The following is a 72,089-nucleotide window of genomic DNA, read 5'->3' on the forward strand; positions in this document are numbered from 1 at the left end:
CATCATTTTATTCGTGACCACATCGAACGAAATGAAGTTGAACTTCAATATGTTGACACTAAAAATCAAATTGCCGATATTTTTACAAAACCACTAGATGAAAATACTTTTATTCGTTTGCGTGGTGAACTTGGCATGATTGAATTGTAATCACTTGTAGGCATAAATTAAATTTAATGTCATATTAAGGGGGAGCTTAATATTAAATTCGAGCAAATTAATTTTGGATAATGCAAATCAATTGTATTTATTCAAAATTAAGAAGCTCACATTCTTATGTGAATTATTTGCTTAAATGTTAAATAAAATAAATTTTAAAAGAGTAGAAATCATGCATTCTTCCAATGGCAGATCGGAACCACCGCTCCAGATCGGAACCACCGCTCCAGATCGGAACCACCGATCCAGATCGGAACCATCGATCTGTATCCCGCCACTTTTCAACTTGCGCGGTAATTTTTCCCTCCTAGATGCGGATCGGAACCACCGATCACGATCGGAATGTCCGATCCCCATCTAATCCGACTTTTCAAATTACTTTTAACCGTCTTATCTTTAATTACCGCCTCAGGATCGGAACGTCCGAAGCTTGTTCGGAGCTTCCGATCGACACGTGGCCTTACCTCAGTGGACCGCACGATCGGAACGACCGATCCAGATCGGAGCTTCCGATCGTTCCATCCCCTATAAATATCAGATCGCTCATTCCGATTTCTTGCACCTAAAATTCTTCTCTTATCTCTATTTTATCCGATTCCAACATATTAAAATGCCTGTCAAACGCCGTTGCGATCAGGCGAGTTCTAGTCGTCCTATTATTGTCCGTGATCCTACCCAACCAGCTGTGTCTAGGCCCATACCTGATGATTATTTACATCGTCAGATTCATCCGGGTCGTATCTTAGATACTACTTACTTGGCCCAATCCCATCTCCTACTGTTGAACTTAATCAATGTTCAACATTGGGAATCCTTTTTTCAGCCATCTGTCCCCGACCGAATCTTTCCTCCACTAATTCACGAGTTCTATGCCAACCTTGAACTCGAATTAGGGCATGGTGATATTACCATTGCCACCATCGTTCAAGGTAGGCATATCATTTTTTCTTCTGCTGATCTGTCCTCCTGGTTTGATCTTCCCAGGAATGGACCCGGTGAATACTTCTCCCAAACTTGGCCACAAAATGATCCAAACTTTGATCGTGATCTCTTTCTTTCTACTATTCTCGGTCGTCAAGCCACTGCTGCTGACGATCGAATCCATCTCAAGAGTCTTTGTCCTGATTTCCAAATCATTCAAAAACTCATCACCACATCCATAGTTCCCCGCAGTGGAGACCTCTCCACTTGCAAATATCTGGATTTGTATATTCTTTTTCATATCATCTCCTCTCGACCTTTTAACCTTCCGCGCCTTGTTATGCAGACTATGCATCACACGGCAACGACGGCTAAAAAGGTTTCCTTTCCTTTTGCCCGGTTTATTAACCGGATTTTGAGTCGTTTTGATATTGATTTTGAGGGGATCCCTTCTCTTGAAATCCAGTCGAGTCATATCATCAACCATCAGTCTATTATCAGAATGGATTTATCTTGGAATCCTGTGTATTCTCGATGGGTTGATGATCCTAGTCGAGCTTTTTCTAGATTTTCTCCTATTTCTGATTTTCATCGAGACTTTTCCTCTCTTCCTCACTCTATCCAAACCAAAGGCTTTCCGACTGGTCCGCCCAACACTGATATTCCATCCTCTTCCAGTTTTGAGGCCTTTGCGTCTACCATTGGTGATCTTCCTTTCTAGGCTCCTGAGGTCCCTCCTACACCAATAAACCAATTTCCTAGCGACCGACTCTTCGAAGCTCTTCATCGCATTGAGACGAGTATGCACACTCATTTTACCGAGTTGACTGCTAGAGTTGCCTCTCTGGAGACTCGATTTGATGACTTCGCCGCTCGCTACCCTCCTCCGCAGCATGATGATGAATCTTAGATTTTTATTTTATTTTTATTTGTATTTTTTTCTTTCTTGCATTGTATTAAAAATTTATTATTGTAAATGAAATTGTTGAGTATTTTTTTATTCTATGTTTCATTACTTTTTGTTTATCACAAAGGGGGAGATTAATGGTTAAAATATTAATTAAGATAAAATTTGTTTATCTGATAAAATTTGTTTATCCGTTAAAATCTGTTGCTTAATAAAAATTGTTTATGATTATCGTATATTTTATCTCCTGTTTTTAACCAAGTTTTGTGATCATCAAAAAGGGGGAGATTGTTACGCCTTAAACGCATATAAATCTCGAATTATGAGATTAATGTTTTTAATGCATTAACAAGTCTTATTTCTCTATGTTTTGATGATTAACAAAACTAGGTTAAAATGTTACTAATATTTACATTGAGCTTATTACAGAGTTAAAATTTTCAAAGATGAATTAATACTAAATTCATACTCAAGATCAGAAACACAATTCGAAGAAGTTTACTACTATGGGATCGGAAGCTCCGATTGGAGATCGGAACCTCCGATCAGGATCAGAAGCATCTTCGGAAGCTAAGGGTAGATCGGAAGCTCCGATCTTGGTTCGGAAGCTCCGATCTATTTCAGGGATTTTTATATTGGTCGGAATGAGGAACGGAAGCTACGAAGAACAGGTTCGGAAGCTCCGATCGTGGTTCGGAAGGTCCGATCAGTTTCTATGTAAAATTATATTGTTCGGAAGCAGATCGGAGGCAACGAAGTGAAGCAGATCGGAAGCTCCGAACAGGATCGGACGTTCCGATCCTGAACGGTCGCCTGATAATCTTGTCCGGAAGACTTTTGCCCGACACCATATTTATTGCGCCGATCGGAAGCTTCGAAGTGGATCGGACGTTCCGATCCAGTACACCCGCGTGTCTCAGAATTCAAATTTCGGAAGCTCCGATGCAGGGATCGGAAGTTCCGATCGATGTCAAAATTTCAGCTATAAAAGGAGGCATTCCGAGGCCATTCAAATCATCCCAACATCTTCAAGTCTCTCAATCCTCTCAAGCATCATTCAAGTCATTTGTTGAGCAATTTGTAGCCCCTTTTAAGTGTTCAAAATATATTCACATATCGAGTTTTATTCGGGGTTGTAATATCGAGGGTTGTTAGTTTGTGAGTTGGTTTCTCGGTTTTATAAACACTTGTGTGTGAAGCCAAGTGTATTTTATGAGTGTTGAGGCTGGAGCCCTTAAGGCCAAGAGTGTTGAGTTGTATCGGCGCGGTGATCGTGTCAAGTTGTAAGGCTATCCTTGGAGCCATCAAGGCCAAGACGTTCGAAGTGCTAGTGGATCCTTGGTTAATAGACTTAACCAAGAAGGGGAGACGTAGACGATTTATCGTCGAACTTCCATAAACATCTCTTATCCCTTTTACTGCTTTATTTACATTACGCATTTATTTACCGCACTTATTATTTGATTGCTTAAGTCTTCCGCTTGCGTACTTTCATAATCGCTTTAAATTGCTAAAGTTGCCAATAGAACCTAAATCCCCCCCCATTAGGTTCTAACAACTACATTTATGGTATCAAAGCATGCATAGTATTCTTGGGATTTAGACTCTGCATAAGGTAACCGTGAGGTTCTTTTGTAGATGGCGAACTACGATGACCAGAGTAGCCATGGTAGTGGAGGTGGACGCTGGGGAGATGACAATCGTGAGCGTCATCGGGACCGTCATCATCGTCGTGGTGATGAGGATCGTTTCACTGTATGGCGATTTTTGCAGATAGGTCCTAAGCCCCTTGTTGGAGGTGAGTCTCCGGAGGATGCGGAGAACTGGTTAGACCATATGGAGATGACCTTTCAGACTTACCACTGCACCGAGAAGCAGAAAATGGAGACCCTTGGCTATCTTCTGGATGGGCGAGCCCGTACGTGGTGGAGGTTTACTTCTGCACCCTTTATTGCGGCGAGAGGAGTGGCCACCTGGGCCGTGTTCCGCACAGCTTTTCAGAAGCTGTATTTTTCTCCTGCACTCCGTCAGTCGAAGGCAGGTGAGCTACTGAGTCTGCGGCAGGGAGCCATGTCCATTGATGAGTATCAGTAGAAGTTTTTTGATCTGCTATCCTATTGCCCCGAGATTGCTGATAGCTCTGGGATGAAGTATAATTTGTTCCTTCAGGGCCTTAACCCTGAGATCCATGACTGTGTGGCGGTTGGCGACGACATGTCCTACGAGGGTTTGGTGAGCCGTTGTCACCAGGCGGAGGACAGCATTTGGCGGAACAGGTCTTTCACTCAGTCAAGGCCTGCTAGTTCTTTGGGTCCCCGTGCCCAATCTTTCAAGAAGTTTGGATCTACTTCTTCCTCTGGTTCTGGAGGTGTTGTTCGTTTCGGAAGGAAGGACAAGTGTGATCATTGCGGGAAGAACCATCCATCCGACAAGTGCCGTAGAGCTTCTGGAGCTTGTTTCCGTTGTGGAGAGACTGGTCATATCCGGAGGGATTGTCCACTATCTGGGGGAGGAGGTTCTGGTTCTGGTTCAGGATCTGGTTCTTAGGCTACCGTTCAGCAGAAGATGCAGGGACAGCCTGCTGGGAGTTCTCATTTGAGGCCACGAGCTTCTGGCCAGGTGTTTGCCCTGAGACATGATCAGGCAGTGGAGGAGAATCAGAAAGTCATCGCAGGTACATTTCTGCTTTATGTAATACCTGCTCTTGTACTTATTGAAACTGGTGCATCTCATTCATTCATTTCTGCACGTTTTGTTAAGAGGCATAAGTTACCATGCATTACACTAGACGTAGTGATGTCTGTTTCTACTCCGACGGGCCAATCTGCTTTGGCTAAGCGTCTAGTGATGGGTTGCCCTTTAGAGTTCGAAGGGAACATTCTATTAGCGAATCTTATGGTCCTTGGCGATGGACGACTTTGATTGCATTCTGGGAATCGATATGTTGACTACCTATCGAGCTTCAGTGGACTGCTATCAGAGATTAGTACGCTTTCATCCAGAGGGGAGTGAGAGCTGGTTTTTCTATGGAGAGGGAGCGCGACCCCCGATGCCTTTGGTATCAGCTTTGAGAGCCTGTCGAGCTCTAGAGTCTGGCTGGGAAGGCTACCTTATCTATGCAGTTGATTTGTCCACTGAGAGCTTTGGGATAGAGAGTATTCCTGTTGTGGATTAATTCCCAGATGTTTTTCCTGATGAGATTACGGGTTTTCCTCCTGCTAGGGAAGTCGAGTTTGGCATAGAGTTGATGCCGGGTGCTTCTCCTATTTCTCGAGCACCGTATCGTCTGGCTCCGTCAGAGATGCGTGAATTGAAGAATCAGCTACAGGATCTTTTGGACAAGGGGTACATTCGCCCTATTGTATCTCCTTGGGGAGCTCCTGTTCTTTTTTTAAAGAAGAAGGATGGGTCGATGCGGCTGTGCATTGACTACCGGCAGCTGAATCGAGTCACTGTGAAGAACAAGTATCCGTTGCCTCGTATTGATGACTTGTTTGATCAGCTGCAGGGAACTTCAGTTTACTCCAAGATTGACTTGAGATCTGGGTATCATCAGTTGAGAGTCCGTGATCAGGACGTAGCCAAGACTGTATTCCGTACTCGCTATGGGCATTACGAGTTCCTAGTGATGCCATTTGGTTTGACTAATGCGCCGGCTATGTTTATGGATCTGATGAACCGCGTCTTCAGGGAGTATTTGGATAATTTTGTCGTGGTTTTCATTGACGACATCTTGGTGTATTTGCGTAATACGGAAGAGCATGTTTTTCATTTGCGGTTGGTACTGCAGACTCTTTGAGATGAGCAGTTGTACACCAAGTTGAGCAAGTGTGAGTTCTGGATGGATCGAGTGGTCTTTCTTGGCCATATCATATCTAGGGAGGGGATTTCTGTTGATCCAAGCAAGATTGAAGCGGTACTTAATTGGTCGCGACCGACGACAGTTGCTGAGATCCGTAGTTTTCTGGGTCTAGCAGGATATTATCGTCGCTATATTCTGAACTTCTCTCAGTTAGCTCGACCTTTGACGCAGCTTACCCGCAAGGGTGTGGATTTTGAGTGGTCCTCCGAGTGTGAAGAGAACTTCTGTGAGCTTCAACGGCGGTTGACTTCTGCGCTGGTGTTGGCATTACCATCAGGATCTGGAGGGTATGTGGTGTACACTGATGCTTCTCTTCAGGGGTTAGGTTGTGTCCTGAATCAGAATGGGCATGTGATCGCATACGCTTCTAGACAGCTGAAACTTCACGAGGACAACAACCCAGTCCATGATTTGGAGTTAGCAGCCATTGTGTTTGCTTTGAAGATCTGGCGTCATTATCTGTATGGCGAGAAATTTGAGATCTTCATCGACCATAAGAGTCTCAAGTATTTGTTCACTCAGGCGGAGTTGAACATGAGGCAGAGACGTTGGATGGACTTGCTTAAGGACTATGATTGCGAGATTAAGTACCATCCGGGAGCTGCTAATCTCATCGCAGATGCTTTGAGTCGCAAGGTGCGACTATCCGCACTTCAGACTTGTTCGATGTCTAGTGCGATCAGTGACTGTTGTACTTCGGGATATACCTTAAAGCATAAGAAAGATATGCAGAGTATCCAGATGTTTGCGATATTATCTGAGCCAGCTTTGTATTCGCGGATTCGAGATGCTCAGATGTCTGATTCGAAGACCCTGCATTTAGCTCGTCTAGCTAACGAGGGTTGCTCGTCTGGATTTCATTATCAGTCAGATGGATTTCTGTGTTTGTCTGGTAGACTTGTGATTCCGCAGGATGAAGAGTTGCGAGTGGAGATTTTGTCTCAGGCGCATCACACTAAGTTGAGTATTCATCCTTGGAGCAACAAGATGTACAAAGATCTACGTACTCATTTCTGGTGGAAAGGAATGAAACGCATTGTTTATCAGTTTGTTTTGAGATGCTTGGTGTGTCAACAGGTCAAGGCAGAGCAGCGATGACCTGGAGGATTGCTTCACAGTCTGCCTATTCCCGAATGGAAATGGGAGTTTATCACAATGGACTTTGTGACCCATTTGCCAGTAACCCCGAGGAACTCTGATGCTATCTGGGTTATGGTGGACCGACTCACCAAGTCAGCGCATTTCATTGCCTATAGCCGGGAGTACAATGTGGATCGTATGGCTCGGTTGTACATTCAGGAGATCGTTCGACTTCATGGAGTGCCTGTGAGCATTGTCAGCGATCGGGACCCCAGGTTTACTTATAAATTTTGGGGGAGTGATCAGCGTGCGATGGGTACTACTCTCAGTTTGAGTACTGCCTAACATCCGGAGACTGATGGTCAGCCAGAGCGCACTATCCGTACTTTGGAGGATATGCTTAGAGCGTGCGTCATGGATTTTGGTTCAGCCTGGCAGGATCATTTGCCATTGATCGAGTTCGCGTACAACAACAGCTATCATACTAGTATTGGCATGGCACCTTTTGAAGCGTTGTACGGGTGACGTTGTCGTACTCTACTCTTCTGGGAAGAAGTGGGGGAGAGACAGGCTGAGGGACCAGATTTTATCCAGCAGGCGATAGACATTGTTGATCAGATCAAGAAACGGATTAAGACTACACAAGATCGTCAGGCCATCTATGCTAACACTAAGCGTAGGCCTTTGCAGTTCGATGTCGGGGAGAAAGTGTTTCTGAGAGTGTCACCTTTTCGCAAGATTATCAGATTTGGTCTTAAGGGCAAGTTGTCTCCCAGGTTTATCGGTCCGTTTGAGATCTTGGAGAGCATTGGCAATTTGGCTTATCGACTAGCTTTGCCACCGCATCTTTCCAGTATTCACGACGTGTTTCATGTATCTCTGTTGCGACGGTATGTGGCGGATGAGTATCATATTTTGCAGAGGTTTGAGGTTCAGGTGAGCAAGGATTTGACTTATGTTGAGAAACCTATTCGTATCCTGGATTTTAAGGATAAGTTTTTGCGGAACAAAGTCATTCCTTTGGTTTTAGTTTAGTGGCAGCGCCGAGGCACTGAGGAAGCTACTTGGGAGCTTGAGGACAGGATGCGTGAAGACCATCCTGAGTTGTTTTGATTTCATTCTTTAAGTTGTATTCAGTTGCAAATTCTGTAAACGTTTGATTTGAATAAATAATGTTTTTTATTTCTGTATTACATTCAGTACTTAAGATCTGATTTCGAGGACGTAATATCTTAAGTGGGGGAGAATGTAGTAGCCCGTAACCAAAATCAGTAATTAAGGAATTAATCATTATTACTTAGGAAGAGTTCGGAAGCTCCGAAGGTGAGTTCGAAAGCTCTGAACAGGATCGGAAGCTCCGAAGGTGGATCGGAAGCTCCGATGGTATTACGTCAGGCATGACGTGTGGTTGGATCGGAAGCTCCGATCAGGATCGGAAGCTCCGATCACCCCTATCCAAAGTCAACAAGTGATATTTTGACATGCGGCGGATCAGGATCTTTGGAAGCTCCGATGTCAGGATTGGACATTCCGATCGAGGTTCGGACATTCCGATCAAGGATCAGAGGCTCCGATCGTTGTCTATAAATAGAAGGCCGAGAATTCATTTTCAATTGCCAATTCCGGATTTCCTCTCTACTCTAGTCATATTCGAGTTGTTCTAGCCTTCCTAGGCTTGACCCGGGAGTCATCGAGGCGTTCGATAGTCATAGCGGAGTTGTGCCCAAGTTCTGGAGGCATCGACATCAAAGGGCTAACGACGGACGAAGGTATAGCTTTTGCTTCCTATAAATATTTAGGAGTATGCAATAGCTTAGTTAAGGCTTTTAGAGCACTATAATGATAGTAGTATCATTTGGCAGTGTAGAGCAGAATATAGGCGTGGACCTAGAGTTGGTAGAGCTTGCACTGATTTGAGGTACGAAAGTACTGTTCGAGATATCCTGACTGAGTATGCATGTATTATGTGACTGCATGGTTTATATGTCATTGATTTATGCTGCATTCATTTGCATACTGAGCTATCTCCTTCGAGATGTCTGTTAGTAGGGTTTTTCCCTATCCTGTTAGTGGTTGGACTTCCATCGATTTGGGTCCGGCATATCCACTAGTATTATGGTATGGGAGCCATCTCCTGAAGCGATGGCACAGCGTGCTATATACCAGGGCCTGGTCTATCTCTGTTATCTGATCCTTGACCTCGAGTTTATATGGAGTTCCCTTTGCATGCATGTATATTCATACTCTCGTACTGAGAGTTTTATGCTCATGTCTCGTACTCTGTGTTTCTGGACACCCTATTCCATGGGGCAGATTTGCGATTGGACGAGGCAGGTGGTTCCAAGAGGGGCTAGATAGTGGTTGGCCAGCTGGAGCTTCGTCTAGGTTTATTTCTGTTGTTATTTATATTAATACAGTTGTTCGATCTGGTTGTATAATATTTGGGTATTTACAGATTCCTTTACTTGGGATTGTATAATGTTTATGGTTTCCGCAGTTTTATTCTGATATTCGTTTAATTAAGTTAATTGTATGCCTAAGTTCTGTTTAGTAGGTGATCGAGGTAAGGGTCACTACACTGCATGGTATCACCTACTAACTGGCAACTAATAGCATGCATTAAACTTAATGCAGAAAAATAACTTAACAGAGTAAAACGTGCGGAAACATAAACATAATTTACATATCAGCTTAGTAACATAATCCAGGCTTAAATCTGTTGTGATACAACCATATCGAAAACTTAAAAGTAAACATTATACAGCAATATCGAATCCTGTTGTATAATAAACTCCTCAAGGCTCGTGCTCTCTAGTCCTGCCTTGAACTACCAGCTCCGTCCATCCTGCGACCTGCCCCATGGAATAGGGTGCCTAAGATAACAACTAGTACGTGAGCGCTAACAACCAGTACATAGACATGAGTAAACATATGTATATAATGCATGCAACATGATGACTGGTAAAGGGTCATCCGAAAAGTCATGCTCAGTACCGGCGCCACATGAGTGCTGCCACCGCATGGATCAACCTCTGGGTGCAACCACACTCGTCTAGTACACCAGAGTAGTCAGACATAAATGCCCCCGCTATCGCGGTACTCTCAGTGACAGACTATTGAATATAGAGCTGAGCGGCTCTATAATCAGGTATAACAAGATATAGGCTTAACGTGTATATGCACATGACATATGAATATGGAAAACGGTAAATCATATATCATGCCATATAATAATGCCAAATAAATGCAACATATAAACATGTATACTCGCTGGCAATCTCAGTCAATGTGTACGTACCTCTAGGCTAGTTCAAGTATAGTAGATCCTAGGTTCCAAGCCTATATTCAAAAGTTCACCGTATCACTACATAAATTCTATAAGCCTTAACTAAGCTAATAAGTACTCCCAAAACATAAATAGATTCCCGGACCATACCTTCGTCCGTAGATAGCCCTTTGGAGACGCTAGTCCTGGATGACTATAACCACAACTTGGTTATTCCAGAACCTCTATTATAACCGATAGGACCCTCAAGTGCATAACTCACACTATATAACTGAAGAAGGAAACTCGGAATTCGTATTTAGAAATGAATCTGGGAAGCCCTATTTATAGGCAAAGTCTCCGGCCCGGATCGGAACCACTGATCTCGGGATCGGAGCTTCTAATCCAGCTCACGCCTTGCATGCATGACACACCGGGATCGTCCGATCCGACGATCGGAGCTTCCGATCTCGCCTCTGATCAACACTTGTCAAAACTCGTGGCTGAGTCATCGGGTAAAGCTGGCAGCCGAAGATCGGAACGTCCGTTCCAGGATCGGAGCTTCCGATCTCGGTGCTTCCGCTGAGCTTCCGAAGTGGCTGGGATCGGAGCTTCCAATCTGGGTTCGGAGCTTCCGATCCGGCCCAAAGTCAAAAGCCCATATTCTCTTTCGAAGTCCAATAACACTCCGAAATTGATTAATTACCAACCCTTAATCATGTTTATCATATTATTATCTTAAAATGGAATCTGGGTTACTACACGGAGACTGAGGAAGCGGGTCATACCGATGGTCAAAGTACAGTGGCTGAATCACTCTGAGAAAAAAGCTACTTGGGAGACTGAGGCGGACATGAGAACTCACTACCCGGAGTTGTTCGGGTAAGTACTTTAATTTCGAGGACGAAATTTATTTTAAGGGGGGGAGAATTGTAGCACCCGATAATTTTTATACGTAAATTCGCATGCATAATTAGGAAAATTTAATTATTTAAATTTTAGAAACATGGTAAAATATTATTCATGTGTTATTATGTGTATTATGTGCATGATTTAAATTATTTTGGCATTTAACCCATGATTATGGAAAGTTTTGATTTTTAAGAAATTTATTATTTTGATCGTGTAGACGGGACCGTGGACGGACAAGATATTGATTTTCCATCCAAATTATTTTATGAGATTTTTAGTAGCCATAAAATATTATTTTAATGTTTTAATTCCCAAAATTTATGGTATTTTATTTATATGTTTTAGAAAGTCCATTTTTTAGCCAAAATAAGTCATTTAAATAACTTTTTAAGACCTTTTAAAATCCCTTATTATTTTATTTTGGGATTTATGTTTCTATATCTGATTATTTATTTTTTAAAGAGTTTAAATGATATTATGGTAATACAATAGTTAATTATTATCCTAAACATAATAATATTAAAGATTTAACCTAAATTCTATAACTAAACCTACGAAAAATCTTCCCAGCCGCCTCCACCCCCTTCCACCTTCATTCCCACGTTTTTCAGCAGATAACTCAAGCCCCATAGCCGATCTCTTCAAGGAATTTGGTGTTCTTCGTCGTCCCATCGTCCCGGAGCCCCGTTTATACGTCGATCCTCGTTTTTAATTGCAAAGGCATGCCTATTATTTTCCTTTCTCACCATATAAGCTAATTACACAAATTTTATGACAGATTCATCATTTTTAATTCTGATATTTATGAGTTCATGCTAGATATTGGATGTGTTATTGAGCAGCTCACGTTTTCTTCCATGTTATATGGCTCATCCTCACGTTTTCTTGCATGGGATTGGTTATGACTACTGGTGAATGGCTAGGTGGGTGTCTAAGGGTCCTTAGGATTGATCTGGGTCGTAGGTTTAAGGTGGAATAGGTTGGAACCATGGCTTTTTCCTTCTGTTGCACCAGGTCATGCAGTGCAAGGGTTCTATGGGAAAGAGGTTCATTCTCCTTCCTCGGGCCATGGTTTGACATGAGGTTGGATGCATTAGAAACCCCTAGATGTTGGATAAGTTTTGAAAGTGGTTTCACGGCATTTGGTGGTCTAAGAAGGTTGTACGAGTGAAAATACAGCAGTTGCTCATTCTTTCGCGCGAGCTGTGAAGGGGTTGATTGCAGGCCTTCGTGTGAGCTTCTCATGTCACGGATTGGGCTGGTTTTTAGTTTGTTGGAAATGCCTTGATGTTGGCTAAGTTCTAGAAGTGGTTTCATGGTCAAATATTGTCTGATCAGAAAGAACGAAAGGAATTAGTACAGCTGCATGGAGTTGGTCGTGAGCAAAAATCTGCTTGGGTTAAGTTTTGAACTTCTGGGTTTTATTTTTGGCTGGGCTCGGGCTGGGTGGTCCGGGTAAGGTCCGATGGGTCATGGGTTATGTTAGTTGGGTCCGGGTCCGTGTTGGGTAAGTGGGGCTTGGGTATTTCATTTTTAAGGTATTTATTAGTTTAAGTGGTTTTTGGGCAAAATTAAATGTTTAGAAAATTCCAAATAATTTTATTTGGGGCATTAAATAATTTATTAAGTTAGCCCAATAATTTTTATGGGCTTGGGAGCCCATGGGAATTTTTAGGCCAATCCGTGGATTTTTGGGCAAGTCTAGGAATTTATTGAGCTTAATTAAGTTAAAATAAGATGGCCATTATACGAGAATCCCCCCTTCTATCCTTACCTTAATTCCGATAATAATGTATCTCGTATGGAGCCACTATCGATTAGAGTATAGCTTGTCGGGTTTAACCGACGTCAGGGTTATAAACAGGTAGCTCTAGACTCCCCGGGGGTGGGCTTCAATATTTTTTTATTTAGGCCCAGTTAATTATAAGTAATTTATTTGGGTTAAAATATAATTTTGGGATTAGTTTAAGTTAATGGACTTAAATGTTTTTATTTAGACTCATTTTTTATTAAGGGCTTTTATTTAAAAATTAATTAGCAATTGGGCTTTTATTTACTTAATTGGTCATATTAAGATTTAATGAGTTTAGATTAAGTAATCAGCAGTCTGGACCAACCCATGAAAATTCACTAAGTCCGGAATATATATTTAATTTATTTTATGCATGAAAATTATTTTTAAGTATAAGTATATATATTATGAAAATTAATTAAATATATATTACGAACATCTTTTCAGTGCATACATACATAAAATATTCAATTATATGATTATGTTTAAGAGTTGAGCAACAAAATATTTTTATGACGGAATTTGAAGTAGTGTGACAATATAGAGGTGGTTTACCACCGCTCAAGTTCAGGAGGTAGTTTACTACGGGCATAGAGGTGACTTGTCACTGCCACGTACGTTGGTTCTGGAGACTGATCAGTCGGCACAGATTTAGTCACACTTACGGATATAACCACAGACAGATTTGAAAATGATATGTTCAACTATATTCAGTAAGCTCAGTATGTTCAGATATGATTAAGTTCAGCATGTTCAGTATGTTTATGTTTAATCAGTTATTCAAGATATTTTTTTTCATGCATGCTTGTTCATGTATATGTATTAGTATGATTACGTGATGCATTATTTTAACCCTTGTTATGATAAAGGTTTAGACAAGTTGAGCCTTTAGGCTCACTACGCTTATATGGTGCAGGTGAGGATAATGATTCATTTATAGCTCCTACTGGTGGTGAGGACGTATGAGGTCGCTGGCAGTGAACCCCGCGACCTGAGATTTTTATTGGTTAAATGCTTATTATTTATTTAAGTTTTTGTTTAAGGATTTTATTTATTATTATTATTTTTAATGTTTATACATATATGTATAGTATTATTTTTTTTAAAAAAAAATAATTTCCGCATTTTATTAGTCTGAGTCATTTCATGTGATTGTGCTAGCGGTTTGGGATGGGAAATATATCAGCAAAATAGTGGCGCATGGAAGTCAAGGAATATTGTTGCAGCTTTTACATTGTTTTTCCTTTTTACTTCTTCTCTGAGTTATTTTCCTTTAATTTCAGTTGTAAAGCTTTTCTCAGAACACTTTGAGTGCATTAATGAATCTTCATTCCTTCTGCAAACTCTCTTGAAAATTGCTCGATTTCAATATCTTCATTTGTGCACATATCATTGGTGCTCTCGTTCAACCCATCACCTAAGGCTGACGGTACCCGTTTGAAGCTTCTTGATAAGTCTATAAAAACGATACAGGGATGTCTGGACGATTATCAACAACACTCTGATGCTCGCCATGAACAAACTACTAAAAGTTTGGAAGCTCTGGAATCTAAACTTGATAAGACTCTTTTGCTTTTGGCGGAGTCCATTACTATGAATTCCTCACCACCTCCGGCCACTACACCTCAAGTAGTACCGCCGTTCCAAATGCCACCACCTGGATTTTTACCACCGATGCACCCAAATGTGTTTCTAGCACCATCCCCATACACAGGTCAATTTTCTCCAACCACAAGGGTCGCTCGTATTGATTTTCCGAGGTTTGATGGCAATGACCCCTTGGATTGGATTTACAAGGCTGAAAGATATTTTGAATTTTACCAAGTACCATCAGTTCAACGTCTTCTTTTGGCTTCCATTCATATGGATGGACCAGCTTAATTTGTTGTGGTTCCAATGGCAACACAAGACACATCAATTTAATTCATGGGAGGATTTCACACGAAATCTAGAAATTACCTTTGGGCCTTCCAAATACGAAGATCATCAGGAAACATTGGCTAAATTAACCCAAACCTCTACAGTGGCAGAATATCGCCAACGATTTGATGCTTTGGCTAATCTCATACAGGGGGTTTCTACATCTTTTCTTACTAGTTGTTTTATTTCTGGTTTACGATCGAATATTCGTCATGAGGTCAAGGCTTTTCGTCATACCACCTTATCTCAGGCTATTGGGCTTGCGCGTCTTCAGGAAGCCAAGGTAGCAGATCGCAGATCGGGATTTCGTCCATCTACCCATTCTTCTAAAGGGTCTTTATCCTCATCTACGCCAACGAGTTCTAAGCCTATTTCACAAATATTGCCGGTGGCTTCATCCGGGGCCAATCTAACCAATTCTACGGCTCCTTCTCCGATTCGTCGTCTATCGGCGGTAGAATTGCAACTTAAGCGCCAACATGGACTTTGTTTCACTTGTGATGAAAGTGGTCTGCATCCCATCGTTGCAAGTCTAAACCTCAATTATTTTTTATTTATTTTGAAGAGGAAGTGGAAGTTGAGGCTGATATTTTGCCTGAATCCGAGCTGCTAGTTTCTGATACGCAGGTTCAGTCTGCAGTGTCTTTTCATGCAATGGCAGGACAAACGACTGCTACCACTTTCCGTTTCTCCGAATCGTTAGCTGGCTTTCCGGTTCACATTTTAGTGGATGGGGGTAGTGTCACGCCCCGAGACCAAGACATGCCACCGACGTTGTTTCAAATTTACAAAAATTATAAAACAACCAGCCTCGTAGTATAGTATAAACCGAACCAGTATATTATCATAAATAAATTCCAAAACATCGTCTTTACAACTCGATAAAATCCAAAATAACAAAACAAATGTGGTAGCGTCTAAAAACTTAATAACAAAATATTATTGCAAAATTCCAAAATAAAAATAACGAAATTCAATATTAATGCTCCTCTATCACCATCCCCAAAACATATCATGTTCTCGCTCTTCTAAATCATCAACTTCATCATCTGGAAGAGGAAAAGTAAGGGGTGAGTGTTTTGGAAAACACTCAGCAAGTGGGGGCCGATCGATCATATCAAATATATACATATGTATATATTTCAAAAATTCATAGCATAATTCAAAGCGTAAACCTTTCATATCATGTCTTAACATAGCATAACATGAACATCATCATAACATAATTGACATGACATAACATAGCATAACATAACTTTGTACAGGCACTGAAATTCCTCTCATTACTCGTGGCTAACTGATCAGTCTCCTATATGTAATCCCTCTAAGGGGTGAGGTCATAGAATGGTTATTATTACCCACCGCATCAGGGCCATAACATAACATGGTTTGGAAATTTCCTTTTCACTCATAATTTGAGTCATAACAGTGCCAAAACATACTCTTAACAAATCTTATCATGAATATAAATTACATAGCAAAATTCCAAATATTATCATGAACGATCGAATTTTAAATCATACATAATATTTTAAAACAAAGTCCACTTACAATTACACGTGCGTGATAAAAAACTACGAATAGGCGAAACTTGAACCGAAAATTTGAAAGCAAAAATTTGAAAATTCAGAATTGATCGAATTTCTCGAAAATTAAGGCTGATTTCTTTGGACTTTCTTGAGCACTCTTCCTTCCAATCCCCAGACAAAAATCCTACGTGAAAGTGGAGGAAAACAATTTGGCAAAATAGCAAGCCTATTGGTCAACTTCAATTCTCGAGAATGATCAGAGGTAGTGGACAAAAAATGATTTTGAGTATAACTCTCACCTTAATCCAAAAGTTGTGGCAGACTAGTGGGATTAATAATGAATATTAATCTTCCCAATTCCCCAAGCCACCTTCTCGAGAACTTGAAGTAAGATTGATTTGATTCTAATGCTTCGAAATTTGATGGGTGAGGGAAAAATTTAAGTGATCGAAAACCAGCAAAATTCAGAAGGAATCGATGACTGAATGGTGCGGCTGCTTGCTCTTAAAAAGGGCAGAAAAAAAATCAGCCTTTGATCTTGAGTTTTGAGGAAAGAAAATTTGCTTCCATATAACTTGATTCGATTGCTCACAATACAAAGATTTGTATCCAAGATTTCCGCCATCACCGTGCACTAATTAGAAGGAAATATTTGCCTTCCAAGCTTGGGAGTTTTATTCCTTATGGATGAAACTTGGAGGCCAAGTTTCGGGCTTCACAGGTAGCACCCACTCTTTTATCCAGACTCGAGTGGCAAAACATCTTCAATTACCTATTTTATCTTCCACGAAGTTTGCTGTAGCAGTCGGTAATGGTGAAAGGCTTTTTATGGAAGGGTCAGTCACCCAAGTTCCGTTAACAATTCACGGTTATTCCTTCCAACAAGAATTATTTGTTTTAGGCTTACATGGAGCTGATGTGATTTTGGGAGCATCGTGGTTAGCCACTTTGGGCTGGGTTTGTCAGAACTATGACAAGCTTATATTTGAATTTGAACACAATGGTAAACCCATTCAACTGATTGGACAATCTTCTGCTCAATTGTCTTCTATTCAGCTTAATAGTTTCTTGCGCCTGGCTGATAATCATGGGGTTGCTCAACTTTTTCGCTTGGATTTGGTTCTGGTAGCGCTAAGTCGCGTCACGCCCAAATTACCCAACTCAATCAGATAACCACAAAAATGTAGTAGTGTGAGTAGGGATCGTTCCCACGAGGAAATGTAAATTTAATATGTTCTAAATAAACTAAAGGAGGTTTTTGAGTTTTGGAACTTAAATACTGAAATTTCAAACAAATAAAATTAAATATTATCACTATCATGCAAGAATGAAAATTTAACTGGAGAAATCAATAAGAAACAAGCCTTGGTATCAGTCGACTACACCCTTGATATTCATTCATTCAATCATCGATTTCCTAAAAATAATTAATCCTATCAAATATTCATCATTGAAAATCAAATTCCTGTTTCACCTTAAGCTTAGTTAATTAGACACTAGCGTTCTAGATTAACCCTTACCAATAAATCAACCCAAATACCAGCGATCTAGACTTAAATCTAAGGTAGCATTCATATGAGTGAAACTGATGGATCTAGACAACACATGCACCAACAGATGTATTTAGCCTAGTCAATAGTTGTTCCCACAAATTAATAAATTCAACAGCAGAAAATATCACACGTAGTTGCTTCGCAAATTAGTTGATTCAAACAATTAGGGATTTGAATTCTAATTTAGCTATTGTTTGCATAGCAAAATCCTAAGATTATGTAAGAGTGGGTGCCCAGTGAGCCAACCGTGTGGCTATGGGCTTTGATGACTCTTCGTATAAACAATCTTTTGTTTAATATTATTTACACTTTTATTAATGGCAATGACTTTATATTACTTCATATTGTTATATTGTGATATACTATTGTTGTTTTGATAAAGACCTTGAATATACCATAGTGTATGTAAGATGTGGTAGAACATGGGGATGTCTATCATGAAATACATCTTATAGTCACTGTATATTCTAAAACCGTTCCTAGTCGATTGAGCCGTCCGATAATAAGGATAAGGATCGCTCGAGTTTGAGACTAGCATTTGCGATGCGGAGTACCACGTTTCATTGGTAGGGAACATGGAGATGTTCGAAGCATGCAAATGGATATTCATAGGATGAATAATCGAACTACCCTATCCGGACTTTCCAAGTGGTTATCACTTATCGAGTGGATGAAGTCCGCGGTTTTGGTTGTACACCATTAGTCCTTACGACTTGAAACATCATGGAGACTCTATATGCTAGTACTGTGCTTTGACTCGTTTACCGACTCTGAGGGGGTCATCAGGTGTCGAGATTGGGTACAGTTACAACACATATAGGAGTCGATGCATTGTTGTCAAGGATTCACCACATACTTGCGAGTGTGGATATCCTATGCGATCTGAGGAGATATTAGTGTGACAAATCTCTGGCCAGAGTACTTGATGTGATTTAAGAAATGGTTTCTTAGTAGCACATGCGATGTCACTAATTTGATCTTCAAGATGTATTGCATAGTTATCGAATCTTGAGCGACTCTCGATATACCAATGGTTGTTGATTCGATCGGGATATTTGGATGAAGGGACCGTACTGTACGCTAACCAAAATCTACTGGTTCTTGTAGGCACTATCAGTGATACCTAGGGAATCATGGGGCGATGTTGCTAGGCGCTTTACCATGATTCGTTGGGCAAGTCGGAAAGTGTTGTTCCGAGTCACAAGGAGTTGTGAGCCCACGGCTAGCTGTATCCCTGAACCATTGAGGGTCACACAGTGTAATGGAGTTTTAATCCCCGTTGAGATAGTTAAATTTAAAGAGTTAAATTTAATGAACAAAGAAGTTGGACTTCTTAAATAAGAGTAAGGGAGTAGGATTTCCTAAAATGACATAGGGATGGACATTTTTGGAAACCACTGAATTCGGATTCAGGAAAATTTATTTTGACTTTAAAATGTGCAGAAATGGTTTCTGTGCACATTGGTGAAATTGGTTCATCAATCGGAGTCACGATGAATTTTATATTAATTTCTGAACGTGCGGGCTTTGCTTGTCGGGCCCTAACTTATGATTAATGGGCCCTAAGGTGTTAGTGGCCTGCATTATAAATAAGTTATTGCATTACAGAAATTAGACACAACAGGTCATTATTGAGAGACAGGATTTTCGAAAATAAACCCTAGCCTCCTCTCAAGTTTTCGGCCGCCCCCCTTCACTCTGTCAGAGAAAATTCCGGTCTGTGATTTTTGAATTGCAGTCAGGAATAACGAATCAGATTCGTTTAATCTCTTCGCAGAAAAACTTCTGATAGATTTTCTAGTGCAATCTATCAGAGGGATTTAAACCCCATTCGTGGACCTGATTGAAGGAGTTCATCAGTTCCTGGGAGATACAAGAAGCGCAGAGAAATCTGTATGGTGTCCATTAATCTCGATTCGAGATTGAAGGTAAAATTTAATTAATTGTTATTTGAATTTTACACACACAATAATTTAATCGTTGAATGGTTGATACCCACACCATGGAATTGTTCCATGATAAAAATTTTTAAAACTTCCGCTGCACCGGGTATCAATCGTGATTGATCTGACCGCCAGTTTTCCAACAGATTAATCCTAAAATCTCGCATACAAACATGAAATAAAACAGATCAAATATCGATACTCAATAAGAATTAAACACTGAAAATCGAATCTCATGAATAAATTATATCAAGGTTTCGTCTTGCTCAACCAAGTATAAAAGTTTAGCTACAACGATTCATCAAAAACTCAAGAAAAATTCAAAAGAAAAGAAGAAAACTTGAGAGAAAGTTGTAAGAACAAAACCTAGCCGCCTTAGAGATTGTAAAAGTCTGATAATAATCTCTCAAAAACAGAATAAAAGCGTAATAAAAGCTAGAGTCCAAAATAACAGAGTTTCTAAAAATAAAACTTCTTTCCCGAACAGCGACGCTCGCTCGATCGGTTAAAGTCTACCGATCGAGCGAGCCAAAATATAGCACCCTTCTGGTTTCAAAATACGCACGCCGCTCGATCGGTTGAAAGCTGCAGATCGAGCGGCCAAAAATATTCAAGCCTACTGTCTTCGCAATACATGCTCCGCTCGATCGGTTGAAAGCTGCAGATCGAGCGAGGGCTTTCCTTCAGAAATATCTCGGCATATCCATTGCTTCTAAGATCCGTCTTTGTATCCGCCAAAATGCACAACCTAACCACAAAACCGGAGAACACATCTTGCAAACACAGAATATGAAATACTAACAAAATACATAAATAAAACACGTAAACGAATGCAAAACAACAACAAAATGACATTAACAAATGCAACAAAAATTCAACTATCAAATTCCCCCACACTTACTCCTTATTCGCCCTCGAGTAAGTCATGCAAAACAAAATGAAACAAAACAAACACATACGCAAGGACGATCATGCATAATATAGCCTCAGAAAAGTCTTTCCATAAAAACAAATGCACATGTACTCTCGATAATCAATGATACACCTTCAGTTGAATGCGAACATGTGTGTGTGACCTGTTACCCCAGTTACATGCAACTTCAAAAGACAAAGTGTCAAGACTGTTCGCAAACCTAAAAACAATTCAGTGCAAGTCTCACAATCAAAAACTCTCCTCCCAACAATCCATCAACAAAACACAAACTCTCTTAAGCAAATTACGCACCAATTATTTTACTTCTTTTACAGTCCCAATAATTACCCGCATACTTAGCTATGAAATAGTGAATAGGATTTCATTCACTTCCCAAGCCCGGATGGAACTGATGCCTTACTAATAATTTTTTTAATTTTTTTTTCAAGGTTTAACCCCATTTTTATCCGCAAACTTAGCCATAAACAAGATGAATAGGATTTCAAACATCTCGCTCGCAACCCGAATGGAGTCGATTGCTCATAAGCATGTTAATACAGTTGGTTTCAAAAAAATATTTTTCTAAAAGTACCCAAGAGAGTAAATGCTATATCAAAAAGATCATTGAGACTCAAGAACCATCAAGTTCCACAAACACCTATTATTGTGCAATGGTCCAACAGACATTCACAATATCAAATACATCGCTACACTTCACTGGTTAAACATGCGTGCTTGGAATATTCAACAAACAACCTACGGTTTCTCAATCTGATCAAGAGCCAAAAGTTTTCCAAAAATTCTCAATTTTTTCAACATAACTTCATCATAGGCTAACAATTATTCAACATACAACCTACGGTTTCTCAATCTGATCAAGAGCCAAAAGTTTTCCAAAAATTCTCAATTTTTTCAACATAACTTCATCATAGGCTAACAATCTCATCCTCAACTCATGCATAAGACATCATAGGCTAACAATCTCATCTTCAATTTCTGGCAGAGGAACAGGAGCGACATATTGAAATAGGAAGCGTGGCGGATATGGCAGTGCAGCAGGAACGGTGGAAGTGTCAATGCCCAGATGCGTAGAAATACCGCGGATTAAAGAATCCATAACTTGAGCGTTGTGAGCCGCCACAGTGTTGTATGCATCGAGGTGATGAACGTATGCGGTAAGCTCACGGATAGCATCGGCTTGAGAGCGACGAGGAGGCTTAGGTGGTCTTTGGGGTATCGGAGGATAATAAAACTGTTCGTCTTGCACAAAATGCTTAATGCGATAGGCCCTCTTGGCCTCGATAGTGGCTGGGTCTATTTTTTGCTTAGGCTGCAACCACTCTTCATCATTACAAACGGAAACCCCGGCGCGGAGGCACAAAACAGTGATGATCATTGGAAAGTAGAGACCCACGATGGGAGAAGTAATCGACCGGTGAATCTCGCTATGGATCATGCACCCCATATTAACTGGCCACCCCATATCAAGAGCATAAAGGAGGAGAGCACGCTCAATACTGACTTCGCTAGAATGTAATATCGGCATCAGACGCCGAGTCAGAAAATCATACCATGTAGCAGGAAGCACATGCAAATAGTGCTCTAAAAAATTCAATGAAGACACTGGGTCAACCCACGCAGCTCAAGGATAGGCCAGTTGGACAAGCAACTCATCCAAATTCGGGTCAATTTTGATGCTTTGATATAGAGAATCGTCGACCTCCGGTATTTCAAACAAAGAGTTCAACTCTTGGGGCAAAAAGGAAATCAATTTCCCTCGGACAAACGCCTTACTATCCGTTCTCTCCTCCGCATTAGCATAGAATTCACGGACAATCGGTACGACAGCGGGAGGAGGTTGCGCGAAAAATTTTGTCCAACCACGTTCTTGAATAAACCCAAAAACTTCACTATCACAAAATTCTAGTTTGAATCCACGCTTGGGAATGGGAGAGCGGGTTACCTTAGCGGTGATGTAGCGATCACGAGCCGCTTCATTGACAAAGAGCCCGGTGAAGTTGGCGTAAGAGCGAGCTGCGGCTGCTCCTTGAGAAGATGATTCGCCTTGAACTCGGTTACGTTTAGGCCCCATGTATACACCAAAGAAGACAAAAAGAATAGTAGATGCAATTCGGCGAACACTTGGCGTGCAACAGAATTCCGGTGGAATCTCCAAGTTATGTGAAATGAATTAGCGAAGATAAGGTATGTTGGAGATGCACGGTTGAGGGTGATGATCGGAACCTAAGAGAAGACAGTGAAATGGCCGGTGGCACTTAGTCGCGTCAGTGCGGCAGTGACAGGGCTGATGAGAGAGCGGTGGTGTGAGCAATTCCCGGAGAAGATGATGACCAGAGATATCAGTGCGATCGCCGAGTAATTCCCTACGATAGAAGATGAAAATTATGAAGGAAATTAGAAGAACGATTTTGGGGATTTAGGGAGTTAGAGAGAAAGAGGGGTGATAAAGATAGAATGAAAGAGGGGAGAAGGGGGAAATCCAGTTTTTATTCGCGTAATAAGCCTCTCGCTCGATCGGGTGAAAGTTGCCGATCGAGCGAGAGAAAAAACCCCAACTTACTGTCCGCATAAATGTGCTCTCGCTCGATCGGTAAGATGTGACCGATCGAGCAAGAGAAAAAACCCAAACTTACTGCCTTGATTTAAAAATATGCCCGCTCGATCGGTAGGATGTGACCGATCGAGCGAGCCAAAAAAACCCAACATTCTGCCTGCTCAAAAAAAGCAATCGCTCGATCGGTAGGATGTGACCGATCGAGCGAGCCAAAAAAAAATTTCAAATTATTTTTGGTTTTTTCTATTTTCCTAAAAACAAAAAAAAAAAAAATAAGTGGCAACAAAAAATGCTGAAATAAAAGAAGGGAAAGGAGAAATAAAGAACATTGGGTTGCCTCCCAGCCAGCGCTAAATTTACAGTCAGTCTATAGCTCGACTGCATGTGACGATTCACTTGACATTTGGCGGAGCATCGAGAGTGATATCATGCTCATCCCCTCCTACATTCGCTTGGACCCCTTCATAGTAGTGTTTAAGTCGGTGAAATAAAATAAGGGAAAGGAGAAATAAAGAACACTGGGTTGCCTCCCAGCCAGCGCTAAATTTATAATCAGTCTACAGCTCGACTACATGTGACGATTCACTCAAAATTTGGCGGAGCATCGAGAGTGATATCATGCTCATCCCCTCCTACATTCGCTTGGACCCCTTCATAGTAGTGTTTAAGTCGGTGGCCATTCACCTTAAATGTTTTGGATGTGTCCAAGCTTTGAATTTCGACTGCACCATGGGGAAAGACATTAATAACAACAAATGGACCATTCCAACGTGAACGCAACTTACCTGGAAATAGCCGAAGTCGTGAGTGATAGAGCAGAACTTTCTGTCCGACTTCGAATTCCCGTCTAAAGATCATATTGACGTGGAAGGCTTTTGTTTTGTCCTTGTAAATCTTTGAGCTGGCATAAGCACCATTGTGGATCTCTTCTAATTCTTGCAACTGCAGCTTCCGGTGCTCGCCGCTCTCATCCATCTACATGTTAAAGTGTTTTATAGCCCAATAGGCTCTATGCTCCAATTCCACTGGAATATGGCTTGGTTTTACAAATATCGGGCGATATGGGGACATTCCAATCGGCATCTTGAACGCGGTTCTATAAGCCCACAAGGCATCATCCAAACGCAAGCTCCAGTCCTTTCTTGTTGGATTCACGATCTTTTCTAAGATGGACTTGATCTCTCTGTTCTATACCTCAGCTTGACCGTTGGATTGTGGATGGTATGCAGTGGAGATCCTGTGCGTCACATGGTACTTTTTCAGCAGACTGGCCACAGTTCGGTTGCAGAAGTGCGTTCCTCTATCACTGATGATGGCTCGTGGAATCCCAAACCTAGAGAAAATATTGTTCTTAATAAACTCTGCAACAACTTTAGAATCATCAGTACGGGTGTCCTTTGCTTCCACCCATTTCGAGACATAGTCCACAGCAAGAAATATATATATAAATCCATACGAACTTGGGAAAGGCCCCATGAAGTCGATTCCCCAAAAATTAAAGATTTCACAAACTAAAATAGGTTCTTGGGGCATCTCCTTACGTTGGTAGATATTACCTGTCTTTTGGCATTGAGAGCACGACTTACAGAACACGTAAGCGTCTCGAAATAAGAAATGCCAGAAAAATCCGCAGTCCAACACCTTTCTTGCTGTCCTTTTTGCTCCAAAATGACCACCACACGCATACGAATGACAAAATGTGAGAATAGGGATTACCTCGCTTGCAGGGACACATCGTCATATGACTTGATCAGCACAGTGTTTCCACAATTATGGATCATCCTACACATAATACTTGGCATCGCTTCTCACCTTATCCTTTTGTACCTTGGAGAATTCAGAGGGAAACCCTTTAGTAACTAAATAATTGACAATATTTGCATACCAGGGTAATTCTGTGCTTGCTGAAAACAGCTGCTCATCAGAAAATTCTTCACGCAAGCTCAGCTCCTCATCGATATGAACTAGGCGCCTCAAGTGGTCAGCGACTCGATTCTCGGTTCCTCTCTTGTCCTTGATATCCATGTCAAATTCGCTCAGGAGTGGTATCCATCTTATTAGCCTTGGTTTCACCTCCTTCTTCGCCATCAAAAAACGAAAAATTGCATCATCAGAATAAACAATGACTTTAGCACCAAGTAAATAAGAGCGAAATTTTTTTAATGCAAAAACTACAGCTAAGAGATTCTTTTCAGTGGTGGAGTAGTTCCGTTGGGCATCGTTTAGGATACGCGAAGCGTAGTATATAGCATGCGACGCTTTCCCAACTTTTTGGCCTAAAATCGCGCCAACTGAATAGTCGCTGGCATCACACATGATCTCAAATGGTTGGCTCCAGTCTGGTGGTTGGATTATTGGTGCAGATGTCAATGAGTATTTGAGTTTGTCAAAAGACTTTTTGCATGGTTCATCAAACTCAAACGGGACATATTTTTGCAACAGTTTTCACATGGGGGATGCGATCTTGGCGAAGTCCTAAATGTATCTCTTGTAGAAACCTGCATGGCCAAGAAACGAACACTCCCGCACACATGTGGGATAAGGGAGAGACTGAATAATATCAATTTTAGCTTTTTCTACCTCTATTCTCTTAGATGAAATGACATGACCCAACACAACACCTTGCCCAACCATAAAATGACACTTTTCAGAATTTAGGACTAGGTTGGTTTCGATACACCTCTTAAGGACAAGAGCAAGGTTAGACAGACAGTTTTCGAATGAATCACCATAGACAGTGAAATCATCCATAAAAACTTCTAAGATATGCTCGATGAAATCAGAAAAAATACTAACCATACATCGTTGAAAAGTGGCCGGTGCATTGCAAAGTCCAAAGGGCATTCGTCAATATGCAGTGCCAAATGGGCAAGTGAATGTCGTCTTATCCTGATCTTTCGGCTCAATAGCAATCTAAAAATAACCAGAATAGCCATCAAGAAAACAATAACAAGGATGACATGTCAAACGTTCAATCATTTGATCAATAAAAGGTAAAGGGAAGTGGTCCATTCGGGTTCTAGCATTTAACTTCTTATAATCTATACAAACCCTCCACCCCATTTTGAATTCGGGTGGGAACCAATTCATCATCCTTGTTCTTCACTAAAGTTATTCCGGTTTTCTTGGGCACCACTTGGACTGGACTGACCCACTGACTGTCAGAAATCGGGTAGATGACTCCAACTTCAAGGAGTTTCAGAATTTCAGCCTTCACCACCTCCATCATCAGTGGGTTCAACTTTCTTTGCGGCTGAGGTGAGGGATTCGCTCCTTCCTCCATCAAAATTCTGTGCATGCATGTAGAAGGGCTAATTCCATTGATGTCTGCTATGGTCCATCCGATAGCAGTCTTGTGCTCTTGTAGTACTTTGACTAATTGTTCCTCTTGGTCGGCTTCCAAACTATTGGAGATGATGACTGGTAATGCTTCTCCTTCTCCAAAGAAAACATACTTGAGATGTTTTGGAAGTGTCTTTAGTTCGACCACTGGTGCCTGCAAAACAGATGGAAGGCGCCGAGTATTAGAGATTGGTAATGATATATAAAAGATATTACCTGACTGAGGTAGCTCAGGAGAACTGTTCAGAATTCCCTCAATCTCCTTCATGTCTTCACTGAATCCAATTCCATCCTCCTGCTGAATGGGTGCAACAATAGCCACCTTGAGCTCATCTTTTCCTGCATGCTCACAATAATCTTGTGTCAAGTAATCCACAATATCAACAGAAAATACACAATTATCACTGTTAGGAAATTTCATGGCATCATAAATATTAAATTTCACAACATCACCATCAAATTCCATAGTGAGTGTGTCACTGTGAACATCAGTTTTAGTCATGAAGGTTTTCAAGAATGGTCTTCCTAACAAAATAGGACTATTATGATAACCGTTTTCCATGTCTAGCACATAAAAATCTGCAGGAAATACCAAGTCATTTACTTGCACTAACACATCTTCCACTATTCCCCTAGGGTATGCATTAGACCTATCAGCTAACTGAATAACTATTCCAGTTTTATTCAATGGACCAAGTTTCAAGGATGCATAGATATAATATGGCATAACATTGATTGATGCTCCTAGATCTAACATGGCCTTCTCAAGTCTAACATTCCCTATAGTGCATGGGATAGAAAACATACCTGGATCCTTGTATTTTGCGGGCAATTTTTGTTGGATCACATCAGATACGTTCTCACCAAGCTCCACTTTTTGACAACCCTTCAGTGTCTGTTTCCTCTTTGTTGTGCATAATTCTTTCAAGAACTTCGCGTATCGAGGTACCTGCTTAATAGCATCTAACAACGGAATATTCACCTCACATCTACAAAAAGTCTCATAAAGATCCTTTATCCCTTCATCTTTTCTAGACTCCTTAAGTGCTAAGGGAAAAGGGGCAATAGGCTTATACTCAGAAATTGGAGGAAACTTACCTCTTGGCGCTTCTTCCTTGGATGCTTCTCCATCAGTCAATTTCGGCTCTTCTTGCAGCTCCTCTTTGGCTGAAGTATCCACTTCTTTCTCCTTGATCTTCAACTCCTTCCCATTCCTTAGAGTGATTGCACTTGCGTTTTCTCTTGGGTTTGGAATTGTTTGAGATGGTAAAGAATTGGAATGTTGTGCTTCCAACTTATTGATGGCGGTGGCGAGCTGTCCCATCTGGGTATTCAAGTTTTGGATATTTGCTCTTGTTTCCTCTTGGAAAGTTACAGTATTAGTAGCAAGATCCTTAACAATATTTTCAAGAAACTCACCCGGATTGGGAATCTGAGGACGCTGCTACTGTTGAGGATACGGTGGCCTATAAGCTTGATTGTATGGTGGTGCTTGAGGCCCAGATTGGTTCGCCTGAGGGTTCCCATATCTCAGATTTGGATGATCCTTCCAACCAGGATTATATGTGTTGGAATAGGGATCATATTTCCGCTATGGTGGTCCAGGAAATCCTCCAGTAGAATTGACTTGTTCAACCGATTCTTCTTGAAGTGTGGGACACATATCAGTAGCATGTCCCACTGCAGCACAAATCCCACACGCCTTTGCAATCTGTCCATTCCCTACAGCCATCTGACGCAAAAGAGACGTCAATTCAATTAATTTTTGCTCAAGGGAAGAGACATTTACCTCACTATTCTTCTTTGGCACATGCTCATTCCTGATGGTGCCAAATTGTTGAGAATTGGCAGCCATATTCTCAATTAAATTCCTCGCTTGTACCGGCGTTTTATCCATAAAAACTCCTCCACTTGTTGCATCTAGCATACTCCTGTCATGAGGCAACAAACCTTCATAGCATAATTGAATCAATTGATTTTCACTTATCTGGTGTTGCGGACAACTAGCACAAAGCTTCTTGAACCGCTTCCAGTATTCATGCAGTGATTCCCCTGAGTATTGCTTGATTCCATAGATTTCCTTCCGGATGTTCACAGCTCTAGAGGCTGGGAAATATTTTTCCAGAAAGATTCTTTTCATCTCTGTCCAAGTTATGATAGAGCCAGAGGGCAAGTAATATAGCCAATCCTTAGCAGCACTCTTCAAAGAGAAAGGAAAAGCTCTCCGCTGAATCTGCTCCTCTGTCACTCCATGGGGTTTCATACTCGTGCAAACCACGGGGAATTCCATCAAGTGTTTATTCGAGTCCTCACCTGCAAGTCCATGAAAATCAAGTAATAAGTGAATCAATCCAGATTTAAGCTCAAAAGTAGCATTATTTTCTAATGTAGGAAAAGTAATGCATAAAGGTTGTTGATTTAAATCAGATTCGCATTAGCAGCCATTTCTTATTCTGGGAATGCAGCTCGAGCAGCTTCCTCTTGTTGTTTCCTATGAAGTTCTCTCCTTCGCCTATGCAAAGTCCTTTCGATCTCCGGGTCGTAGAGAAAGACTTCTTTAGCAAAATCACCTGAAAGCATGAACGAGAGAGAACTAAAAACAAAGAAAAGATAGGAGAGTGAGATTAAACAAATTAAAACAAAAATAAAAAGAACACAATAAATTAAACACCGTCCCCGGCAACGGCGCCAAAATTTGGTAGCGCTAAGTCGCGTCACGCCCAAATTACCCAACTCAATCAGATAACCACAAAAATATGGTAGTGTGAGTAGGGATCGTTCCCACGAGAAAAGGTAAATTTAATGTGTTCTAAATAAAAGAAAGGGGGGTTTTTTAGTTTTGGAACTTAACTACTAGTATCGGTCAACTACACCCTTGATATTCATTCATTCAATCATCGATTCCCTAAAAATAATTAATCCTATCAAATATTTATCATTGAAAATCAAATTCATGTTTCACCTTAAGCTTAGTTAATTAGACACCAGCGTTCTAGATTAATCCTTACCTATAAATCAACTCAAATACCAGCGATCTAGATTTAAATCTAAGGTAGCATTCATATGAGTGAAACTGATGAATCTAGACAACACATGCACCAACGGATGTATTTAGCCTAGTCAATAGTTGTTCCTACGAATTAATAAATTCAACAGCAAAAAATATCACACGTAGTTGCTTCGCAAATTAGTTGATTCAAACAATTACGAATTTGAATTCTAATTTAGCTATAGTTTGCATAGAAAAATCTTAAGATGGCCAATCCTAAAATCTCGCATACAAACATGAAATAAAACAGATCAACTATCGATACTCAATAAGAATTAAACACTGAAAATCGAATCTCATGAATAAATTATATCAAGGTTTTGTCTTCCTCAACCAAGTATAAAAGTTTAGCTACAACTATTCATCAAAAACTCAAGAAAAATTCAAAAGAAAAGAAGAAAACTTGAGAGAGAGTTGTAAGAACAAAACCTAGCTACCTTAGAGATTGTAAAAGTATGATAATAATCTCTCAAAAACGGAATAAAAGCCTAATAAAATCTAGAGTCCAAAATAACAGAGTTTCTAAAAATAAAACTTCTTTCCCGAATAGCGACGCTCACTCGATTGGTTAAAGTCTACCGATCGAGCGAGCCAAAATATAGAACCCTTCTGGTTTCAAAATACGCGCGCCGCTCGATCGGTTGAAAGCTGCAGAACGAGCGGCCAAAAATATCCGAGCCTACTGTCTTTGCAATTCATGCTCCGCTCGATCTTTTGAAAGCTGCAGATCGAGCGAGCGCTTTCCTTCAGAAATATCCCGGCATATCCATTGCTTCAAAGATCCGTATTTGTATCCGCCAAAATGCACAACCTAACCACAAAACCGGAGAACACATCATGCAAACACAGAATATGAAATACGAACAAAATACATAAATAAAACACATAAACAAATGCAAAACAACAACAAAATGACATTAACAAATGCAACAAAAACACAACTATTAGGTTTCCGTGGAACCTACTAGTTTTGAAGTTTTACATCCAGAATTGAAGGTGTTATTGGCTCAATTTGCTACGATCTTTGAGAATATGCATGTCGTACCTCCTTCTCGAAGTTATGATCATGCTATTCCATTATTATCGGGCTCGAGTCCTATTAATGTTTGACCATACCGCTATCAACACTATCAAAAAGCAGTCATTGAAAAACTAGTTTCTGAAATGCTAGCAGATGGAATAATTCAACCAAGTTTGAGTCCGTTTTCTTCTCCAGTGGTATTGATATAGAAAAAGGATGGCACGTGGAGATTTTGTACTGATTATCGAGCTTTAAATGCAATTACTATTAAAGATTGCTTCCCTATTCCAACCATGGATGAATTATTCGATGAGTTAAAAGGCTCTTGTTTCTATTCTAAATTGGACATGCGGGCAGGTTACCATCAAATACGTGTCAAGCCAGAAGACATTCATAAAACGGCTTTTCGTACCCACTAAGGTCACTACGAATATATAGTAATGTCGTTCGGCCTTACCAATGCACCTGCTACATTTTAGGCAGCTATGAATACCATCTTTCGCCCTTATTTGCGGCAGTTTGTGTTGGTTTTTTTTTATGATATATTAGTGTATAGCAAACATTGGCAGGAACACTTGGAGCATTTACGTACGGTTTTTCAGTGCCTCTTAGATCATCACTATTTTGCAAAGAGATCAAAATGTCAGTTCGGTCGCAAATGTATTGAATATTTGGGTCACTATATATCGGTCAAAGGAATTCAAGTAGATAATTCAAAGATTCAAGCGATGCTAGATTTGCCAGTGCCACATTCATTGAAGGCACCACGGGGATTCCTTGGCCTCAGCGGTTTCTATAGACGATTTATCAAGGGTTATGCCTCCATTGGAGGGCCTCTAACTGATCTCTTAAAAAGAGATTCATTTATTTGGACTTCGGATATAGAGGCTGCTTTTATTCTTCTCAAACAAGCCATGACTTTTGCTCCTGTTTTGACATTACCAAATTTTGCTAATCCATTTTCTTTGGAAGCTGATGCATCGGGGATTGGGATTGGAGCGGTATTATCTCAACAAGGACATCCTATTGCATTCTTTAGTCAGAAATTATCTACAAGAATGCAAGCCGCCTCTACTTACCATCGTGAGATGTATGCTATAACTCAAGCAGTAAAAAAACGGCGTCATTATTTATTGGGTCACAAGTTTTCTATTCTCACTTATCAGAAAAGTATCAGGGAACTAGTATCACAGACGATACAAACACCCAAACAACAGTATTGGCTATCGAAGCTTATTGGTTTTAACTTTGAAATTCGGTATCGAACAGGCCGAGAAAATCAAGTGGTTGATGCTCTTTCTCGAGTTCATTGCCATACCCTGACTGTTTCTTCTCCACAATTTGATTTCATTGATGATCTTCGTGCTGCTAATAGTACTGATACAGAATTTTTAACAATCCGTAATCATGTTCAAGTTCAGGATGTTTCTTATAACAAGTTTTCAATCAGAGGGGATTTGTTATATTTCAAACACCGTTTAGTTATTTCGTCTCAGGGAGATTTAAAGAATAAATTACTTGCTGAATTTCACTCTTCAATTCAAGGTGGACACACAGGTTTTCATCGTACCTTCTATCGTATTGCTGCAAACTTTTATTAAAAAATATGCGCTTGGATGTTCGTTCTTTTGTTGAGAAATGCCTTATTTGTCAACAAGTTAAGCCTAGTCACTTGGAACCAGCTGGTTTTCTACAGCCTTTACCAATTCCAGAAAGAATTTGGAAATATATCTCGCTAGATTTCATTGTGGGTCTGCCAATATCAGGAGGAAAGACAGTGATTCTTGTGGTGGTTGATCGGTTGTTTAAATATGCTCATTTTCTTCCGTTGGTCACTAATTTCACAAGTGTGATGGTTGCCTCTGTTTTTGTGAATGAAATTATTAGACTTCATGGCATTCCTCGCTCGATAGTAAGTGATAGGGACAGAACTTTCATTAGTTCCTTTTGGCGAGAAATTTTTCGTTTGGAAGGTACCAAATTATCGATGAGCACCGCTTACCATCCACAAATCTATGGACAGATAGAGGTGGTGAATCTAGGCTTGGAAATGTATTTGAGATGTTTTACCATGGATCAGCCGCGTTCTTGGATTCGTTATTTGGCATGGGCCGAGTTTTGGTACAATTCGGCTTATCATACTTCGGCGGGGATGACACCTTTTGAGATAGTATATGGAAGACCGCCACCAAGTATTCCCCGATACATTTTGGATTCTAGCATAATTGATGTTGTTGATCAGGAGCTTCATCAATGTGATGAGATACTGCAATATTTACGGTGCAATTTGGAAAGAGCTCAAAATTGAATGAAACATTTTGCCAACAAACATCGAACAGATAGGGTGTTTGAGGCGGGAGATTTAGTTTGGGTACGTTTACAGCCTTACAAACAGATGTTAGTTAAGGGAAGTTCTTCACATAAACTTTGCAAACGCTTTTGCGGTCCCTTTTCCACATTGGAACGAGTTGGTGTTGTTGCATATAAATTACAGCTTCCACGGGATACCAAAATTCATTTTGTGTTTCATGTTTCTCTGTTAAAAAAGTTTTTGGGGGACTTGAACACGTCTCCACAGCCTCTCCCGGTTCTTTCTGAAGATTCTTTTCCAGTTTTGGCACCTCAAAAAATATTGGCTTCACGTGAAATTTTGAGTAATGGGAATAAAGTAATTCAAAAGTTGGTTTGCTGGGAAGGACTACCTCCTGAGGAGGCTACGTGGGAAGATTAATTACTCTCATTACCAAAAGACTTCTTGAACCTTGAGGACAAGGTTCCTCTAGAAGGGGAGAGTATTGATGTGGAATTGGGGGGTAATGCAAGACACGTGCCAACCCATATGATCACCACACGAGTGAGTTGTTGGAACACGTTCTCGGATCTGTCAGATCTGATACCCATGACAGCGAAAGGTCTTAAAATTTTATTTTCAGATCTGGAACGATTCCAGATCATTGGGTGCCAGATTCGTACTATTAAAATTATTACGTACAATAAAACAAAATTAAATTTTACCTCTCAAGTCTCAACTTGAGGTTATGGACTCCAACAGATAAATCTGATCTTCTTGTATATCCCAGGAACCGATGCCTCGATCAACTCCCGAATCAGGTCCACGAACAAAAATCTAAACCCTCTGACAGACTGCACTAGAAAGTATATCAGAAGTTTTTATGAAGAGATTAACAGATTTGATTTGTTAAACCAGACTGCAATTTTGAAAATTGCAGCCTGGAATTTTCGAACAGGGGAGGGGGGGAGTTTGGCCAACCCTAGGGAGAAACTCTCTAGGTAAACTAATTTCACCAATGTGTACAGAAACCTTTTCTGCATACTTTAAAGTCAAGACAAATTTTCTGAATCCGAATTCAGTGGTTTCCAAAAATGGCTTCTCCATGTCATTTTAGGAAATCTCACTTCCTCTATCCATCAATAAGAAGTCCTACTTCTCGTTCGCTAAATTTAACTCATTAAATTTAATTATCTCAACGGGGATCAGAAATCCATTACTTGTGTGACCCTCAATGGTTCAGGGATACAACTAGCCATGGGCTTGTTGGAACACGGTCGTTCTCCGGATTGAAAAAGAAAGTAATACCCGGTGCAGCGAAAGTTTTAAAATTTTATATGGAACGATTCCATATGGGTATCAAATTCCTACGATTAAAATTGATAATATAAAATTTAAACAATATAAATTTTACCTTAAAATCTTGAAGCGAGATTATGGACACCAACAGATTAAACTGCTTTTGTTGTATATCCTAGGAACTGATGAACGAACAATTCTTCAATCAGGTCCACGAACAGAAATTTAATCCCTCTGATAGACTGCACTAGAAAGTTTATCAAAAGTTTCTACGAAGAGATAGAACAGATATGATCTGTTAAATCAGTCTGCAAATTCAAAAATTCACAGACTGAATTTTCGAACACAGTATGGGAGGGGGGCGGCCGAATTCTCTAGAGAGAGTGCTCTAGGGTTTTCGAAAATTATGACCTCTGTTGTTTAATTTCTGTACTGCAATAACTTATTTATAATGTGGGCTGCTAACAGCTTAGGGCCCATTAGTCATAAGTTCAAGCCTGACAAGCAAAGCCCGCATGTTCAGAAATTAAAATAAAATTCATCGTGACTCAGATTGATAAACCAATTTCACCAATGTGCACAGAAACCATTTCTGCATCTTTTAAAGTCAAGATAAATTTTCTGAATCCGAATTCAGTGGTTTCCAAAAATGTCCATCACTATGTCATTTTAGGAAATCTTACTCCCTCTACTTTTAAATAAGAAGTCCCACTTCTTTATTCACTAAATTTAAATCTTTAAATTTAATTATCTCAACGGGGATTAGAAATCCATTACTTGTATGACCCTCAATGGTTCAGGGATACAGCTAGCCATGGGCTCACAAGTCCTTGTGACTCGGAACAACAATATCCGACTTGCCCATCGAATCATGGTAAGAGCGCCTAGCAACATTGCCCCATGATTCCCTAGGTATCACTGATAGTGCCTGCAAGAACCAATAGATTTTTCTTAGCGTACAGTACGGTCCCTTCATCCATATATACCGATCGAATCAACAACCATTGGTAAATCGAGAGTCGTTCGAGATTCGATAACTATGCAATACATCTTGAAGATCAAATAGTGACATCGCATTTTCTACTAGGAAACCAAGTAACCTAAAACACATCATGTACTCTGGCCAGAGATTCGTCACATTAATATCTCCTCAGATTGCATAGGATATCCACACTCGCAAGTATGTGGTGAATCATTGACAACAAAGCATCGAATCCTATATGTGTCGTAACTATACCCAATCCCAACACCTGATGACCCCAATAGAGTCGGTAAATGAGTCAAAGTAAAGTACTAGCATATAGAGTCTCAATGATGTTTCAAGTAGTAAGGACTAATGGTGTACAACCAAAACCGCGGACTTTATCCACTCGATAAGTGATAACCACTTGGAAAGTCCGGATAGGGTAGTTCAATCATTCATCATATGAATATCCATTTGCATGCTTTGAACATCTCTATGTTCCATACCAATGAAACGTGGTACTCGGCATCGCAAACGCTAGTCTCAATCTCGAGCGATCCTTATCCTTATTAACGGACGGCTCAATTGACTAGGAACTATTTAGAATATACAGTGACTTTAAGATGTGTTTCATGATAGTCATCCTCATGTGCTACCACATCTTACATACACTATAGTATATTCAAGGTCTTCATCTAAACATCTTATAGTATGTCACAACATAATAATATGATAAAATATAAAGTAAATTCCATTATAAAAGTGTAAATTATATTAAACAAAAGATTGTTTATACATAGAGTCATAAAAGCCCTTAGCCACAAGTTGGCTCACCGGGCACCCACTCTTTCAGGGCTCACAACTGCTTGTAACTCGGAACAACAATTTCCGACTTGCCCATTGAATCATGGTAAGAGCGCCTAGCAACATCGCCCTATGATTTCCTAGGTATCACTGATAGTTCCTGCAAGAACCAGTGGATTTCGGTTAGCGTACAGTACAGTCCCTTCATCCATATATCCCGATCGAATCAACAACCATTGGTATATCGATAGTCGTTCAAGATTCGATAATCATGCAATACATCTTGAAGATCAAATAATGACACCGCATGTGCAACTAAGAAACCAGGTAACCTAAAACACATCATGTACTGATCGAGCAAATACTAACACTTAAATTAAATATAATTATCTCTCTTTTATGCTAAAAATTATCGCAAGTGCACGACTTAAGTTATAGAAAAGTTTACTGAGTACGAGTATCGTCCTCAGGGACTACGTCACAATAATTAAATTATTTAATTTCTCTACCCATAGTAACAAAAATTTTATCATTGATTATTCTAAAATTAAAAATTAAAGAATTAAATTTGAAAATACTTGAATGAAAATAAAATAAACCACTGCAATACTTAGCACAGAAAAATATAATATGAGGAAATTTTGTTGGAATCTCGGTTCACCTTCCCCCTAATTGAATCTGGACGATTTAAACTTACTTTTACACTCATAAATTTGACATGAATTCCTGAAATATCGACATTCTCTCTCGATTTTATGCCAATCTAATTCAAGTTAATGAAACAATTAAATCTCTTTAATTATTTATCATTACTGATTGCTTTGCGTTCATTGAATTCCTACAACTTTCAACCTGGTAGTCTATGGTTATCAGCATGTACTAAATATCATATCTCTATGAATATTTTAAGTCCATGAATTTTGTCACTCGTCCCAATCATGAATCTATCTCTCGACAGCAATTCACAACTTACGAATCTATGTTAAAGTTAGCTACTCCTCAACATAGAATAATAAACCATGATAAAATCAAATACTTGTATAAAACTAAATCAATTCGTCCAATGATTCAATCACAAAAACATGTTTTGGGGTTAGGATCCCCTAAATTCCAACAAAAGAGAGTTTAACTACTACAACTCATAATAAAATTCAAACTAATAAAGTTTTCAACATAAAATTTCAGTAAAATTGAAGAAGAAGAACTCCCAACGATAAGAATAAGAATCGATCTTCAGAGCCGCCTCCGCTGATTTTGCTGTGTTTTTCCAACCCTCAAAACGTGTGAAAATATTCTATATATAGTGCCCCTTAAAGTCCTTTCCTTTTAAAACACCCGGAATAATAACTCTCACAATTACGCACGGGCGCTCGGTCTGCTCTTTTTTACCGACTGAGCGCCCGAAATTCTTCAACCTTCTACCCTTCTAAATGTTGACAGCGCTCGGTCTGCTCTTTTTTGCAGACCGAGCGCTCAAAATCCACCAACTCTCTGCCTCCTAAAGAATGCCAGCGCTCGGTCTGCTCTTTTCTGCAGACCGAGCGCATCCCCTGATGAAGCCTGAACATGCTCTTTTTTCTCGTTTTCCTGTCAATTTAACGATAAATCAATAGGAGTAAATAAAAAACACAACATTACACTAAATGCAAACAAAATTTGATAATTACTAAAAATACGACAAATAACTAATGCAAAACATCAAGAAAACAAACAATAAAACACGAAAAAACGACTCTTATCAACCTCCCCAAACTAACCTTTTGTTTGCCCTCAAGCAAAATAGGTGACAAAATAGAATGCAAACACAAACGTAACAACACGACACAATGACAAAGGTGGATGAACTCAAACTTTTCAAGCCTCAGAATTTCTTCGAAAATATTACAAATCCAATCATATCAATCTACTAAAATTTTGAAAATTAAAAAAAAAACAAACTGGAAAACCTTGTAAACTCCTAAATCCCGCAACTCATGTTTTTACATACCTCCCTCCGAATTCAATTCACACATTCAAAGATCATGAGGACTTTTTAGGTATTACAGGATCAACGATGAGAGAAATTCAATGATACACACTTCACATTAGTTTAACTCAAATAATTACAGTGTGTGCGTGTTTTGATAAAAAAAATCCATACTCATTAAAAGTGTCTATCAACTATCCATAGGCTAAATTCTCGCAACTCTTCTCCACTAGTATATTGGGCAACTGTGACTTGGTGAATAGGTCTTAAAAATATTATAATGTTAGGCTTGGTTCATGGCTACAAACAAAGGATATCGATTCAAATAAGGGAATAAGTTATAACCAACTATTCATTTTCATTTCCTTCTTCTTTCTCCTTCTAATTCACTTCATCAATCCATTGACTTCACTACTTTTGCATATTTGTCTTTTCATTTCAACTCATTTTTTTCCAACTTTTCCAAACACACCATTTCACTTTGCATTTACAATTCCGGAGCATATACAATTCTCACATTCAACTTACTCCCTTTAGGGTGGGAAATAGTGTTTAGGCTATTCTTCGGTAGTGAGTGTAGGAATATGAAAAAATGACGAATGGGGGTTTATCACACGTTTTCACGCATGTCATTTGATTTCAATAAAGCTCAAAGAATGTACTAGAGATAGAATGTATCAATGGGTAGCTCGAAAGGCTCAAATGATTCACACAAAGATTGCCTAAATCATTCCTAATCACTGTTATGCCTGTATTGCACCTCGAAAAGTGTTCGAACTAGTTCTAAACAAGTCTCAATTCACAATTAAATCATAAAAATTTCAACCAGTGCAGAAATGAACAATCATCAGCAGTAAACGATGATTTTCAATAGATTATAGATTTTTGTACCTCATGTACTCATAAACATTGTGATGGCTCAACAGGGCAATTAAGGATAAAGTTAATTCAAGAGAAACTAGGCCCAAAAATTCAAACATTGCCTCAATCCTATCCATGTTTGTACGTTTCAAATTCTGATTCGAGCATACATCACAGAGTATATAAAGATCTATTCCTCTACTTGGTTCTACCAGTTAAAAAAATTTGTCAGGAGATGCTCATGGATTTCAGCTACCAAACCGGTTAAAAAAAAATTTCCTTCATCACTGACTTTTATGATTTCATCCACAAATGCATGCATAACTCAACACAAAACAAAAGACAAAGACAAAATGCAAACAAAAGACAAAGACAAAGACAAAATTCAAGAAAACATAAAAGACATCCTCCCCAAACTAACATCTAGCAGTGTCCCCAATGCTACATAAACGAAACAAAACAAACAAAAATGAATAATGCAAAACACACAAAAACAATAAAAAAACGAAAAAAAAACTCCCCTGATTATTGGTCCTCATCGTCGCCGTCGGCTTCATCATCTGAATCATCAGGAAAATTTTGGCAGAGAGCAGAGTACTGGAAATGGAATGTAGGTGGATATGGTGGTGGAGTAGGAAATGCTGCAGGATCCATCCTGGCATTAGATATTAATGCTCAGAGCATAGCAGTCTGGGACTCCGAGTGGGCAACATTGAATTTTTTAAACTCATTCTGGTATTGAGCCCAGGCGTACAATTCATTTGTCGTCTCAGTAGCAGGGCGACGACTTGGCATTGGTTTTGGTACACGGGTCGAAGATGTGCCGGCCCTGGAACTTGCTTGTCCCTGCGATGTGAACTCTCGTAATCTGAAATTTTGCTTTGTCTTCACCAGTGAATTGTCCACATCCTGCATTGGATGTTGTCATTCCTCGTCGTCTCGCACGACAACTGCAGCTTGCACACATAGCGCGGAAACAATAAACGAAAAGAAAATGCCAATATTCGGTGAACGGATGGACGTGTACAACTCCTTGTTGATGAGTGTTCCGACATTGATTGGCCATTTTTTATCTATAGCAAACAACAACAACGCTCTACTCATCACCACTACGTGCGTGTGGGTTACCGACATCATCCTATGGGTGAGAAATGCATACCACAATGCCTGTTCCATTTTCAAAAAAATTTCCTTAAACGATACAAACTTGACCGAGTCCTTCCAAACATTCCCATCATAACATAGTTCAGCAGATACAAGATTGTAATCCGAGTTAGCCTTAAATGCTTGGAATTGGCTATCGTCAACCTCCGGTGTTTGCAATAAAGCATTAACAGTGTCAGGGTCGAAAGAGACGAACTTACCCCGCACAAAAGCTTTGTTATCAGTGTGTTTAGGGGCGTTGGCATAGAATTCCTGTACCAACGGTATGATGGCCGCTTGAGGTTGGCGGCAGAACTCGGTCCATCCACGCTCAGTGATGCCAAGGGTGTGAGTGAGGTTCTCAGATAGATCTATGCCTCTCTTGGGAATCGGAGTCCGGTTGATCTTGGCAGCTTCATATCATGCTTTCGCCTCCACTGAGATAAACTTGCCATCAATAATGGTGGAGGAAGAAGAAGAGGCACGAGAGGTGGAAATCTTGGCTCTCTTAGGACCCATCTTCAGCGGAATCTAAGAATTACAAGATAGAAACCTGCGATGTGGAGGAGATAAAGTGAGAAATAGGATGGAGAGGGGGCGGCTAGGGCTTAGATTGAGAGAAGGAAAGAAATAAATAAGAAAGGGGAAAGGGGATCGATCGGGCTTTTAATTCTAATTCTGCTCGAGGCACTCGGTCTGCAATTTTCAGCAGACCGAGTGCATCCTCTTTTTAAAAAAACAGTGAGTTGGGGTGTTTTGGGCACTCGGTCTGCTAACTTTAGCAGACCGAGCGCAGCGCACCCCCGTTTTAGTAAAACAAAAAGATGGGGTATTTTGGGTGCTCGGTCTGCTAAATTCAGCAGACCGAGCGCACCCCTTTTTAAATTGTTTTTTCAAAAAAAAAACAAAATTTGAACTTGTTAAAACTTAAAAGAACGGAATATTAAAAAGTTCAAAGCAAAATAAATGAAATAAAGGAAAGGTAAGCGAGTAGTTCTCAATTTAGAGTCTAGAGCTCGACTGTTCTCTTCCCCAAACTAGTCTTGGTCGGTCAGTGTGGTGATGACTGGTGTTGAGTCGACATCACCCCCTACATAGTGTTTCAGCCTCTGAGCATTGACCGTGAAAGACTCGTTTCTTGCATATTTTATTTCAATGGCCCCCGATGGATACACCTTAGTGATTTTGTAAGGGCCGGACCACCTAGACTTCAACTTTCCAGGAAAGAGTCTTAACCTGGAGTTAAACAGAAGAACTGCTTCCCCTTCCTTAAATTCTCTATGACGAATGTGTCGGTCATGTATTCTCTTGGTCCTTTCTTTGTACGACACTGCCATATCGTATGCTTGATCCCAAAATTTCTCCAATTGGTTTAGCTCAAGCAATCTTTTCTCACCTGCAGCAACAAATTCAAAATTTAATGCTTTGATAGCCCAATATGCTCTATGCTCTAACTCAACTGGCAAATGACATGTTTTACCAAACAACAGTCTATATGGGGTGGTGCCTATAGGAGTTTTAAAAGCAGTCCTATAGGCCCATAATGCATCATCAAGTCGAAGTGCCCAATCCTTTCTATTAGTACTCACATTTTTTTCTAAAATTTGCTTAATTTCTCGATTGAACACTTCTACTTGGCCACTCGTTTGGGGATGATAGGGTGTAGAAACTTTGTGCTTGACACCATATTTCTTCACAAGTTTTTCAAAGAGTTTGTTGCAAAAGTGGGTGCCACCATCACTAATAATTGCACGGGGTGTACCAAACAGGTTAAAAATATTTTTCTTCAAAAATTTTAGGACCACCTGTGCATCATTAGTTGCCAAAGCTTCATCCTTTACCCATTTAGAAACATAATCGATGGCGACCAAAATGTATTTTTTTGTAAAAGAGTTTGTAAATGGTCCCATAAAGTCGATTCTCCACACATCAAATATCTCCCACTCAATAATATTATTCAAAGGCATTTCATGACGGTTTGAGATATTACCTGTCTGCTGACATCTATCACACTCAATGACATAAGCACATGCAACCTTAAAAAGATTGGGCCAATAAAACCCACATTCAAGTACCTTAGCTGCCGTCTTGATAGGCCCAGCATGGCCACCTACCTCACGGTCATGACAATGACTGAGGATGTTTTTCATTTCTCCTTCCGCCACACATCTCCGAATCATAGAGTCAGCACAGATTTTAAACAAGAAAGGTTCTTTCCAAAAATAATGTTTTACATCTGATAGAAACTTTTTCTTTTGATGAAAATACAAGTTATGTGGGAGTGTGCCCGTGACCAAGTAATTTGCAAAATTGGAATACCACGGCGAGTGTTCTATGGCAAACAACTTTTCATCAGGAAACCAATCATCTATGTCCTCAGTATCATTCTGTGCACAATTAGGAATGCATTCTAGTCTAGATAGGTGATCAGCGACAACATTTTCTACTCCTTTTTTATCTTTTATCTCTAAGTAAAATTCTTGCAAGAGTAGAATCCACCTAGTCAATCTAGGTTTTGCATCTTTCTTAGGCAAAAGGTGTTTAATTGCAGAATGATCAGTGTAAATAGTGATTTTCAAAAGTACAAGGTATGAATGAAACTTGTCCAGTGCAAAAACTACAGCTCTTTTCAGTGGTAGCATAATTCACTTGAGCCTCATTCAAGGTTTTTCTAGCATAGTAAATAATACGAAATACCTTGTCTATCCTCTGGCCAAGTACAACACCGAAAGCTGAGTCGCTGGCGTCATACATTACCTCAAATGGAATATCTCAATCCGATGAAGTCAGCACTGGTGCAGTCACCAATCTTTCTCTCAGAAATTCAAACTCCTGCAAACAAGTGGAATCAAAATGAAAAGGTGTATCTTTCATCAATAACGAAGACAGAGGTTTTGCAATTTTTGAAAAATCTTTAATGAACCGCCGATAAAAACCGACGTGGCCTAGAAAACTTCTAACTACCTTGATTGTCATCGGTGGAGGTAGATTCTGAATGACTTGCACTTTGGCCCTGTCCACCTCGATTCCCTGCTCAGATATTCGGTGCCCTAACACAATACCTTCGGTCACCATGAAGTGACACTTCTCCCAGTTGACTACCAGGTTCGTTTCCTCACATCTCATCAAAACATTATTCAGATTATTTAGACATGCATCAAAAGACTGACCATAAATGGAAAAATCATCCATGAATATTTCTAGAAAATTTTCAACCATATCATGAAATATAGCAGTCATGCATCTCTGAAAAGTCGCAGGAGCATTACAAAGACCAAAAGGCATGCGGCAAACATACCATATGGGCAAGTGAAAGTTGTTTTATCCTGATCTTCAGGTGCAATCGCAATTTGATTGTATCCTGAATACCCATCTAAAAAGCAATAAAATTCATACCCAGCAAGCCTTTCTAGCATTTGGTCAATGAAGGGGAGGTGAAAATGGTCTTTACGGGTTGCATCATTCAATTTTCTATAGTCTATATACACAGGCCACCCTGTAACTGTTCTAGTAGGTATCAACTCATTCTATTCATTCTAATGACAGTTATCCCCCCTTTTTTCGGTACACATTGAACCGAACTCACCCATGCACTATCAAAATGGGATAAATGATACCTGCATCCAGAAGTTTTATCGTTTCAGCCTTTACTACTTCTTGCATCTTGGGATTCAATCTCCTCTGTGGTTGGACCATGGGGTTGATGTTCTCTTCCATTAATATCTTGTGCATGCAGATAGATGGATTAATGCCTTTGATATCTGCGACCTTCCAAGCAAACACACTCTTATGACTTTTGAGAACATCCAACAACCTGGTCTCCATCTCACCTGCCAAAGAAGAAGAAATTATGACTGGTAAATTTTCATTATCACCTAAAAATACATATTTGATATGGGTAGGTAATGGTTTCAATTCCACAGTTGGTGGTTCTTCAAGACTTGGTTTATGGAGGACTAAATCCTTTCGGTCACCAAGATCTTCGAGTCTGAGCTTTCCACCTTTTCTCCATGACTGGTTATCATTCAAATAAGCCGTAATCTCTTTTATCTCTACATTGACTAGGTCATCACGAGGAGGAGATATGAGTGCAGCTTCTAATGGTTCCTAAAATGTATCCTGCACATAATCATATAAAAGTGAGTCCACAATATCGATTTGAAAACACTCTTCATTACTTTGTGAAAATTTCAGTGCATTAAACACATCAAAGGAAATTTTCTCCTCTCCCACTCTCAGATGTAGCTCTCCCTTTTGGACATCGATTAATGCTTTTCCTGTTGCCAGGAAAGGTCTTCCCAGAATAAGTGGCATGTCCAAGCCCTCCTCCATATCAAGCACCACAAAATCCATCGGAAAGATGAACTTATCAACTTTCACCAGCACATCCTCTATTATCCCCCTGGGATATTTGATAGACCTGTCCGCCAGTTGCAACGACATCCGGGTGGGTTTCGGCTCTCCCAAGTTCAGTTTCCTGAAAATAGAATATGGCATTAAGTGTATGCTAGCTCCCAAATCACACAAAGCTTTATGAAAATTGCACATCATTAATAATACAAGGAATAGAAAAACTTCCTGGATCTTTTTGCTTTGGTGGTATCTTGTTCTAAACTAGCGCAGAGCAATTTTCTGTTAGGCTGATCATTGCATGCTCCTCCAATTTTCTCTTGTTGGAGAGAATCTCCTTCAAGAATTTAGCGTAACTGGGCATTTTCATCAATGAATCAGTGAAAGGGATGTTTATATTCAATTTCTTGAATACTTCTAGGAATTTTGCAAATTGAGAATCTAGCTTGGCCTTCTTGATAGCTGCAGGAAAATTTAGTGGAATAACAATATTTGACTTTGATGTGGGTGGTTGTGTAGAATCAGAAGACTTACCTGCAGTTTTCCTTGGTGTAGCTGGTTCTGATTCTTTCTCTCCTTGTTTCTCACCCTCAATTATCTTCCCACTTCTCAGTTCAACTGCCTTGACCTGCTCTTTTGGATTCTTTTCCCTGTCACTTGGCAAAGTACCCAGCTCTCTGCTGGACATCGCTTTAGCTAACTTCCCTATTTGATTTTCCAAGTTCTTAATTGATGCATCCTGATTCTGCATTCTGGTCTCAGTGGATGATATAAACTTCTGCATCATCTGTTCCATGCTTGACTTCTCTTCTTGAGGCTGTCTTTCGTAGTTCTGATTCTCATATGATCTATTATTCTGTCCTCCCCATGAAAAGTTTGGATGTTGTTTCCACCCTTGATTATATGTGTTCGAGAATGGATCATTCCTAGGGCAGTTCGGATTTCCCACATGGTTCACCATTCCTCCCTCTGGCTGATATGAAGGATTGTCTGTCTCACAATCTTTTGTGAAGTGTTCAGCACCACATTTCTCAAACCACACTTCTTGAATATGCATCGTAGACTGCCCTATAGTTAGCTCTTCAATCCTCTTATTCATGACTTCAAGCTGAGCTGCTGCTGAGGTGAATGCATCAGCTTGATGCATTCCTGCGGGTCTCTTGGCTGCATTCCTATCGGATTGAGGATGATAGCTACTGGATGCCATCTACTCAATTAACTCATATCCGTCCTCTGGTGATTTTTTTAACAAATTTCCCCCTACAGCTGCATCTAACATGGTGTGATTTGAGTGAGGAAGACCATAATAAAAAGTTTGTACCACAAGACCGTCTAGTAGTTGGTGATGTGGGCATCTCCTTAGTAGATCTTTGTAACGTTCCCATGCTTCATAGAGTGTTTTCTGATCGCCTTGAGAAAATGTTGTGATGTCAGCTCTGAGTTTCATTGATTTGGAAGGTGGAAAATATTTGGTCAGGAAAGCCTTAGCGAGATCATCCCAAGTAGTGATGGAACCTGCAGGTAGATTTGTTAGCCATGCTTTAGCTTTATCTCTTAAAGAAAAAGGGAATAAACGCAAACAAATAGCGTCATCAGAAACTCCCTGCATCTTAAAAGTGTCACAGATTTCTAGAAAATTTGTCAGGTGAGCATATGGGTCATCGATTGTCATCCCACCAAACTGGACTATGTTTTGCACCATTTGAATGATAGAGGGCTTTATTTCAAACTGATTTGCTGCTATTGTTGGCCTGATGATGCTTGGTCTGGCATTTTCGATGGATGGAAAAGCGCTATTCATCATGGATCTGTAGATAGGTGGTGCATTATTCTTTGCTTCTCCATCTCCACGTAGTCGTTCTTGTTCTGCCATTGATTCTTTTTGTTGTCTTCTTCTTCTGCGAAAAGTTCTTTCAATTTCTGGATCAAAAGGTAAGAGTTCTGCTTCAGGTGATTTTGCATGCACTGCAAGAGAATCCTGCAGTTCACAGATGAAAATAGTGATTAAAATTGAAGTAGAGAAAATGAAATAAGAAAAATCAAAGTAATCAATAGTCCCCGGCAACGGCGCCAAAAACTTGATCGAGCAAATACTAACACTTAAATTCAATATAATTATCTCTCTTTTATGCTCAAAATTATCGCAAGTGCACGACTCAAGTTATAGAAAAGTGTACTGAGTACGAGTATCGTTCTCAGGGACTACATCACAATAATTCAATTATTTAATTTCTCTACACAAAGTAACGAAAATTTGATCATTGATTATTCTAAAATTATAAATTAAAGAATTCAATTTGAAAATACTTGAATGAAAATAAAATAAACCACAACAATGCTTAGCACAGAAAAATATAATATGAGGAAGTTTTGTTGGAATCTCGGTTCACCTTCCTCCAAATTGAATCTGGACGATTTAAACTTACTTTTACACTCATAAATTTGACATGAATTTCTGAAATATCGACACTCTCTCTCGAGTTTATGCCAATCTAATTCAAGTTAATGAAACAATTAAATCTTTTTAATTATTTATCATTACTGATTGCTTTACGTTCATTGAATTCCTACAACTTTCAACCTGGTGGTCTATGGTTATCAACATGTACTAAATATCATATCTCTATGCATATTTTAAGTCCATGGATTTTTTCACTCAATCTATCTCTCGACATCCATTCACAACTTACGAATCTATGTTAAAGTTAGATACTTCTCAACATAGAATAATAAACCATAATAAAATCAAATACTTGTATAAAACTAAATCAATTCGTCCAATGATTCAATCACAAAAACATGTTTCGGGGTTAGGATCCCCTAAATGCCAACAAAAGAGAGTTTAGCTACTACAACTCATAATAAAATTCAAACTAATAAAATTTTCAACATAAAATTTCAGTAAAATTGAAGAAGAAGAACTCCCAACGAGAAGAAGAAGAAGAATGGATCTTCAGAGCCGCCTCCGCTGATTTTGCTGTGTTTTTCCAACCCTCAAAACGTCTGAAAATATTCTATATATAGTGCGCCTTAGAGTCCTTTCCTTTTAAAACACCCGGAATAATAACTCTCACAATTACTCACGGGCGCTCGGTCTGCTCTTTTTTAGCAACCGAGCGCCCAAAATTCTTCAACCTTCTGCCCTTCTAAATGATGCCAGCGCTCTGTCTGCTCTTTTCTGCAGACCAAGCGCTCAAAATCCACCAACTTTTTGCCTCCTAAAGAATGCCAGCGCTCGGTCTGCTCTTTTCTGCAGACCGAGCGCATCCCCTGATGAAGCCTGAACATGCTCTTTTTCTCATTTTCCTGTCAATTTAACCATAAATCAATAGGAGTAAACAAAGCACACAACATTACACTAAATGCAAACAAAATTTGATAATTACTAAAAAGACGACAAATAACTAATGCAAAACATCAAGAAAACGAACAATAAAACATGGAAAAATGACTCTTATCATGTGCTCTGTTCAGAGATTTGTCACACTAATATTTCCTCATATCGCATAGGATATCCACGCTCGCAAGCGTGTGGTGAATCCTTGACAATAAAGCATTGAATCCTATATGTGTCATAACTGCACCCAATCTCGACACCTGATATGAATCTTAAGTATGAAAGGCAACACGATTTCAACGAATCGCACCTCAATTCGATAACAAAAGAATTCAATAATGTTGTCCCGACTTTGAAACAAGTAACAGATTTTGGAATCTCCACCTCTAGTTGAACCTGTAACTAGCAACAGAGAATTCACGATAGAAAAAAATCAAAGATTCAATTAGACCTTCAAAGGAACCTGTCTTTGACAACCCAATTGAAAATCGATTGACAAACGCCACAAAGCTATGAAACTTTGATAAGTTTGATTTTGGGTAAAGCAAAAGCTTTGATAAAATTCTAAAGAGAATTTTGTATTGAATAATCAATAATCTGAAAATCTTAGTTATCATTAAAATAATGAATGTTGTAGTATTTATATTACAACCCTAAATATTGAAAGATAACGCAAAATAAATCAAAAAGATATCAAAGATATCTCCTAAAGTTTCCTAGTAGGAATAAAGAACCTAAAATAAACAAAGTAAATCCAAAATATTAAAAATCCCAAACACACACACAAACACCTTCGGTGCATGTAAAACACCATGGCGCGGGCGCGCTAGAGAGAGGCGCGGGCGCGCCGAAGTTGCGCAAATAAGGGCGCGGGCGCGCGATAAGGTAGCGCGGGCGCGCCTAGAGCTCGCAAAACATCGTCAATTTGGCATCCGTAAGCGCGGGCGCGCTTCTTCTCCGCAAAATAATGGTGCGGGCGCGCCTTGGCTTCGAGCAGGGTCTTCAGTTTCTTCACTTTCTTGACCTCTTTTGACCTCAATAAGATTATACCTTCCTCCAAATTGAATATCAAGAAATCCAATGCCCTCTTGTGTCTTCAGCAACAAAGATTGAAATGCTTCCTTAAACTTCTGAGCTCGGCCTCTCGTAACTGGTCCTCGTAGTATCTCCAACGGATCCTTAGGCACTTGATCAGCATGCGAGTCATCCATGATCGCATCATCCTTCCCTTCTTGAAAAGGATTTGTCCTCAAATCTTGATCATCACCTACATCAAATGGAGATAAATCAGAAACATTAAAAGTAGCACTGACATTATACTCACCTGGCAAATCTAATTTGTAAGAATTGTCATTGATGCGCTCCAATACTTGAAATGGTCCATCGCCTCTAGGTAGAAGCTTTGAGCGCCGTTTTTTAGGAAACCGCTCTTTCCTCAAATGCAACCACACCTAATCTCCTGGTTCAAACACAACTCTCTTCTTTCCCTTATTTGTTTGCTTTGTATACTGCAAATTCTTTTTCTCAATGTTCGCCTTCACTTTTTCATGCAAATTTCTCACAAATTCCGCCTTTTTCTTACCATCCATGTTAACCCTTTCACTCATAGGCAAAGACATCAAATCCAATGGGGTTAAAGGATTAAAACCATACACAATTTCAAATGGTGAAAAATTTGTAGTTGAATGCACACTACGATTATATGCAAACTCAACAAATGGCAAACATTCTTCCCAACTCTTCAAATTCTTTTTAATTATAGCACGCAACAAAGTTCCTAACATTCTATTAACAACTTCAGTTTGACCATCCGTTTGAGGATGACATGTAGTCGAAAACAGTAGTTTAGTACCAAGTTTGCACCATAATGTTTTCCAAAAGTAGCTCAAGAAACGAGTATCTCTATCAGACACAATACTCCTAGGCATGCCATGCAATCTAACAACTTCATTAAAGAACAATTTAGCAACATGAGAAGCATCATCAGATTTATAACAAGCAATAAAATGAGCCATCTTAGAAAATCTATCAACCACAACAAAAATTGAATCCCTCCCCTTCTTAGACCTCGGTAGTCCTAAAACAAAATCCATAGAAATATCTACCCACGGTTCATTAGGAACGGAAAGTGGAGTATACAAACCATGTGGTTGTTGTCTAGACTTTGCTTTCCTACAAGTCACACATCTTTCGCAAATTTTCTCAACATCATGCTTCATATGTGGCCAATAAAAATGTTCATGCAAAGTTTCATAAGTTTTAGCCACTCCAAAATGTCCCATTAAACCACCCCCATGTGATTCCTTAACAAGTAATTCACGAATAGATGACTTAGGAATACATAACTTATCCTCCTTAAACAAATACCCATCATGCATGAAGAATTTATCTTTTGGACCATGCAAACATGACGCATATATCTCACCAAAATTAAGATCACTAGTATATAACTCTTTCACATACTCAAATCCTAAAAATTTAAAATCTAGAGTAGATAAAAGTACATACCTTCGTGATAGAGCATCCGCTACCACATTTTCCTTCCCTTGCTTGTATTTGATAACGTAGGGAAAAGTTTCCACAAACGCCACCCACTTAGCATGCCTCTTGTTTAGCTTGTGTTGTCCTTTGAGATGCTTCAATGATTCATGATCCGTATGAATCACAAATTCTTTTGGCCTCAAATAGTGTTGCCATGTCTCAAGTACTCTTACCAACACATAAAACTCCTTGTCGTAGGTAGGATAATTCAAGGACGCCCCACTAATCTTCTCACTGAAGTAAGCAATCGGTCGCCTACCTTGCATCAAGACACCTCCAATTGCTACACCTGATGCATCACATTCAATTTCAAAAGTTTTAGTAAAATCAGGTAAAACAAGTAAAGGAGCATTAATTAATTTATGCTTGATAATATTAAAAGACTTCTCTTGCTCCTCGCCCCAATGGAATGGAACGTTCTTCTTGATCACTGCAGTCATAGGTGCCACCAAAGTACTGAAATATTTCATAAATCTCCTATAGAAACTTGCAAGACCATGAAAACTTCGAACTTGAACAATAGAAGTAGGCGTTGGCCAATCTCGAATCGCACTTACCTTGTTCTCATCAACTCTGACACCTTGGGAACTCACAACAAAATCAAAAAACACAAGTTCTTTTGTACAAAACACACACTTCTTCAAGTTAGCATACAACTGTTCAGCTTTTAGTGTGATTAGCACAATTCTCAAATGTTCGACATGCTCATCCAAATTTTTGCTATATACCAAGATATTATCAAAATATACCACAACAAATTTTCCAATATAAGCACGCAACACATGATTCATCAATCTCATAAAAGTGCTAGGTGCATTAGTTAGTACAAAGGGCATAACCAACCACTCATACAAGCCGTATTTGGTTTTAAAAGCAGTTTTCCACTCATCACCTTCTCTCATCCTAATTTGATGGTAACCACTTTTTAAATCAATTTTACTAAAGACGCTAGAACCATGCAACTCATCCAACATATCATCTAGTCTAGGAATAGGATGCCTATACTTGATGGTAATGTTATTAATGGCTCTACAATCCACACACATTCTCCATGAACCGTCTTTCTTAGGGACTAACAAAACAGGCACAGCACACGGTGACATGGACTCACGCACAAAGCCTTTATCTAAAAGTTCACTTACCTGTCTTTGCATCTCTTTTGTTTCCTCTGGGTTGCTCCTATACGCTGGACGGTTTGGCAACGCACTTCCGGGCACAAAATCAATTTGATGTTCAATCCCCCTCAAATGTGGTAATCCTTGAGGAAAATCCTCTGGAAATAAATCTTCAAATTTTTGCAAAAGAGAAACAACATTGCTCGAAAGATTTCCGGCTATATCACTTGTGTTAAGGAGAAATTCCTTATAGAAAATCAACACAAGTGGAGTATACTCATGTAAAATCTCTCGCAACTCAATCTTTTGGGCCATAAATATTTTTTTATCGGCCTCTTTCCTCTCAATTTTTTTTTCATCTTTTTTTCTCTCAATATTTTTTTCTAAGGCCATCTCACTTTTTTGTTCACTCTTTTTTTCGGCCTCTTCTTTCTTTTTCTTTTTCAAATGGTCCTCCAACACTTGCTTTGGAGTCATCGGTAACAATACAATAGGCTCCTTTTTCAAAGTAAAAGAATAACGATTTTTAAAACCGTCATGTATCACCTTTCTATCAAATTGCCACGGCCTACCCAATAAAATATGACAAGCTTGCATAGGCACCACATCACACAACAGTTCATCTACATACTTACCAATGGAAAACGGTACTACCACCTGCTTATGCACTTTCACCTCCAAACTATCATTAAACCACTGCAATTTATAAGGTTGAGGATGTTTTATAACAGGCAAACTCAACTTTTCCACCAGCTCATAACTCGCTACATTAGTGCAACTCCCACTATCAATAATAACACTACATACTTTGTTATTCACAAAGCATCTAGTATGGAATAAATTCTCCCTTTGAGTTTCTTCCTCCTCCTTTGGTTGTACATTCAACACTCTCCTGGTCACTAGCAATTCTCCAACCACCGCATCATATCCCTCTTCATCAGGATCCTCCAACACAGGCATACTATCATATTTCTCATCCTCACTCTCCGACTCAATCTCACCACCAACATTCATAATCATAATTTTTTTATTAGGACACTGACTGGCAATATGACCAAGTCCTTGACATCTAAAAAAGTTAATATCCCTAGAACGAGTATTAGTAGTTTCAGGTGTACCTTTACCCACTTGTTTTGGTGCCTCCAATTTGGTGTCAAATTTTGGCTTGGACACCGACTTGTTTTCCTCCCATTTTGCAACGCGTGGACGCCAAGGAATTAACGATCCTCCACCGGTAGGAAGTCGACCAGCTCCTCTCCTCTTGAGCTGCTGCTTCACCTTCATGGCTGTCTGCACCATCTCATCCAAATCAAAACAGTGGCGAAGCTCCACTTGATCTTGGATTTCTCTATTCAAACCGCACAAAAATCTGGCCATTGTAGCTTCATTATCCTCCTCAATGTTGGCCCGGATCATCGTGGTTTCCAAATCCTTGTAGTAATCCTCCACGCTTCTTGGACCTTGCTTCAGAGTTTGTAATCGCCTGTACATGTCATGATAATAATAGTTAGGCACAAACCGCTTCTTCATGACACGCTTCATCTCCTCCCACGTCTCAATAGGCGGCTCTCCACACCTTCTTCTAGTGGTCACTAATTTATTCCACCAGATTAACGCATAGTCTACAAACTCAACCAGTGCCAACCTCACTTTCTTAAGGTCAGAATAGTGATGGCAATCAAACACAAACTCCACACGCTTCTCCCATTCCAAATACGCCTCTGGGTCAGACTTCCCATGAAACGCTGGAATTTTCATCTTAATACTACTAATATTTTCATCCTCCTTACTGTACTCCGTATGTTTTCCTCGTACCGCTTCTCGCCTATGTCTAACCTCATGTACTCTTCTCCCTCCATCCCAATTCTCATCAAAACTCTCCTCATCTCCTTCAAAATTATTTCCCTTCCTATCTTTATTTTTTTTTTCCACTACCACAACTCTCCTTCAATCTACTCATCCGCTCATGAAGAGGTTCCAACTCCGACCTCATCACCCTAGTAAATTGACCCATCAACGCATCCATTTGAACCTCGGAAATTCCTTGGTTCACACTTTCACTAGCATCTTTATTAGGATTCATGGTACCTGCAAGAAAAAGGTTAGTAGTAAAATTCCTCACACAAGTTCTCACAGATCACTCCAAACGAATCACTCCAACACTCTTTTTCTTTCCACTCAATTTATGTAGGCTTTTGCTTTGTGTAAAAGTGAATCAAACTCTCAAGTTCACAACTTTTAGACGCTTGAAGATCGACTCTCGAAGATTGACAAAAAAACAAGAAGAAGAAATTTAGGGATGCTCGAATTTTGACTTGCATCCAAGGATGAACAAGAACGAAAATTGTCCACAAGTTATCTTGCTTCTTCTATTATTATTTTTTTTGAAGCTTTTTTGGTCTTTATTTTTTTTTATTTTTTTTTTTTATTTTTTTTGAATTTTTTCAAGATAACTTGAAGAAGGACGAAGAACGCGAAGAACACGAAGAACAGATAGTCTCAAAGATGTGAAAACTTACTTGTTTCAAACCTATGCTTTGATACCAAATGATATGAATCTTAAGTATGAAAGGCAACACGATTTCAACGAATCGCACCTCAATTCGATAAAAAAAGAATTCAATAATGTTGTCCCGACTTTGAAACAAGTAACAGATTTTGGAATTTCCACCTCTAGTTGAACCTGTAACTAGCAACAGAGAATTCACGATAGAAAACAATCAAAGATTCAATTAGACCTTCAAAGGAACCTGTCTTTGACAACCCAATTGAAAATCGATTGACAAACGCCACAAAGCTATGAAACTTTGATAAGTTTGATTTTGGGTAAAGCAAAAGCTTTGATAAAATTCTAAAGAGAATTTTGTATTGAATAATCAATAATCTGAAAATCTTAGTTATCATTAAAATAATGAATGTTGTAGTATTTATATTACAATCCTAAATATTGAAAGATAACGCAAAATAAATCAAAAAGATATCAAAGATATCTCCTAAAGTTTTCTAGTAGGAATAAAAGACCTAAAATAAACAAAGTAAATCCAAAATATTAAAAATCCCGAACACACACACAAACACCTTTGGTGCATGTAAAACGCCATGGCGCGGGCGTGCCGAAGTTGCGCAAACAAGGGCACGGGCATGCGATAAGGTAGCACGGGCGCGCCTAGAGCTCGCAAAACATCATCAATTTGGCATCCGTAAGCGCAGGCGCGCGATCATGAGGCGCGGGCACGCTTCTTCTCCGCAAAATAATGGCGCAGGCGTGCCTTGGCTTCGAGCAGGGTCTTCAATTTCTTCACTTTCTTGACCTCTTTTGACCTCAATAAGATTATAACTTCCTCCAAATTGAATATCAAGTAATCCAACGCCCTCTTGTGTCTTCAGCAACAAAGATTGAAATGTTTCCTTAAACTTCTAAGCTCGGCCTCTCGTAACCGGTCCTCGTAGTATCTCCAATGGATCCTTAGGCACTTGATCAGCATGCGAGCCATCCATGATCGCATCAACACCTGATGACCCTCATGGAGTCGGTAAACGAGTCAAAGTACAGTACTAGCATATAGAGTCTCCATGATGTTTCAAGTAGTAAGGACTAATGGTTTACAACCAAAAGCACGGATCTATCCACTCAATTAGTGAGAACCACTTGGAAAGTCCGAATAGGGTAGTTCGATCATCCATCCAATGAATATCCATTTGCATGCTTTGAACATCTCCATGTCCTATACTAATGAAACGTGGTACTCGGCATCTCAAATGCTAGTCTCAATATCGCGCGATCCGTATCCTTATTGTAGACGGCTCAATTGACTAGGAACTGGTTTAGAATATACAGTAATTATAAGATGTGTTTCATGATAGTCATCCATATTCACTATCACATCTTACATGCACTCTAGTTTATTCAAGGTCTTTATCTAAATATCGTATTGTATATCACAACATAACAATATGACAAAAGATAAAGTAAATGCCAATAAAGAGTGTAAATTACATTAAACAAAGATTGTTTACAAAATGAGTTATGAAAGCCCTCAGCCACAAGTTGGCTAGCAGGGCACCCACTCTTTCAATCTCCCACTTGCCCTAAAGCCAACTAGTCATACTACATAGTCACATTGCTTCGTGATGTTTGTCAAACAAGGGTCCTGGCAAGGGCTTAGTTAGTGGATCAGCGATATTGTCTGCAAAGGTCACTTTCTCGACAGTGATGTCTCCTCTTTCTACGATCTCCCGGATGATGTGGTATTTCCTTAATATGTGTTTGGATCTTTGATGAGACCTTGGTTCCTTTGCCTAAGTAATGGCACCAGTGTTGTCGCAGTACACCGGGACTGGACCAACAGCTTCAAGAATGACCCCCAACTCTTGGACAAAATTCCTCATCCAAACCGCCTCTTTAGCAGCAGCTGATGCTGCAATGTATTCTGCCTCAGTGGTGGAATCCGCTGTGGTGTCTTGCTTGGAACTCTTCCAAGAGACAGCACTGCCATTGAGCATGAATACAAAACCAGAGGTTGATTTCGAGTCATCCACATCGCTTTGGAATCTAGAGTCGGTATATCCTTCCAATTTCAATTACCCTCCCCCATAAACTATGAATATATTCTTAGTCCTTTTCAAGTACTTAAGAATATCCTTCACAGCTTTCCAATGCATTTGGCCTGGGTTGGCCTGATATCTGCTCGTGACACTCAGAGCATAGGCAGCATCAGGTCTGGTAGATATCATCTCATACATGATACTACCTATAGCTGACGCATATGGTATGTGTGTCATTTTCTTTATCTCTTCTTCAGTCTTGGGAGACTTAGATTTGGACAGAGAAACCCCATGACACATAGGTAGATGTCCTCTCTTGGATTCATCCATAGAGAACCTTTTCAATATGGTATCGATGTAGGTCGCTTGAGTGAGTCCTATCATTCTCTTAGATCTATCTCTATAGATTTGTATTCCAAGAATATAGGATGCCTCACCCAAGTCCTTCATCAAAAATCTACCTGATAACCATATCTTTGTTGACTGTAGCATCCATACATCATTCCCAATGAGTAGGATGTCGTCAACATAAAGCACTAAGAATGTCACGGTATCCTTAACTACTTTCTTGTACACGCATGGTTCCTCCGGGTTCTTGATGAAACCAAAGTCTTTTATTGTTTCATCGAATTTCTGGTTCCAACTTCTTGATGCCTACTTGAGACCATCGATTGATCTCTGAAGCTTGCATACCTTATGCTCGCTTCCCATGGATGTGAATCCCTCGGGTTGTATAGATCTCTTCCTTAATGTTTCCATTAAGAAACGAAGCCTTCACATCCATTTGTCATATCTCATAGTCATGCCATGCTGCTATGGCAATTAGGATTCTTATGGACTTGAACATTGCAACTGGTGAAAAAGTTTCATCATATTCAACACCTTGTATTTGAGTATAACCTTTTGCGACCAATCGTGCCTTGTAAGTAAGTACCTTACCATCAGGCCGAAGTTTCCTTTTGTAGATCCATTTACACCCTACAGGAACAATTCCTTCGGGATGATCTACCAAAGACCAAACTTGGTTTGCATGCATGGAGTCTATTTCAGACTGCATGGCTTCAAGCCATAAATTCGAATCGGCGTCAGAAATTGCCTCCTTGAAGTTTCTTGGATCATATCCAATGTCAGGTTCACTTTGATCCCCTTCAAGTGGGAGATTAAGTCTAACAGGAGGTCTAGAAGCCCTTTCGGATTTTCTAAGAAGTGGTGTGTCTTTTATTGATTCCTGAGGTGTGGGATCATTATTTTGTATCTCTGGTTCTTCTCGAACTTCTTCGAGTTCCATCATTTTGCCTTTTCTATCAAGTAAGAACTCATTCTCAAGGAATGTGGCATTCCTAGAAACAAACACTTTTGTTTCATTAGGATGATAGAATAATATCCGATTGAATTATTCGGATACCCTACAAAATAACATAAGGTAGATCTACTATCCAACTTATCTCCCACTGTCTGCTTCACGTAAGTAGGATATCCCCAAATCCTCAAGTACGAACACTTAGGAGTTTTGCCAGTCCATAATTCGTATGGAGTTTTATTCACTGCTTTAGTGTGGACATTGTTTAACAACAACGCCACCGTTTCAAGTGCATAGCCCCAAAACGAAGGTGGGAGCTCAGTGAAACTCATCATAGATCGAACCATGTCCAACAGAGTTCGATTACGACTATGACGCCCGGGGCTGAAGAGGCAGGGAGTGATCGCCGGTGTCAAGAGGTTGCACAGACAATGAGCGACTCCTGGTAGGCTTCTAGGCGGAGGGAGACATGAATGAACCGATCCCGTGCCGAAATGAGAGGGATTCTGAGACTGTGTAGGTATGGGACTATATGGTTGAGGAGGGCTTAAAAGATTTAATATGTACTATTCATATCAAGAAGATGCATCTTCTTTTCGGAAGCTCATCACATAAGAACTCCAAAGTTAAGCGTGCTTAACTTGGGGCAATTATAGGATGGGTGACCCCATGGGAAGTTTTCCAGGGTGCGTGTGAGTGAGGACATAAGCACGCTGAAAAGACCCATCTTGATACAGTGATGTGTTACAAATGGTATCAGAGCCGACCTCTCTTAGTACGGTATGGTTCGGGGACGAACCAAGCGGAAGTTGGTGGGCATATGACGCCCGGGGCTGAAGAGGCAGGGAGTGATCGCCGGTGCCAAGAGGTTGCACGGACAATGAGCGGCTCCTGGTAGGCTTCTAGGCGGAGGAAGACATGAATGAACCGATCCCGTGCCGGAATGAGAGGGATTCTGAGACTGTGTAGGTATGGGACTACATGGTTGAGGAAGGCTTAAAAGATTTCATATGTACTATTCATATCAAGAAGATGCATTTTCTTTTCGGAAGCTCATCACATAAGAACTCCAAAGTTAAGCGTGCTTGACTTTGGGGCAATTATAGGATGGGTGACCCCCTGGAAAGTTTTTCAGGGTGCGTGTGAGTGAGGATATAAGCACGCTGAAAAGACCCGTCTTGATACAGTGAGGCGTTACAATGACGCTCTGCTACACCATTAAGCTGAGGTGTGTGGCAGGAGGAGTTCACTGAGAGAGAATTCCATTTTCTTTCAGATAGTTCAAAAACTCGATACTCAAGTATTCACCACCTCGATCAGATCGAAGTGCTTTAATACTTTTACCTAGCTGATTTTCTACTTCAGTCTTGAATTCTTTGAACTTTTCAAATGATTCAGACTTATATTTCATTAAATATAAATACCCATACCTAGAATAATCATCAGTAAAGGTAACAAAGTAGGTGTAAACAAATTTAGTACCAATACTAAATGGGCCACAACATCTGTATGGATCAGATCCAACAGATTTTGACTACACTCAAGTTTTCCCTTAAAAGGTGTTTTAGTCATTTTTCCTTTTAGGCAGGACTCACAAGTAGGTAGAGAGTTTATATCTTACATATCAAACATGCCCTCTCCCACTAACTTGTTCATCCTTCGTGAGGAAATATGACCTAGTCTAGCATGCCAAAGGTTTGCCGGGTTTTAACTATCGTTTTTTCTTTTAATTGTTGTTATTGGTTTATCAACATAATTAACTGGAACGTCTTTTAATTTTAAGTTGTACATATCGTTTTCAAGTTGTCCACATCCAATCAAACATTCATTCTTGTAAATATTGCAAATCTCATTCACAAAATTGCAAGAAAAACCATCTCTATCAAGTATAGAAACAGAAATAATGTTTTTAACCAAATCTGGCACAAATAAAACGTCTCTCAAAAATAAATTAAAATTGTTCTGCAAAATTAAACAAACATCCCCCACAGCTTTTGCTTCAACTCTGGAACCATTCCCGATCCTCAACTGGGTCTCACCCATCCTCAGCCTACGACTTCTTGACATCACCTGCAAATCATTGCAAATGTGAGATCCACATCCGGTATCCAATACCCAAGAAGTAGTATTAAGTAAAACATTTATTTCAATATAAAACCTAACCTTAGCAGTTCGTAACTGCTCGAGATATTCCTTGCAGTTACGCTTCCAGTGACCGGGTTTCTTGCAGTGATGGCAAACATCTTCAGACTTGTCCATGTTTAAAGCTTTCTTAATGCAGTTACCCTTTGCATTTGGCCCCTTCTTAGCAGAAGAGGAGGAACCCATCAAGAGAACCGGTTTATCCTTCTTGAATGTGGCCTCATAATTGACAATCATATTGACCATTTCTTCAAGGGTGGCCTATAGCTTGTTCATATTGAAGTTCACCACAAAACCGTCAAACGATGAAGGAGAAGAAAGAAGCAGTAAGTCCACACACAGTTCGTGCTCCAACACCAACTCGAGGGTCACCAATTTTTCAATGAACCAAATCATGTGTACCCCATGCTCACGGACCGAAGTCCCCTCTTGAATGCGGCACGTCATCAGCTCTTTGACAGTGGAGTACCTTTCAGCTCTCGATTGAACCCCAAAAAGATCCTTTAGGTGCAAGTGTATGTCAGCAACATTCACGACATCCTCAAATCGCCTCTAGAGTTCATCAGACATCGAAGCTTGCATGTAGCATTTGGCCTTGATATCATGGTCCCACCATTTATCAAGTTTGGCCAACTCTTCTGGACTCACATCAACCGGTGCTTCCTTCGGAGGAGATTTTTCTAGCACGTAGAAAATCTTCTCCGAGCATAGGAAAATCTTCAACTTACGGAACCATTCCATATAGTTTGCGCCAGTCAGTTTGTTTTGTTCGAGAATAGAAAACAGTGGATTACGCGAGCTCATCATAATGATATACTGAAATGATAACAAAAAATAATCAGTGATTGTTTAATTAATTTACTAAGACATAAAATAAGGCGAGTTTAATTTTATAAATTACACTCCCACTATTTTAACGATTTCACCACCCTCTAGTGAAAACGAGAAAACCATTTTCTTTAGTGGGAACATGGAGCCCAATTTACAAATTATCATCTCGAATAATATCAGTCAATTATAATTTTCAAAAGGTAGAGTCCAATTGCTGCTAGAGCAACCCCATGTTTTTACCTCATATCCAATAAGGGCCCAATAATATGACGCCGATTATTGTGACATGTCAAGTTGACCCATCAATATTAAATTGTGATGGACGGTCGCCATGTAGACCCCCAATAATATGAGTTGATCCCATAGGAGTTACACCCAACTTACAACAATTGTCTACTCAATGCACAGCTTTTTGGCGAACGGGCCCCCCAATAAAGTGAGCCGGACCACACCCGCGGATAGCATTCATCATGCATTGATAGTTGATGGAAGGTAGGAAAATATAAACTATATTTAATTTTCCTTTTTGTTAAACTTGATATAAATTTTAAATCATATTTAAAATGAGGGATTTTAATTTTATTGAAAAATTGTCTCATCATTTAATTAGTTTGTATACTTGCAGGATTCATGTAATTTAATATAAACATGCATACAACAATAATATCAAATATTAAATAAAGGATGATCGATGCCTAGATCTAGTCGACCCGTGGTTGCCAATCACGAGTCTAAGTCCAATCCTAGGTTATATGCAAGTATGCAATGCAATCTTATTACATTGAGCTTTCAATTTACATTTCTTCGGTCTTTATCATCGTCTGCTGGGTCCACCATCATCTTTAAATCTTTATCTCCCATTAAGTCTAATAAATTTACAATAAATTTCGATGACAAGTAGGGGATACATATTTTAAGTGTGGGAATGGACCATAAATCAGGTCCACTTTTATTACAAATGACAAATCAAATTTGGGCCATAATACAAGCCCACTAATAAAAAACCCAACAACAAAAATAAAAACCAAATGTAAACAACCTAGCATACACCTAAAAAATTGGTCATGGCAATCGATCATCTTTTTATCCAATTATTTAATTCAATGAATGATTGGATAACATGCAATTCAAAATGGCAATATATATAAAACAGATAAAATCATATTTTATACATAAAATCTAATTTTATATATTGTGAGACCCCATTTTTAATCTTCTAATCTCGAAAAAGTAACTACAATCGAACACAAAGAGCCGAGGAAACGAATCAAATATTTTTTTTTATAAAAGCCTCGCGCCCGCGCAAGCTATCACCTCGCGCGCGCGCAGGCAACGCGACCAGAGGCCTCGCAGGATGCTCGCGTCCACGTGAGGGGAAGTGCTCGCGCGCGCGCGGGCAAAATAACCCGAGCCCTCTAGGCATGCTTGCGCGTGCGCGAGGTCAAGCCTCGCTCGCGCGCAGGCCAATCGGGCAGAAAAGTGTAGTGATAGGTGTGTTTTAGTTGCATATTTTATTATTGTGTAGGAAACAACATTTTATGAAGAAAGTTTGGAGTGCAAAAGAATTGAAGAAAAGAAGCAAATAAAGAAGATGAAAAAGTAGAGTGGTTCGTTAGAGCTGTTAACGAACAGCTCTACCCAACAGCTCTAACGAACAGCCCTTGAAGGAGTGCTATCGCTCTAACGAAAGGGCTCTAACTATACACAAGAGAGAAGATTTGAAGAGCTATCGCGCTTGTGGGGAGAGCTCTTGCGCTTTGATGAAGAAGAAGATTTGTTGCGCTATTGTACAGCGCAAACGCGCAAGGTGAGTTTGAGGGGCGCTGCTGAATGTGCTATCGCGCAATGAAGCACAAGCATGATGCGCTGAAGAGAAGCGCAATCGCGCAAGGAAATAAGGAAGTTGCGCATAATGTCTGTGCGTACAGATTTGCGAAGAAAAATACCACCGCTCGATCTAAGTAATCTGTCCGATCGAGCGGGCCATTTGAGTAATCGAGGCAGAGAGTTTGAGAAATCCACTCGCTCGATCCGTGTACTTTGTCCGATCGAGCGGGGTGTCGCGCAGGTTTAAAAAATAGAATTTCGGGATTTTAAAATCCTATTTTGCGGGCTTTATTTTGTGGGCTTTTCAGGGCAATATAAATACATATTTTAGACCGCAGAATAGGGGGAGAGGGAACGAGATATTTTAGACGGCTGAAGAGTAGAGAAATTCATCAAGGAGGCTAGGTTATTCTACTCTTGTTCTTAGATTTTAATTCTTCTAATTTTTATTCTTGGTTGAGGAAGACGAACCCTTGATTTAGTTTATTCATGAGATTTTGATTTTCAATGTTTGATTTTTGTCAAGTATCAAGAATTATTTTGAATTGATTGATATGCTTGTGTATGAGATTTTTAGATTGGTCATCTTAGGATTTCATTATACAGTCGAATGCTAAATTAGAATTCAAATCCGTAATTGTTTGAAACCTCTAATTTGCGAAGCAACTATGATTAATATTTTCTGCTGTTGAATTTGTTAAATCGTAGGAATAATAATTGACTAGGCTAAATTCATCCGCTTGTGTATGGGTTGTCTAGCTTTATCAGTTTTACTAGTTTGAATGCTACCGTGGATTTAAATCTGATCGCTGGTATTGGGTTAGTTTATGGGGTAAGGGTTAACTTAGAATGTTGTTGTCTAGTTAACTAAAATTAAGGTAAAACAGGAATTAAATTTCCAATGGTGAATATTTGATAAGATTAATTATTTTTAGATGATCAATGATTGAATGAATAATATCAAGGGTGTAGTCGATCGATACCAAGTCTTATTTCTTATTGATTTTCTCAGTTAATTTTTAATCTTGCGTGATAGTGATAATTTAATTATTTAATTGCTAAGATTTTTAGTAGTTAATCTCAACTCCAAAACCCCCTTTTATTTTAAAGAACACTTTTAAATTTACCTTTCCTCGTGGGAACGATCCCTACTCACGCTACTGCATTATTTGTTTATCTGATTGAGTCGGGTAATTTGGGCGTACGCGATAAGCGCTACCAAATTTTGGCGCCGTTGCCGAGGACAGGCGTTTAATTTATTTGTGTTTTGTTTTTTTTTAATTATTATTTCTCCTAGTGCTACTCTGGTTTGTTCGTGCGTGCAAGTGAATCTTTGGAAGAAGAAGAATTTCCATACGACCCAGAGATAGAAAGAATTTTGCATAGGCGAAGGAGGATTATTGCGGTGTAATACTTCGAGATGTTAAATCAACAAGTATTCCCAAGTTTTATCCAGCAACACGGAGAGCCATTCTACGCAGCATGGGGAAGATTCAAGGATTTGGAAACCATCTTCCGGTATCGTGATTTTTCTAACTATTCTCTCCTAACATATTTTCTTGGTGGTTTGGATGCAGTGACAAGAAGATGGGTAATTGATGGAGCTTTCACAACCGGTATATCAATATTTTGCCGAGATGCTGGTACCATGAGACGCCTGTTAGATGATATGGCAGAGTTTGACTATTACTGGTATTCACAATCTCAATACCTAGATTTTACAGACCAACCATTCGAGCTTCAAAAGGAGGAGGGAAGTTTTTCGCAGTTGATTTTACATTCGCTGGAAGATATCATGAGCAAGCTTGTGGCATCGACTGTGGAAACTATAGAAGTTTTGAAAAATTATAGATGTGACCTTGCGGAGAAAATAGAGAATATGAACATATCATTCCTCCATGAACACCAAGAACAAGAGGTGAAGAAAGATACTCAAGAAGTGACCAACCCAATTTGGCTCGATGATGATGATTTAGAGAAACAGGATTGGGAGTGCGAATCAATTCCTGCTGAAGATTTAGAGGTGCTTGAGTTTTCTCTTCTAATTGAACCTCAGCCGGAAGATGTACTGGAAGAAACAGCATATGATGGAGTACCAGTTTCAAAATATTTTGGTTTCCAAGAGCCTATAGAGATATTCTCTTCCCATGTTTACCAGCTATGTAGTGTTGCTGCAGTGACGAGCTTAATCTGTTTATATCTGGCCAAGCTTGAGGGCTTATGGAACCAAGACCCATTTGTGGTGTCATATGACACTTATTTTGGGCGTCAGCCGCTCTTTGAGCAGTGCTTCTGAGAGTCAAGCCGGTGACTGAAAATCAAGCGCTGGCTGGGAGGAAACCCAGTGTCTTTATCCTTTATTTCATTTTTTGTTTTTGTTTTGTTTTGTTTTTTTGTTTTTGTTTTATTTTCTTTGTTTTCAGGAGCCTAGCCGCCCCGTCTACAGACCAATTTTCAATATGAGTCTCCCATTATTCAGCCTAAGGCCAAAGAGGACGACAACGCCATCACTTGAACCAGGGGAGTTTTGTTTTAATTTTGCATCTTGTTATCATTTTGTTACTTGTGTTTGTGTCGTTAGTACTAGAGCATTGAGGGCAATGCTTTGGTTAAGTGTGGGGGGAGTGCATTCAGTGTTTTGTTGTTTGTTTTGCATTGTGTTTGTTGCGTACATGCATTTAGTTCATAAATTGTTTCATGAGTGTTTTGTGTGCATAAGTAAAGGATGATTTCTAGCCTTTCTAGCCTATGACGAGATAGTTGAAAAATGATGATTTTTGAAAAATTTTAACTCTTGATTGGATTTGAGAAACCGTAGGTTGTTTGTTGAATATTCTTAAGCACGCATGTTTAACCAGTGAAGTGTAGCGATGTATTAGATATCGTGGATGTCTGTTGGACCATTGCATGACAATAGGTGGTTTGTGGATCTTGATTGTGTTCTATGAATTTTGATGAGACTCTAGTAAGACACTTATGATCTTGGGCGCACCTAAAAAAAATAATAATAATAATTTATATACAACTCCATCCGGGCCTAGAAAGGATTGAAATCCTAATCCTAAAAGATTAAATTCAAGGCTATGTATGCGGATAAAATGGGGTTGATGCTCCATCCGGGCTATAGACGAGGGGATTGAAATTCTAATCCTGTCTTAGTTGTAGCTAAGTTTGTGGGTAATTATTGGGGCTAAAGCAATACCGGGTGCAAAATCCGGAGGTGTGTAATTCATTATCTCAAGGGAGGTGGATGTATATAGAGGTCATTGGAAGGAATGGGCACTTGAAGTGAGACTTGCACTGAATTGTTATAGGTCGGCGAACAGTCTTAAAACTTTGTTCTTTTGAAGTTGCATGTAACTGGGGTAACATGGCACACACGCACGTTCGCATTCGACTGAAGGTGTATCATTGATGATTGGGAGTAGCTATGAACTTATTTTGGATGAAAGTGGTTTTCTCTGAGGCTATATTATGCATGATCGTCCTTACTTACGTGTTTGTTTGTTGTTTCATTCTGTTTTTGCATGACTTGCTCGAGGATGAGCAAGGATTAAGTGTGGGGTATTTGATAGGTGTGTTTTAGTTGCATATTTTAATGAAGTTTTACTGTCGTTTAGCATGCATTTATTTAGTTGATTTAAGTATTTTGTTTATATTTCATGCATCATGTCTACATAACATGCTTCCGGATTTATTGTGTAGGAAACAACATTTTATGAAGAAAGTTTGGAGTGCAAAAGAATTGAAGAAAAGAAGCAAATAAAGAAGATGAAAAAATAGAGCGGTTCGTTAGAGCTGTTAACGAACAGCTCTACCCAACGGCTCTAACGAACAGCCCTTGAAGGAGTGCTATCGCTCTAACGAAGGGCTCTAACTTTACACAAGAAAGAAGATTTGAAGAGCTATCGCGCTTGTGGGGAGAGCTACTGCGCTTTGATGAAGAAGAAGATTTGTTGCGCTATTGTACAGCGCAAACGCGCAAGGTGAGATTGAGGGGCGCTGTTGAATGCGCTATCGCGCAATGAAGCACAAGCATGATGCACTGAAGAGAAGCGCAATCGCGCAAGGAAATAAGGAAGTTGCGCATAATGTCTGTGCGTACAGATTTGCGAAGAAAAATACCACCGCTCGATCCGAGTAATCTGTCCGATCGAGCGGGCCATTTGAGTAATCGAGGCAGAGAGTTTGAGAAATCCACTCGCTCGATCCGTGTACTTTGTCCGATCGAGCGGGGTGTCGCGCAGGTTTAAAAAATAGAATTTCGGGATTTTAAAATCCTATTTTGCGGGCTTTATTTTGCGGGCTTTTCAGAGCAATATAAATACATATTTTAGACCGTAGAATAGGAGGAGAGGGAACGAGAGATTTTAGACGGCTGAAGAGCAGAGAAATTCATCAAGGCGGCTAGGTTATTCTACTCTTGTTCTTAGATTTTAATTCTTCTAATTTTTATTCTTGGTTGAGGAAAACGAACCCTTGATTTAGTTTATTCATGAGATTTTGATTTTCAATGTTTGATTTTTATCAAGTATCAAGAATTATTTTGAATTGATTGATATGCTTGTGTATGAGATTTTTAGATTGGCCATCTTAGGATTTCATTATACAGTCGAATGCTAAATTAGAATTCAAATCCGTAATTGTTTGAAACCTCTAACTTGCGAAGCAACTATGATTAATATTTTCTGCTGTTGAATTTGTTAAATCGTAGGAATAATAATTGACTAGGCTAAATTCATCCGCTTGTGTATGGGTTGTCTAGCTTTATCAGTTTTACTAGTTTGAATGCTACCGTGGATTTAAATCTGATCGCTGGTATTGGGTTAGTTTATGGGGTAAGGGTTAACTTAGACTGTTGTTGTCTAGTTAACTAAAATTAAGGTGAAACAGGAATTAAATTTCCAATGGTAAATATTTGATAAGATTAATTATTTTTAGATGATCAATGATTGAATGAATAATATCAAGGGTGTAGTCGACCGATACCAAATCTTATTTCTTATTGATTTCCTCAGTTAATTTTTAATCTTGCGTGATAGTGATAATTTAATTATTTAATTGCTAAGATTTTTAGTAGTTAATCTCAACTCCAAAACCCCCTTTTATTTTAAAGAACACTTTTAAATTTACCTTTTCTCGTGGGAACGATCCCTACTCACGCTACTGCATTATTTGTTATCTGATTGAGTCGGGTAATTTGGGCGTACGCGATAAGCGCTACCATGCAGGATCCTGGAAAAATCACTCAAAGGAAACTCCAATCAATTAAAACCCATACACACATACAAATCAACATTTAAACATACAATATTCTAGGTTCTGCCCAAAAGTACAACATATCAAGTTCGACGATAGGGTTCGATCGACTAATCAAAATAATACAAGTTCAAAAGACACAACCCTGTGACACGGTGTCTCACTTCTATCATTCTCACCCCGAGCTAACCCAAACGACTCGGTCCAGCTCCTGATCCTCCTGTTGTCAAGTACACATACAAACAAAAACAACAGCCGGATAACCTGGTTAGAAATATAATTTCTAATTAAAAGAGACAGTCATACAATATCAATTAAACACCTCATATTGAAATGTATCAATCATCAATAAATCAAATGAGGGTGGATGTATGCATGATTTTAAATCTCGGGATTATCAAGTCAGATAATCGAAATATCAGTCGGTACTCGGTTGGAATCCCGGGGTCAAGTCATTACAAACAAACCACCTACACTCCCATTCGGGGTGGATGTCGCACAACTCAAACCCCTAGACTTCAGAGCAACTATAAGAAGTATTCTAGCACTTGGAATAACTCGAAATCCAAGGCCACTTCAATATAGCTCCCTAAATCGTCTAATTTCGAAACGAATCAAATATTCGGCTCAATATAAATGCAAGTGCAAACAAAGTAAATCAATCAAGTTCACACCAAAAAATTAACATGCAGTATGTGATTTGTGGGACTCGAGAATCAATCGAACTCGAGTATTCAACCTCATTCAATTCAATGTCGTCTTTTACCTTTTCATGTTCGTCGGAGATTCAAATCTGAAAATGACAACGAACTCAATCAATATTCAAACGAATCAAAACGAATCATTACAAGAAGTTCAATACTCTACCGTCTTCAACTCTCGAATCGATTCAACTCTCAAGTTCGTTCCAAACCCGAATCTTTCAATCAAACTCTGAAAATGTAGAACATACGGATTCGATATCAATCTACTAACTCAAATAAACCCGGAAATCAAACCGAAACAATAAAACCAATAATCCAAACTCGATTTCGACGGCATAACGGCTATAAACGGTCAAACCAAAAATCTCAAACCAAATATCATCAACTCAAAACCATTCACAAACCCCTCATATCATTCAATCCAAGCCAAATCCAACAAACAACCAAATCCACCATAATTCCAAAACCCATTTTCGAAAATAAGCTCCAAATATCATATAAAATACAAACTTCATTCTTTTTCCGAACCAACTTCGAATACACGTTCTATTCTAGCTCAAGAACAACATACCCGAAAATTATCAAATTCTGACAACCCGAAAAAAATCAAATTTCATGGATCGTAGAAAAACTTACGGCAAAACGAAGCCCTCGTTGCGGTGATCGTGAATCTCAACTCAAAACGAAAATCTGAAGGTCGGATCGTGCGAATCAGAGGAAGGAAAAGCTTGAAATGTTGGCCATGGCTTCCTCTCTCTCTCGGTCGACGTGTGGGAGGATGGGGGAAAGAAGATGAGTGATGGTGATGGAAAGAGGTGATAATAATAATAATAATAATAATAATAATACACTCCCAAAGACTAGTCAACAAGCTAAATAGCAATCCGGTCCCTGAAGCTCCAAATTAAATCAATTCAATCCCGGCTCAATAATCTTCAAAATAAATAATAATCAACTCTGCTAATCACGAAATAATTAGTTTCAGAGTTTTACATATATAAAATCATATTTTATCATCAATTGTACCAAATAATTAATTTTTCATAAAATTTAATTTATTGGATTAAATTTATAAATTATCCAAAAATTAATTTTCTTATAAATTCGAGTTCAAACAGTTTTGACCCAATGCCTCGTGGACCCATCGAAACAATTTTTGATCGGGCCAAAAACTGGGCCCAATAACCGTTAACGGGCCGAAATTCATAATTTTAAAAATTATAAAAAAATTTAAAAAAATAATTTCTGGGGCCGCCCAGGACGATCCCCGGCAGCCCCCACCCTGCCCAGCCTGGCTACTGGGCCGCCGCGCGCGGCCCAGCTTCGCGCTGGGCTAGGGCAACACTTGCCCCAGCCCAGCCGCTGGGCTGCTGGGCCGCCGCGCGCAGCCCTTGCTGCTCACCGGGCAGTCCAGAAATTTTTTCTTTTTGTTTTGTTTTCTGAAAACTGAGACTTTGTACAATCGATAAAAATTTAATCGTAAGATCTGAGAACAACCTGGCTCTGATACCACTGTTGGAACATGTTCTCAGATCTGTCAGATCTGATACCCATGACAGCGGAAGGTTTTAAAATTTTATTTTCAGATCTGGAACAATTCCAAATCATTGGGTGCCAGATCCGTACGATTAAAATTATTACGTAAAATAAAACAAAATTAAATTTTACCTCTCAAGTCTCAACTTGAGGTTATGGACTCCAACAGATAAATCTGCTCTTCTTGTATATCCCAGGAACCGATGCCTCGATCAACTCCCGAATCAGGTCCACGAACATAAATCTAAACCCTCTGAGAGACTGCACTAGAATGTCTATCAGATGTTTCTACGAAGAGATTAACATATTTGATCTGTTAAACCAGACTGCAATTTCAAAAATTGCAGCCTGGAATTTTCGAACAGGGGAGGGGGGGAGTTCGGCCAACCCTAGGGAGAAACTCTCTAGGTTTTCAAAAATTATGAAGTGTTGTGTGTAATTTCTGTACTGGAAGAACTTATTTATAACATGGGCTGTTAACAGCTTAGGGCCCGTTAGTCATAAGTTCAAGCCTGACAAGCAAAGCCCGTATGTTCAGAAATTAATATAAAATTTATCATGACTCCAACTGATAAACTAATTTCACCAATGTGTACAGAAACCTTTTCTGCATACTTTAAAGTCAAGACAAATTTTCTGAATCCGAATTCAGTGGTTTCCAAAAATGGCATCCCCATGTCATTTTAGGAAATCTCACTCCCTCTATTCATCAATAAGAAGTCCTACTTCTCGTTTGCTAAATTTAACTCATTAAATTTAACTATCTCAACGGGGATCAAAAATCCATTACTTGTGTGACCCTCAATGGTTCAGGGATACAACTAGCCGTGGGCTCACAACTGCTTGTAACTCAGAACAACAATTTCCGACTTGCCCATCGAATCATGGTAAGAGCGCCTAGCAACATCGCCCCATGATTCCCTAGGTATCACTGATAGTGCCTGCAAGAACCAGTGGGTTTCGGTTAGCGTACAGTACGGTCTCTTCATCCATATATCCTGATTATATCAACAACCATTGGTATATCGAGAGTCGTTCAAGATTCGATAACCATGCAATACATCTTGAAGATCAAATAGTGACACCACATGTGCAACTAGGAAACCAGGTAACCTAAAACACATCATGTACTCTGGCCAGATATTTGTCACACTAATATTTTTCAGATCGCATAGGATATCCACGCTCGCAAGAGTGTGGTGAATCCTTGACAACAAATCATTGACTCCTATATGTGTCATAACTGCACCCAATCTCAACACCTGATGACCCTCATTGAGTCGGTAAACGAGTCAAAGTACAGTACTAGCATATAGAGTCTCCATGATGTTTCAAGTAGTAAGGACTAATAGTGTACAACCAAAATCACGGACTTATCCACTCAATTAGTGAGAACCACTTGGAAAGTCCGAATAGGGTAGTTCGATCATCCATCCAATGAATATCCATTTGCATGCTTTGAACATCTACATGTCCCATACCAATGAAACGTGGTACTCGACATCGCAAATGCTAGTCTCAATATCGAGCGATCCTTGTCCTTATTGTAGACGGCTCAATTGACTAGAAACTGATTTAGAATATACAGAGATTATAAGATGTGTTTCATGATAGTCATCCATATTCACTATCACATCTTACATGCACTCTAGTATATTCAAGGTCTTTATCTAAACATCGTATAGTATGTCACAACATAACAATATGAAAAAAGATAAAGTAAATGTCAATAAAGAGTGTAAATTACATTAAACAAAGATTGTTTACAAAAAAAATTATGAAAGCCCTCGGCCACAAGTTGGGTAGCAGGGCACCCACTCTTTCATGAGTAAGCGTCTAAGGGGTCCACCCAAATATTTAGAAGATTTCGTATGATTGTGCTAGCAGTTTGGGATGGGAAATATATCAGCAAAATAGTGGCGCATGGTATTGGAGAACGCGGCGATCAGATCAATCAGGATTGATACCCGGTGCAGCGGAAGTTTAAAAAATTTATATGGAACGATTCCATAATGGGTATCAACCTTACGATTAAATTGTGTGTGTGTAAAAATTAAATAACGATTATAAATTTTTACCTCCAATCTCGAAGCGAGATTATGGACACCAACAGATTTCTCTGCTCTTGTTGTATATCCCTGGAACTGATGGACGAACTGTTCTTCAATCAGGTCCACGAACGGATATTTAATCCCTCTGATAGATTGCACTAGAAAATCTATCAGAAGTTTCTACGAAGAGATTAACGAATTTGATCCGTTAAACCAGAATGTAAATCAAAATTCACAGACTGGATTTTACCTAGCAGAGGGGAGAGGGGGTCGGCCACTTCAGAGGAAAATCACTAGGGTTTTTCGAAAATTTTGTGACCTGTTGTGTGTAATTTCTGTACTGCAATAACTTATTTATAATGTAGGCCACTAACAGCTTAGGGCCCATTAGTCATAAGTTCAAGCCCGACAAGCAAAGCCCGCATGTTCAGAAATTAATATAAAATTCATCGTGACTCCGATTGATAAACCGATTTCACCA

At 39.5% G+C, this 72,089-nt stretch overlaps 1 protein-coding gene, 1 non-coding gene and 2 pseudogenes across 2 annotated transcripts; 1 reads left to right on the forward strand and 3 right to left on the reverse strand.

Moving 5' to 3' along the window:
* Positions 1-24,306: 24,306 nt before the first annotated feature.
* Positions 24,307-28,405, reverse strand: LOC140870687 (uncharacterized; annotated as a pseudogene).
* A 16,274-nt stretch (positions 28,406-44,679) lies between these two features.
* LOC140870688 (uncharacterized) lies at positions 44,680-45,627 on the reverse strand. The gene has a single exon (XM_073273082.1). The coding sequence runs from the start codon at positions 45,625-45,627 to the stop codon at positions 44,680-44,682; it is 948 nt and encodes a 315-aa protein (XP_073129183.1).
* LOC140870689 (uncharacterized) lies at positions 45,628-59,646 on the reverse strand (annotated as a pseudogene).
* On the forward strand, positions 45,758-45,864 carry LOC140870691 (small nucleolar RNA R71). The gene has a single exon (XR_012147527.1). It is a non-coding gene; the product is annotated as a small nucleolar RNA R71 (small nucleolar RNA).
* Positions 59,647-72,089: the final 12,443 nt, after the last annotated feature.

The sequence above is a fragment of the Henckelia pumila genome, unplaced genomic scaffold (assembly GCF_033568475.1).
Source record: "Henckelia pumila isolate YLH828 unplaced genomic scaffold, ASM3356847v2 CTG_170, whole genome shotgun sequence".
Classification (NCBI taxonomy): domain Eukaryota; kingdom Viridiplantae; phylum Streptophyta; class Magnoliopsida; order Lamiales; family Gesneriaceae; genus Henckelia; species Henckelia pumila.

Excerpts from the sequence above, each read along its gene's own strand:
- LOC140870688 (XM_073273082.1), bottom strand. The coding sequence starts at position 45,627 with ATGGCATCCAGTAGCTATCATCCTCAATCCGATAGGAATGCAGCCAAG.